General features: G+C 42.9%; 1 protein-coding gene across 1 annotated transcript; it reads left to right on the forward strand.

Annotated features, from left to right (window-relative positions):
- The first annotated feature begins 31,525 nt into the window (after positions 1 to 31,525).
- On the forward strand, positions 31,526 to 48,198 carry LOC134344758 (receptor-transporting protein 3-like). The gene is made up of 4 exons (XM_063044846.1): positions 31,526 to 31,579; positions 32,867 to 32,959; positions 43,222 to 43,397; positions 46,616 to 48,198. The coding sequence occupies exons 3-4, from the start codon at positions 43,228 to 43,230 to the stop codon at positions 46,965 to 46,967; spliced, it is 522 nt and encodes a 173-aa protein (XP_062900916.1). The 5' UTR covers positions 31,526 to 31,579; positions 32,867 to 32,959; positions 43,222 to 43,227; the 3' UTR covers positions 46,968 to 48,198.
- Positions 48,199 to 72,089: the final 23,891 nt, after the last annotated feature.

A 72,089-nucleotide genomic window follows, 5' to 3' on the forward strand; every position in this document is an offset into this window, starting at 1 on the left:
AGGAATACAAGCCTACAGCCTTGAGAGTTAATGATTGTGAATATGTGCTTGTCTAAGAAAGAAGAGATCGTTGTGTAAGTCTATGTACCAAAAGTTGTCTTATCATGGCAAAGTACAAGTGTAAGCAGTTTTGAAGAGTATAAAAAGGGACAATTTCTTTGTGTCAGGGAGAATCTTAGCTTAGGTTGGGTTATGACTAATGTTAGAACTAAGACTTGGAGATATGGAGAGAGGAAAATCCGACAAAAAGTAGTACATTCGGCCCAGTACATTATAGGTAAACCCCCCCAACCATTGAGCACACCTACATGAAATGCCGTCATAGGAAAAGAGCGTCCACAATCAGAGATCCCCATCATCCAGGGATCCCTTCACACTGCTTCCGACCACTAGAAGGTACAAGAACTTCAGGACTCACACCACCAGGCTCAAGAACAGTTACTACCACTCAACCATCAGGCTCTTGAACAAAAGGGGAGAACTATACTCAACTTCACTTGAGAAATGTTCCCACAACCAATGGTCCCACTTTCAAGCACTCTTTATCTCATGTTCCTGTTATTTATTGCTATTTATTTATATTTGCATCTGCACAGTTTGTTGTCTTCTGCATGCTAGTTGCTCTTTCATTGATTCTGTTAGGGTTACTGTTCTATAGATTTGTTAAGTATGCCCACAAGAAAATTAATCTCAGGGAATTTTAAGGAGACATATATGTACTTTGAACAGAGAGAGAGAGAGAGAGAGAGAGAGAGAGAGAGAGAGAGAGGAGAGATAGAGAGATAGAGAGAGATAGAGAGAAAGATCGAGAGAGAGAGAGAGAAAGAGATTGTTTTCCTTACTGCTACTTCATTAAACATTTGTCTTTCTTCCTGTATTGCATGTGAGGTAGTGTCCATTTAGGAATTGGATGGCAGAGGGGAAGAAGCTGTTCCTGAATCACTGAGTGTGTGCCTTCAGGCTTCTGTACCTCCAACCTGATGGTAACAGTGAGAGAAGGGCATGTCCTGGGTGCTGGGGATCCTTAATAATGGACGCTGCCTTTCTGAAACACCGCTCCTTGAAGATGTCCTGGATACTTTCTAGGCTAGTACCCAAGATGGAGCTGACTAGATTTACAACCTTCTGCAGCTTCTTTCAGTCCTGTGCAGTAGGCCCTCCATACCAGACAGTGATGCAGCCTGTCAGAATGCTCTCCATGGCACAACTATAGAAGTTTTTGAGTGTATTTGTTGACATGCCAAATCTCTTTAAACTCCTAACAAAGCATAGCCACTGTCTTGTCTTCTTTATAACTGCATTGATATGTTGGGATCAAGTTAGATCCTTAAAGATCTTCACACCCAAGAACTTGAAACTGCTCACTCTCTCCACTTCTGATCCCTCTATGAGGATTGATATGCGTTCTTTCATATTACCCTTCCTGAAGTCCACAATCAGTTCTTTTGTCTTACTGACGTTGAGTGCCAGGTTGTTGCTACGGCACCACTCCACTAGTTGGCATATCTCACTCCTGTACGCCCTCTCGTCACCACCTGAGATTCTATCAACAATGGTTGTATTGTCAGCAAATTTATAGATAGTATTTGAACTGCGCCTAACCACACAGTCATGTGTATATAGAGAGTAGAGCAGTGGGCTAAGCACACACCCCTGGGGTGCACCAGTGTTGATTGTCAGCGAGGAGGTGATATTATCACTAATCCGCATGGATTGAGGTCTTCTGGTTAGGAAGTCAAGGATCCAATTCCAGAGAGAAGTACAGAGGCCCAGGTTCTGCAACTTCTCAATCAGGATTGTGGGAATGACGGTATTAAATGCTGAGCTATAGTCGATGAACTGTATCCTGACATACGAGGGGTGATTAATAAATTCGTGGCCTAAGGTAGAAGGAGTCAATATTAGAAATCTAGCACATTTATTTTTTTGCTACATTTACACACTTAGTCCAGTGGTCATGGAACATACGGATCCCTTCTTTATGGAAGTAGGCGCCTTGGACCTCCAGAAATGGTCTACAACAGGGGTGATTGATAAGTTTGTGGCCTAAGGTAGAAGGAGGAGAAGAAACTGCAAATATTCTGCATTTTCACTCGAAGAGTTGAACTGCATATGCATGTAACGAGAGCTGTATAACTCATCTCCTTCTACCTTAGACCACGAACTTATCAATCACCCCTCGTAGGTGTTTGTGTTGTCCAGGTGGTCCAAAGCCATTGAGATTGCATCTTCCATTGACCTACTGTGGCGATAGGCAGATTAAAGGCACCAGAGAGGAAGTTGGAGTGGAAATTAATGTATCCATTTGCTGTGGATCAGATGGGAAAGAACAAAATAGATGGGAAGGGGAATCTGTTGTAGAAATATGAGTAGCTGGCATCCAAATTAAGAAACAAAATCACAAAGGTGTTAATCCACTCAAACATGAGGAAACCTGCAGATGCTGGAATTTCAAGCCACACACATTAAAGTTGTTGGTGGACACAGCAGTCCAGGCAACATCTCCAGGAAGAGGTACAGTCGACGTTTCAGGCCAAGACCCTTCTTCAGGACTAACTGAAAGAAGAGCTAGTAAAAGATTTGAAAGTGGGAGGGGGAGGGGGAGATCTATAATGACAGGAGAAGACAGGAGGGGGAGGGATGAAGCCAAGAGCTGGACAGTTGGTTGGCAAAAGGGATATGAGAGGGTCAAGGGATGGGAGGCCTCACCAATATACAGAAGGCTGCATCGGGAGCACAAGACCCAACACAGGCTGGGAGACCGTTTTGCTGAACACCTACGCTCTGTCCGCCAGAGAAAGCAGGATCTCCCAGTGGCCACACATTTTAATTCCACGTCCCATTCCCATTCTGATATGTCTATCCATGGCCTCCTCTACTGTAAACATAGAAACATAGAAATAAGGTGTAGGAATAGGCCATTTGGCCCTTCGAGCCTGCACCGCCATTCAGTATGATCATGGCTGATCATCCAACTCAGAACCCTGTACCTGCCTTCTCTCCATACCCCCTGATCCCTTTAGCCACAAGGGTCATATCTAACACCCTCTTAAATATAGCCAATGAACTGGGCTCAACTGTTTCCTGTAGCAGAGAATTCCACAGATTCACCACTCTCTGTGTGAAGAAGTTTTTCCTCATCTCGGTCCTAAAAGGTTTCCCCTTTATCCTCAAACTGTGATCCCTTGTTCTGGACTTCCCCAACATCGGGAACAATCTTCCTACATCTAGCCTATCCAATCCCTTTAGAGTTTTATACGTTTCAATAAGATCCCCCCTCAATCTTCTAAATTCCACAGGGTATAAGCCTAGTCGGTCCAGTCTTTCGTCATATGAAAGTCCTGCCATCCCAGGAATCAATCTGGTGAACCTTCTTTGTACTCCCTCTATGGCAAGAATGTCTTTCCTCAGATTAGGGGACCAAAACTGCACACAATACTCCAGGTGTAGTCTCACCAAGGCCTTGTACAACTGTAGTAGTACCTCCCTGCTCCTGTACTCGAATCCTCTTGCTATGAATGCCAGCATACCATTCGCCTTTTCCATTGCCTGCTGTACCTGCATGCCCACTTTCAATGACTGGTGCACAATGACACCCAGGTCTCGTTGCACCTCCCCTTTTCCTAATCAGCCACCATTCAGATAATAATCTGTTTTCCTGTTCTTGCTACCAAAATGGATAACCTCACATTTATCCACATTAAATTGCATCTGCCATGAATTTGCCCACTCACCTAACCTATCCAAGTCACCCTGCATCCTCTTAGCATCCTCCTCACAGCTAACACTGCTGCCCAGCTTCGTGTCGTCCGCAAACTTGGAGATGCTGCATTTAATTCCCTCGTCTAAGTCATTAATACATATTGTAAACAACTGGGGTCCCAGCACTGAGCCTTGCGGTACCCCACTAGTCACTGCCTGCCATTCTGAAAAGGTCCCGTTTATTCCCACTCTTTGCTTCCTGTCTGCCAACCAATTCTCTATCCACATCAATACCATACCCCCAATACCGTGTGCTTTAAGTTTGCACACTAATCTCCTGTGTGGGACCTTGTCAAAAGCCTTTTGAAAATCCAAATATACCACATCCACTGGTTCTCCCCATCCACTCTACTAGTTACATCCTCAAAAAATTCAATGAGATTCGTCAGACATGATTTTCCTTTCACAAATCCATGCTGACTTTGTCCAATGATTTCACCGCTTTCCAAATGTGCTGTTATCACGTCTTTGATAATTGACTCTAGCTTTTTCCCCACCACCAATGTCAGGCTTACCAGTCTATAATTCCCCGGTTTCTCTCTCCCTCCTTTTTTAAAAAGCAGGGTTACATTAGCCACCCTCCAATCCTCAGGAACTAATCCAGAATCTAAAGAGTTTTGAAAAATTATCAGTCATGCATCCACTATTTCTTGAGCTACTTCCTTAAGCACTCAGGTTAAAGATGAAGCCACACTCAGGTTGGAGGAACAACACCTTATATTCCGTCTGGTAGCCTCCAACCTGATGGCATGAACATTGACTTCTCTAACTTCCGTTAATGCCCCATCTCCCCCTCGTACCCCATCCGTTATTTATTTATTTATTTGTATGTATTCTTTCTCTCTCTCTCCTTCTTCTCCCTCTGTCTCTCTCACTATACTTCTTGCCCAACCTCTGGGCTTCCCCCCTCCCCCTTTCTTTCTCCCTGGGCCTCTCGTCCCATAATCCTCTCATATCCCTTTTGCCAATCAACTGTCCAGCTCTTGGCTCCATCCCGCCACCTCCTGTCTTCTCCTATCATTTTGGATCTCCCCTTCCCCCTCCCACTTTCAAATCTCTTACTAGCTCTTCCTTCAGTTAGTCCTGACGAAGGGTCTCGGCCCGAAATGTCGACTGTACCTCTTCCTATAGATGCTGCCTGGCCTGCTGCGTTCACCAGCAACTTTTAAGGTGATAATCTCTGGGTTACCTTCTATTGACACAGGGTCAATAAAATCACAGAATTGAGTGCATGGTTGAAAGAGTTGTTTTGGTGAGATGGGTTCCAATCTATGAAGCATTGGCAGCCGAAGTGGGGAAAGAAGGTGCTGTCTCTTTTGGACAATTTTCATTTTATAGGGCTGGAACCATTGTTCTAGAGACTCAAATAACCTGGACTGGTGATGAGACTTTAAACAAAGTAGCCAGGGGGAAATTTCCAATGAGAGGAAATTTACAAAGTTCAAGTGAAAAGGCAACATGACTGACCAAATCAATGAAATGAGTAATGATTACAAGAGATTCTGTAGGTACTGGAAATTTAGGATATTCACAAAATACTGAAAAAGCTCAGCAGGTCTTGCTGCAGCCATGGAAACGAATAGAGAGTCACCATTTCAGGCCAAGCATCAGGAATGCTTCATCGCCAGTCCTGATGAATGGTCTCCTCTTTATGAGATGTGGAACACCTAGACAAGAGGAAGAAAGAAGCACTCAAAGTTTAGGAAGCAAGAATCAGACAGAATGTGAAAAAGGCATGTGTTTTTGTTCACTTTTTTTGCGATTTGTCCTCTTTTCCGATCTTGAGGTGTATGTTTTTTTTAGTGAATTATATTGAGCTTCTTAGTTTTGTGAGTGCCTGCAAGAAGATAAATCTCAAGGCTGTGCATGATAAATGCTCATTACTTTGATAACAAATCTGAACTTTGACAAGCTTTCAGAGAGTGACAAGATAACAAGGAAGAAACTTATGCATAAACTGAGGAGAAATAGGAGACATGAGGAGACCTTGGTGAGTAGGATCAAGGAAAAATCCAAGGTGTTCTACACATACATGAAAAATAGAAGGATAACAGGTTTAAAGGTAGGATTGATTAGGTAAGCTAGTAACATATGCCTGGAGTCCGAGGAGCTCGGGGAGGCCCTTAATATATACTTTGCTTCAGTATTCACCACTAGGAGGGACCTTGACCTTGAAGGCAGAGTGCAATAGGCTAATAGGCTGGAACATGTGACATTAACAAAAACGGTGTGCAGGAACTTTTGAAAAAAAGAACACTAGGAGATATAGGTTCCTGGGACCAGACAGCATATATCTCAGATTACCACAGGAAATGAGAAAAGAGATTGCTGCATCTTTGGTGAAGACCTGTGCATCATTGGCCACAGGAGTAGTACCAGAAAACTGGAGGGTGGCAAATATTCCTCTGTTCAAGAAGGTAATAGGGAACTATAGACCACTGAGTCTTACGTCAGTAGTGGGAAAACTATTGGAGAAGATTCTTAGAGACAGGATTTACGGGCATTTGATGTAGTACATCTGATTAAGGATAGTCAGCATATGAAGGGCAAGTCATGCCTCACAATTCTTTGAGGAAGTAACAAAGCAAACTGCTGAAGATAGAACAGTGGATGGATTTTCATAAGGCATTTTACAAGGTTCCCCATGGCAGGCTAATTCAGAAAGTCATGACGGATGGGATTCAGGAAAACTTGACTGCATGGATTCAGAAGGGGCTTCCCCACTGAAGGATGGCAGTAGGTGGTCCAGGATACTGACAGACTTTTACCGCTGTACCATTGAAAGCATACTCACCAACTACATCTCAGTGTGGTATGCTAATTGTCCCGTATCGGACCGCAAAGCACTCCAGCATGTGGAGAAAACTGCCCAGCAGATTATCCGCACCCAATTGCCCTTCATTGAGAACATCTACCATGAACGCTGCCTGGGCAGGGTGAAAAGCATTATCAAGGATGCATCTTACCCTAACCATGGACTTTTTACTCTTCTCTCATCCGGTAGGCACTACAGGAGCCTCCGCTCCCATACCAGCAGGCACAGGAAGAGCTTTTTCCCTGAGGCTGTGACCCTGCTGAACCTCTCATCACAGCGCTAAGCAGTACTGCATCCGTATTGTACTGTCTCAGTACTTTTATATTTGTGTGCTGTAGCACTTACTTTTCATTCACAGTTATTTTGTAAATAACACTATTCTTTGCATTTCTGGTTAGATGCTAACTGCATTTCATTGGCTTTGTATCTGTACTCAGCACAATGACAATAAAGTTGAATCTAATCTAATCTAATATTCTTCCTGAAGTTTGGTGACGAGTGGTGTTCCATGGGGATCTGTTCTGGGACCCCTAGTCTTTGTGATTTTTATAAATGACTTGGATGAGGAAGTGGAAGGTTGGATTAGTAAATTTGCAGATGACATGAAAGTCGGTGGTGTTGTGGATAGAGCCAAAAGTTGTCACAGGTTACACAAATTGATAGGATGCAGAGCTGGGCTGAGAAGTGCAAAAGTGTGAAGTGATACACTTTGGAATGTCGAACTTGAAGGCAGAAAACAGGGTTAATTGCAGATTCTTAGCAGTGAGGAGGAGCATGGGGACCTTTGGGTCCAAGTCCATTGATCTCCTAAAGTTGCCTCGGAAGTCGATAGAGTAATTAAGATGGTGTATGGAATGTCGGCTTTCATTGTTGGGGGATTGAATTCGAGAGTCCCAAGGTAATGCTGCAGTTCTGTTAAACTCTGGTTAGACCACACTTGGAGCACTGTGCTCTGGTCATGTCATTATGAGAAAGATGGGTAGGCTTTAGAAACGTTGCAGGGGAGGTTTAGAAACATAGAAACATAGAAAATAGGTGCAGGAGTAGGCCATTCGGCCCTTCGAGCCTGCACCGCCATTTATTATGATCATGGCTGATCATCCAACTCAGAACCCAGCCTTCCCTCCATACCCCCCGACCCCTGTAGCCACAAGGGCCATATCTAACTTCCTTTTAAACATAGCTAATGAACTGGCCTCAGCAGTTTACCAGCATGCTGCCTGGATTTGAGAGCGTATCTTATGAGGAAAGGTTGAGTATGCCTGGGCTGTTCTCTGCAGTGAAAGAGGATGATAGCTGACTTGACAGATGTGCACAAAACGGCAACTGATAGATTAAGTGGACAGCCAGCGACTTTTTCCCAGGACCCAAACAGCGTGTATGAGGTGGCATAATTTTAAGGTGGTTGGAGAAGGGATCTCAGAGATAGCTTGTTACACAGAAGTGGTAGGGCCAGGGTTGGTGATAGAGGCAGATACATTTGGGACATTTAAAAGACGCTTAGCTAGGCATTAGGATGAAAGAAAAATTGGGGGCTATGGCGGAGAGAAAGCTGGCCGGTGGTGTAGTGGCATCAGCACCGGACTTCGAGGGAAATGGTCCTGAGTTCGAATCCATCTGGGTCCTTGCACGCTTTCCATCCATGCTGAGCTGAGCATCGAGCTAACAACTCAGCCTCGTTAAAAAAATAGTCAAATGCTACGGGAAAGGCAGAAAAGTGCAGCCCGATACTCCACAAGGCATGCTAAGGAACAACAGTGGGTGAGGGAAGGATAGATTGATCCTTGAGTATGTTTCAAGGTCAGCACAATATTGTAGGCCGAAGGGCCTGCACTGTGCTGTTCTATGCTCTGTGATGTCCAGTGGCAAGCCAAATGGCTGACTTTCATTCTCTATGACTCTAGATCCTAGGACTGATGAATTAGAGGCACAAATTAAAATAAACATATACAATCTAACGGCCATTCTGGAGAATGGTTGCAAAGTAATGAAGGTCAGGAATCAAATAATCCAAGTGTTTTAACAATTAGAGTAGACAGGATAGAAAAAAAAGGCATTGTCCTAACAAAAAATAACAGGGTAAATGTAATAGATTTTAGCTCAGAACATCAAGAGGTAGAATTATTTTTGGGGAAGCTAAAAGAACAGTAAGGGAAAGGAACCAAGAAAGAAAGAATATATTTTTATACAGATTGTAATTGTTGATATTCTTGTACATAAGTTATTTGAGATTAGGTGTTAATATGTGAGCTAGGCTTTTCTCTTTGGTGATGAGGAGGATGAGAGACGACATGATAAAAGTGTATATGATGAGAGGCGTAAGTATAGTGTGGACAACCAGAATGCTTTTCCCATGTTAGCAAGACCAATCCCAGAGGACATGCATTTCAGATTGGTGATGTAAACTTTAGGAATATGTCAGAGGTAAGTTTTGAACACAGAGAGTAGAAAGTGCCTGGAATGGGCTGTTGGTAGGGACTGATACAATAGGACATTTAAGTGAATCTCAAATGGATATATGGATGTAAGAAAAATCCAAGTTCAACCTCATGTTAAAGTTTAATTATCATTAAACCATACGTACATATACAACTAAATTAAACAGCATTTCTCTGGGGCCAAGCTGCAAAACACAGTACTTACAGTCACACACATCACACAGCACACATAGCAATGATAGCATATAGTTCAAAAAATAACAATGGCATGGCCTGTAGATTGATGGTGCATGGGATGTTGTCCTGGGGTCACATTTCTGCAGAAACTAAGTACTCAGCAGTCTCCCATCTCGGACTGGTTCAGTAGATAAAGGTAAATCGGCTTGTCTCATGCAGGGGTAGCCATGGCAATGCCGCTTGCTTCCAGGGAGCGAACACTGGACAGCCCCCCAACTCGGCATGGATGGCATTTCCAGCGTGACTGTTGCATCTCTGCTCTCTCCCACATCGCCTCCAGCGTCTCCTCTCCCGTAACAGGAGATGTTGCAGCTTGAGGGTCTGGTCTGTAGAACTGAGGACATACAGCTCCCCTGCCATCGGGCTCATCAATGAACTGGACGCAGTATTTTATATTACCAATGTCCAACAGGGTCTTGCGATCACAAGAGAAATGTTGAAGACACACATTTGCACTATTTGTTGGACCCCGGAGAAGCCGCTATGACCAAGCACACTGCCATATTCTGAAAAGATGGAGATTATAGAAAAGTGGAGGGTTCGAGGCTGTGTTGGAGGGAAGGATTAGATTAACTGTGGTGCAAGTTGGACGTTCAGACCAGAGTAGGACTGTTATAGTCAATGGAGGGCATTGATGGGTCTTGTGGAACAGAGGTCCTGGGAGTGCAAGTGCACAATTTACTAAACACAGCCACAAGTGGAGAGGTCGGTAAAAAAGATATTTAGCATAATAGCTTTTATTAGTCAGGGCATTAAGTTTATGAATAATGACATTATGTTACAGATATATTAGTTACTCTGGTGGCCCAAACAGTGGCAGGAGCAGGTCACAGTGACAAGTTTTCTTTCAGGTCAGCGAAGCTTGTTTAAAAGTACCGAAGGGACAGCGGGGTGGCCATTATTGGGAGGAAGCCAATTGTGAGAACAGAAGTGTCAGGATTTGGTAGTCTCCAGCCCCTTGGTATGAACATTGAATTCTCCAACTTCCCGTAATCCCCACCCCCTCCCTTCCTCTATCCCTGTTTCACTCTGCCCCCTCCCCCAGCTGCCTACTACCTCCCTCATGGTTCCGCCTCCTTCTACTATCCAATGTGTTTTCCCCTAATCCTTCTTCATCTTTCCTGCCTATCCCCTCCCTGCTTCCCCTCCCCCACCTCTTTATCTTTCCCCTTATTGGTTTTCCACCTGGAACCTACCAGCCTTTTCCTTCCCACCCTCCCCTCACCTTCTTTATAGGGCCTCCGCCCCTTCCCTCTAAAGTCCTGATGAAGGGTTCTGGCCCGAAACGTTGACTGATCGTTTCCACGGATGCTGCCCGACCTGTTGAATTCCTCCAACGTGTTGTGAGTGTTGCTTTGACCCCAGCATCTGCAGATTATTTTGTGTTTAGGCTTTGGTTCGAAGGAGGCTTCAGTTCGAAAGAGGCATTGGCTCTGGGTAAGCTATTGTTAAGGCTCCCTTTTCTCTCTTTTACTGTACCTAGTGTAGTAAATGGCTGTTGTGGGTTCTTCATGCTGGATGTTGGCATCCTGGGAGATCCAGAGTCTCCCAGGGAATTACATCTGCGTGAAGCGCATCCAGCTGCAGCTTCTTGAAGACCATGTTAGGGATCTGGAGCAGCAGCTGGATGACCTTCGGCTTTTATGGGAGAGTGAGGAGATAATAGATCAGAGTTACAGGGAATTACAGGGAATTAGACACCCTGAAGTTGCAGGAGGTGAGTAGTTGGGTGACTGTCAGGATAAATGGAAATGTGAATAGGCAGTTAGTGCAGAGCAACTTTGTGGCCATTCCTCTCAATATTGCGTATACTGTTTTGGATATTGTTGTGGGGATGACCTCCCAGGGGAATGCCATGGAGACTACGTTACTGGCAGTCCATGGTGCAGAAGGGAAAGAGGGAGAAGAGGGGAATGGTAGTGATAGGGGACTTAACAGTCAGGGGAACAGACAGGAGATTCTGTGGACATGAACAAGACAGCTGAATACTATGTTACTTCCCAGGTGCCAGGGTCAGGGACTTCTCAGATCATGTCGACAGCATTTTGGAGAGGGAGGGAGAGCAGCCAGAGGTCTTGGTACTTGTTGGTACCAATGCCATAGGAACAATAAGCAAAGAGGTCCTGAAAAGATAAGTTAGAGAAATAGGCAGAAAGCTGAGAAGCAGGCCCTCCCAGACAGTAATTTCTGGCTGGCTGCCTGTGCCACACACCAGTGAAGGTAGAAACAAGATGATCTGGCAGATTAATGCGTGGCTGAGAAGCTGGTGCAGAGGGCAGAGATTCTTGGATCACTGGGAACTCTTCTAGGGGAGGTATGGTCTATTCAAAAGTGATAGGTTGCACCTTAATCCAAGGTGGGCCAATATTCGCACAAGCAGGATTGTTAGAGCTATTGAGGAGGGTTTTAAGCTAATTTGGCAGGATGGTGGGAACCGGAGTAAAGGGATTGAGGGTTGGACGGATGGTAAAAAGGCAAAGATAAGTGTGCAATCAGTCTGTCAGGAAGATCAGGCAGATGATAGGACAAAATTACAGCCAGCAGGGTGAGTATTAGTGCATTAGTGATGCAGAATCAAAAAGGGTCGTAAATGCAGCACTCAAAATGTTATATATAATCTCAATGCACGAAGTATAAGATATAAAGTGGATGATCTTGTTACACTATTACAGATTGTCAGGTATGATGTTGTGGCCATCACTGAATCATAGCTGAAGCATGGTTGCAGTTGGGAACTGAATGTCCATGGTTACGCGATGTATTGCAGGGATAGGAAAGTAAGCAGAGGGGTTAGCGTGGCTCTGCTGGTAAAGAAAGGCACAAATCAGTAGAAAGGCATGACATAGGATCAGAGGATGTTGACTCATTGTGGTTTGAGTTAATATACTGCAGGGGTAAAAGGGCCCAGATGGCAGTGATACACAGACCTCCCAACAGTGGGTCACAGCCTGAAACGTCGACTGCGCCTCTTCCTATAGATGCTGCCTGGCCTGCTGCGTTCACCAGCAACTTTGATGTATGTTCCTCCCAACAGTAGCTGGGATGTGGACCACAGGCTACAATGGGAAATAGAAAAGGTGTATCAAAGGGGCAATGTTATGATAGTCATGGGAGATTTCATCATGCAGGCTGTTTGGGAAAATCAGGTTGGTAGTGTACCTCAACAGAGTGAGTTTGTGAATGCCTAAGAGATAGCTTTTTAGAGCAGTTTACTGTTGAGCCTACTAGGGAATTGGCTATACAGGATTGAGTGTTATTAAATGAATCAGAGGAAATTAGGGAGCTTAAGGTAAAGGAACCCTTAGGAGACAGTGATCACAATATGATTGAGTTCAACTTGAAATTTGATACAGAGAAAGTAAAATCTCACATAGCAGTATTTCAGTGGAGTAAAGGAAATACAGTGGTATGAGAGAGGAGTTGGACAAGTAAATTGGAAGGAGATGCCAGTAGGGATGACAGCAGAGCAGCAATGGCATGAGTTTCTGGGAAAAATGAGAAAGGTATGAGATATATTCCAAAAACAATGAAATACTGAAATCGTAAAATAATCCAACTGCAGCTGACATGGGAAGTCAAAGCTAACGTAGAAGGAAAATAGAGGACATACAATAAAGCAAAAAGTAGTGGGAAGGTAGAGAATTTGGAAGCTTTTAAAACCCTACAGAGGTCAATAGGAGGGAAAAGATGAAATGCGAATGCAAGCTAGCAAACAATATCAAAGCGGGTAGTAAAAGCTTTTTCAAGTATGCAAAAAAATAAAAGAGATATGAAAGTGGATATAGGACTGGCAGAGAGTAAGGCCAGAGAAATAATAATGAGGACCAAGGACATGACAGATGAACTAAATGAGTATTTTGCAGGTCTTCATTGTGAAAGACACTAGCAGTATGCCAGATGTTGAAGGGTGTGAGGGAAGAGAAGTGAGAGCAGTTAGTATTACAGGGGAGAAGCTGAAAAAACTAAAACAGTTAAGGGTACACAAGTCACCTGGGCCAGCTGAACTGCACCCCAGAGTTATGAAAGATGTAGCAGTAGAGATTGTGGAGGCATTAGTAATGATCTTTCAAAAATCATGGACTCTGGCATGGTGTCAAAGGACTGGAAAATTGCAAATGTTATTCCACTCTTTAAGAAAGGAGGAAGGAGGCAGAAATGAAATTATAGACCAGTTAGCCTGACCTTAATGGTTGGGAAGATGTTGGAGTCAATTGTTAAGAATGAGATTATGGAGTACCTGGTAACACAGGACCAGATAGGACAAAGTAAGCATTGTTTCCTGTAGGAATTCTTTGAGGAGATTACAAATAGAATAGATAAAGGGGATGCAGTGGAAGTTGTGTATTTGGACTTTCAGAAGGCCTTTGACGAGGTGCCATACATGAGGCAGCTTAGAAGTTAAGAGCTCATAGTATTACAGGAAAGTTACTGGCATGGTTAGAGCATAGGCTGTTTGGTAGGAAGCAACAAGTGCGAATATTGGGAACACTTCTTTTTATGCAATATATCAATGATTTAGATGATGCAAATAATGACTTTGGTTACCAAGTTTGCAGATGATACAAAGATTGGTGGAGGGGCAGATAGTGTTGAGGACGTAAATTAGGAGGATGGGCAAGAAAGTGGCAAATGAAATACAATGTAGGAAAATGCATGGTCATGCACTTAGTCAGTAGAAATAAATGTGCAGACTATTTTCTAAATGGGAAGAAAATTCAAAAATCTGAGATGCAAAGGGACTTTGTAGCCCTTGTGCAGAACACACTAAAGGTTAACTTGCAGGTAGAGTCGGTGGAGAGGAAGGAAAATACAAAGTTCGCATTCATTTCAAGAGGTATAAAATACAAGAGCAGGGATGTGACGCTGGGGGTTCATGAGGCACAGGTGAGGCCTCACCATGAGTAGTGTGGACAGTTTTGAGCTCCTCATCTAGGAAAAGATACGATGACATTGGAGAGGGCTCAGAGGAGGTTCACAAGGATGATTCTGGGTATGAAAGGGTTATCATATGTGGAACATTTGATAGCTCTCGGTCTGTGTTCACTGAAATTTAGAAGGATGAGGGGGGATCTCATTGAAACCTTTCAAATGTTGAGAGACCTAGTTGTGGTAGATGTGGAAAGGATGTTTATAGAACATAGTACATAGAATAGTACAGCACATTACAGGCCCTTCGGCCACAATGTTGTACCGACCCTCAAATCCTGCCTCCCATGTAAGCCCCCACCTTAGATTCCTCCATATACCTGTCTAGTAGTCTCTTAAACTTCACTAGTGTATCTGCCTCCACCACTGACTCAGGCAGTGCATTCCACACACCAACCACTCTCTGAGTAAAAAACCTTCCTCTAATATCCCCCTTGAACTTCCCACCCCTTACCTTAAAGCCATGTCCTCTTGTATTGAGCAGTGGTGCCCTGGGGAAGAGGCGCTGGCTATCCACTCTATCTATTCCTCTTAATATCTTGTGCACCTTTATCATGTCTCCTCTCATCCTCCTTCTCTCCAAAGAGTAAAGCCCTAGCTCCCTAGTTTCCCATGGTAGTCTAGGACAAGAGGGCACAGCCTCAGGATAGAAGGGCCTCCATTTAAAACAGAGATGTGGAGACATTTTTTAGCCAGAGGATTATGGATTTGTGGAGTTTATTACCACAGGCAGCTGTGGAGGCTGTGTATTTGGGTGTGTTATGGGCAGAGCTTCACAGGGCTTGATTCGACATGGCATCAAAGATTATGTGGAGAAGGTCGGAGTGTAGGGCTGAGGAGGGGAAATAGCATTAGTCATGATTGAATGGCAGATCAGACTTGATGGGCCAAATGGCCTAATTCTGCTCCAATGTCTTATGGTCTTATTGGGGAGACCACACTCAGTATTTCTATGATAACAAGACCCTGCTGGACATTAAGTCAAGTCAAGTCAAGTCAAGTCACTTTTTATTGTCACTTTGACCATAACTGCTGGTACAGTACACAGTAAAAACGAGACAATGTTTTTCAGGACCATGGTGCTACATGAAGCAATACAAAAACTACACTGAACTACGTAAAAACAATACAAAAACTACACTAGACTACAGACCTACTCAGGACTGCATAAAGTGCACAAAGTGCAGGCATCACAATAAATAATAAACAAGACAATAGGCACAGTAGAGGGCAGTAGGTTGGTGTCAGTCCAGGCTCTGGTGTATACCCTATCAGCGAGTTGCTCAAAGATGGCGAGCTGGACTTGGTGCAGCTCGTGCTGCTCCCTGAGTTAAAGAGGTGTCAGAGGAGTCAGTGCGTGAAGGGAGTCTGCAGTCCAGCAGTGAGTGACTGTCTTAGTTGCTTTTTCTATGATTGCAAGACTGTGTTGGACTTTGGTGGAGTGGAATGCTGCATGTCCCATTCACTGATTTAGTGGAGGACGGCAGGAGAGTTGTATGACTTGGCCATAGTAAGGACAAGGACTCTAGCCATGGTGTCACTTGTATACGGCCGCCCAGGAGAGAGGCATTGGAGTCGGTGCACCCCACTGGAGTGCAGAGGTGGTGTGGTGCAACGTTCAAGTTGGAGGCAGTGCTGCTCCCCAGTGTTTGCTTGGCAGAAGAAAAATCATATTGTGTTCAACTGCAGAAACATTTATGGGCTCAGTGTCTTGGATTATACTTATTTTGTATGACTGTGTTTTACTGCAATATTATATGAGCTATGTGTGCCTTGTGCTGTGAATGACTGTTGATGCTGTGTTCTGTATCTTGACCGTAAAGTAAAGCTGTTTCATTTGGCTGTGTTCATGTATGGTTGAATGACAATTAAACACGAACATAAAATCTGAGCTATTTTGTACTGCTTTGGTCACACTATTATAGAAAGACATTGTTAAGCTGGAAAGGGTGTAGATGAGTTTCATGAGGACACTATCTGGTCTAGGGGGCCCGAGTTACATGGGAAGGTTGGCCACACTGGACCTTTATTTCCTAGATCACAGGAGAATGTGTAATGACCTCATAGAATGCCATAAAAACATGAGGGATATGGATAAGGTGGATGGTCATAGAAACATAGAAAACTTACAGCACAATACAGGCCCTTCGGCCCACAAAGCTGTGCCGAACACGTCCCTACCTTAGAACTACCTAGGCTTTACACATAGCCCTCTATTTTTTCTAAGCTCTGTGTAGCCATCCAGGAGTCTCTTAAAGGACCGTATCGTTTCCGCCTCCACCACCGCCGCCAGCAGCCCATTCCACTCACTCACCACCCTCTGCGTAAAAAACTTACTCCTGACATCTCCTCTGTACCTACTTCCAAGCACCTTAAAACTATGCCCTCTCGTACCACCCATTTCAGCCCTGGGGAAAAGCCTCTGACTATCCACACAATCAATGCCTCTCATAATCTTTTACACCTCTATCAGGTCACCTCTCATCCTCCGTCACTCCAAGGAGAATAGGCTGAGTTCACTCAAAGTATTCTCATAAGGCATGTTTCCCAAACCAGGCAACATCCTTGTAAATCTCCTCTGCACCCTTTCTATGGTTTCCACGTTCTTCCTGTAGTGAGGCGATGGGAATTGAGCACAGTACTCCAAGCAGGGTCTGACCAGAGTCCTATATAGCTGCAACATTACCTCTCGGCTCTTAAACTCAATCCCATGATTGATGAGGGCTAATGCACCATATGCCTTCTTAACCACAGAGTCAACCTGTGCAGCAGCTTTGAGTGTCCTATCAACTCGGACCACAAGATACCTCTGATCCTCCACACTGCCAAGAGTCTTACCATTAATATTATATTCTGTCAGTCCTTTCCTCAAAAAGTGCAAAACTAGATAAGAGTGGAGAGATTTAAGAGTTCTGAGAGGAACTTCTTTACACAGAGGAAAGTGAGTACCTGGCAAAAGCTTCCGGAGGATGTGGTCAAGGTGGATGCAATATTTAAGATGCATGTCGGTAGGTGGAGGGGAGGTTTGAGGAGTATGGGCTGAATGTGAGCAGCTGGGACTAGCAGGGTGGATGCTGTGGTGGGCGTGGATGAATTGGGCCAGAGGGCCTGTACCCATGCTGTATTACTCTATGATTCTAATAGAGATGGTGCAGGATGGAAGGATGAACAAGGGCAATAGGGCGACATGGTAGCGTAGTGCATTACAGTACAGGCGACCCAGGTTGAATTCCTGCTGCTGTCTGTAAGGAGTTTGTATGTTCCCCCCGTGACCCCATGGGTTTCTTCAGGGTGTTCTGGTTTCCTCCCACAGTCCAAAGGCATACCAGTTAACTGTTCACAGTAACAGACATTTTGACCAGGGGTGCCCAAACTTTTACATGCCACTGTATACAGTATATATATATGAGCAGAGTAATACGTTATATATTTGAGTTGAAATGCATTCTATATTGAGTTGGAGTTTATAGTTAAGCAGGGAGGATGTTGAGTATTTAATATTTCAGTGATATTTGAGTAATATTGTTGTTTACATAATTTAATTATGGGTTATATGTAAAAGTATGTGAATGACATATATCCTTACACCACCTTGATAGAAGTGAAAACTGAATGAACGAGTTATCCCTGTTCCATGACTTTCTTTCGATTAATTTTATGTTCAAAGTTCAAAATCCATTTATTATCAAAGTATACAGTATACAGCCTTGAGATTCTTCATCTTGCAGACATCCACAAGACAAAGAAACACCTCAGAATCCATTTAAAAAAAATAAAAATACACAAGACCATCAAACGCACAAAAAATTGTTCAAACAACAAAAAGTGAACAAATAACACACACAGCATTAAATATCAAAACAAGGTAAATTGAAGCCAGTCCGGGAGCCAGTGGCAGCAGCCTCAACCACCGAGTCAGTCAGTTAAGCCTTGTTTCGCAGATCCAGTTCCGCACCGAAGCATCTTAATCAAAAGGCACAAATAGTAAAGTGCATTCAGCACTAAGGACATTAAACATCAAACCACATCCTGAAGTGGGTCCACAGCCGTGAGCCACCAAGGCGATTGAACCTTTCAGCATTGAACCCAAGACTTTGGCAGCAGTGAGAGCAGGACCTGTCAAACGTAGGCAGCTGACACTGAACACATGTTCATTTTCCTCTCTTGTCCTTGTCAATTTTAATCTTGTTTGATGCTTTGATCAATGCAGAGTAATGTAGCTAACTGCGAGCTTTGTGTTCCACCATTAGAAATCAATACAGTGTACAACCCCAGCAAGGTCCATAGCTACATTCCACACCAAATAAAGGAGGATGCTTATGTGAGAATACTGTTCTTAGACTACTGTTCAGCATTCAACACCATAATTCCCTCCAGGCTTGACAAGTAGATCAGAGACCACGACCTCCACCCTGCCTTGCATTGTTGGATCCTGGATTTCCTTTCAGGTTGCCGACAGGTGGTAAGAGTGGGCCTCCTCTGACCCTCAACATAGGTGTCCCTCAGGGCTGTGTCCTAAGCCCGCTCCTTTGCTATCAGTATACCCATGACTGTGTTGCCACACACAACTCCAATCTGCTAAATAAATTTGCTGACGATACTACAATGATTGGCCTTATCTCAAATAATAACGAGGCAGCCTACAGAAAAGAAGTCTGACACAGTGGTGTCAAGAAAACAACCTCTCTCTCAATGTTGCAAAAACAAAGGAGCTGGCTGTGGACTACAGGAGGAATGGAGGCAGGCTAACCCTGATTGACATCAATGGATCTGGGGTTGAGAGGGCATACACATCACTGAGGATCTCATGTGGTCTGTACATACTGGCTGTGTGGTGAAAAAAGCACAACAGCGCTTCTTTCACCTCAGAAAGTTGAAGAAGTTTGGCACAAATCCCCATATCCTAAGGACTTTCTACAGGGGCACAATCGAGAGCATCCTGACTGGCTGAATCACTGCCTGGTATGGGAACTGTACCTCCCTCAATGACAGGACTCTACAGAGAGTGGTGCAGACAGCCCAGCACATCTGTAGATGTAAACTTCCCAATATTCAGGATATTTACAGGGACAGGTGCGTAAAAAGGGCCTGAAGGATCACTGGGGACCCAAGTCACCCCAACCACAAACTGTTCCAGCTGTTACCATCCGGGAAACGGTACCGCAGTATAAAAGCCAGGACCGACAGGCTCTGGGATAGCTTCTTCCACCAGGCCATCAGACTATGCTATATTGACTGTCCTGTTGTACATACTATTAATTTAAAATTACTATCAATTGCACTTTGCACATTTCGACAGAGATGTAACAAAGATTTTCACTCCTTCTGCAAGTGAAGGATGTAAGAAATAAAGTCAATTCAATTCAATTCAAAATCCCCCAGGTGATTACAGAAGTGCCAGATCGTTCAGTCATCCCAAAACTACACTTATGAAATGGAAATTACAGGTTGCAATCTATCACAGTTCATATGCATATTTAGAAGTGGAGTATTCATAAGTTTTATAATTTGTCTGCAAGCTGTCCCCATCGGTCATGGGTGCATTTTACCAGACTTATGTTTTGGAGTTACAAAATATAACACTTCTGTTCAAGAGTGTTATTTCTCTGTACCAGGCTGTGATGAAACCAGTCAATACACTCTCTACCACTCATCTATAGAAGTTTTTCAAAATTTTAGATGACATACCCAAATCTTCACAAACTTCTAAGAAAGCTGAGGTGCTGCCATGCTTTCTTCGTAATGGCATTCACGAGCTGAACCTGGGACAGATCCAATGTAACTTCCAGACCTCATAACCCAGTACAATGTAATAGTTGTGAAACTCCATGGGATGCATTATTATTAACAAATCAATCACGTTTAATTCCAGTTGTTTGGCTCTGTGTGCTTCTGAACCAGAGTGGTTCACTCCCCTCAACACTCAACAGACTCCATCTTCGATGGGCTCACTTTCTACAACTCCATCAATCATGTTCTCAGTATTACTTATTTACTATTCACTTACTTAGTTTTATTTGGTTATTTTGTGTTTGTAGTTTGGTCTTCTTTTGTACATTGGTTGTTTGGCAGTCATTGTGTGTGTGTGTGTGTGTGTGTGTGTGTGTAGTTTTTCATTGATTCTATTATATTTCTTTGTTTTACTGCAAGTTCTCACAATAGAATAAATCTCAGGTCATATATAGTGGCATATATGAACTTCAGTAAATTTACTTTGAATGTTGAAAATCCCTGAGATTGTTCAACATTTGACTTTTGAAACACAATGGTATCATTGCCATCTGCTGGCTGAACAGCGGAGGTGACAGAGAACCATCCATTTAACAGACAAGATCGTTATGCTTTGTTACTCTAAAACTAATATAAAGGAAAATCAGGGAGCCTGGATTAAATGTGTGCTGTTTGTTTTTCACTGTTACTGAGGTGGCACTAATGACATGGTGACATTATGACGTATGCCATTTACTTTTACATATAACCCATACTGAATCATGGAAACTGTTGTAATGTGAGCATTATTAAAAGTAAGTTAATACTAATTAGGATAATGGAGTGGGGGGGGGGCGCGGTTTCTCTTCTGTTTTTTTTTACTTCCGGTGTGCTTTGTATATAGAGTTCCTGTCATGCCGTACGGGTTGTGAAAGCCTCTGTATACACATAATGGTTTTGATGTTCGAGATAAAGTTGTTTCTTTGGGCATGAAGTTGTCGAGTGTGCCTTCTTCAAGCAGAAGTTACCACAGAAACAAAGAAAGAATGCTTAATCAAACAATGTACTCAAATATTACTGAAATATTAAGTGCACAATGCTCCTCCCTGCTTAGCATAGATTCCACAAACTGGACGATACCTTTTTCCATAGATGCTGCCTGGCCTGGTGAGCTCCTCCATCATTTTGTGTGTATTGCTTGTATTTCCAGCATCAGCAGATTGTTTATTTTCTCATTTATGATATCAGCAAGACTCATTTTGGCTGGTTTGGTTGGAGCAGTCAAACTTCTAGGCAAATTGTTTACTTTTCCCCAAATTAGACTGAGCAAAACTGGCACTTGGTCTGCATTAGCTTCAAAATATTGCTCAATTCATTTGGTATACATCAGCCTGTTTGTGCAGTCAAAGGTAGCTATCTTTCTCATGCAGCCAGCCGTTACTGCTTTTTTAAAAATTATCATCTGGTACCTACCTCTCCCTCTCCTGCTCTGCTCTATCCATTCTTCTCCTCCCTCTAATTGGTTTTTTATTGTCATATTACTGAGATACAGTGAAAATTTTGTCTTGCAATTCGTTCAGACAGATCAGTGTAAATAAAGTCCATGGAGGGGAGGCTGCTTTCCATAATGCAGTAAACTGTGTCCCCAGTTCAATGCAGTGTCTTGTGGTCACGGGCATATCAGTTGCTATACCAACATATGATGCATCCAGATACAATGTTTTCTAATGTGCATTGATAGGAACATGTGAGGATCAAAGGAGATGTGCTAAATTTCTTTAGCCTCCTGGGAAAGTAGCAGAGCTGGGTAGCTTTCTCGTCCATGGTATCTATCTGGTTGGACCAGGACAGACTATTGGTTAGCAACTTGAAGCTTGCAAATCTCTTGACCTCAGTATCACTGAAGTAAATAAGTGCATGTCCATCATTCCTACTCCTCAAGACAATGAGCAGCTCTTTTGTTTTGTTGACATTGAGGGAAAGGTAGTGACACCACATGAGACTGTGACGGATTGGCCTGTGTTTACCACTCTCTACAGGCTCCGATGGTCCGGAACAGAGCAGTTGCCACACCAGGCTGAGATGCAACCCATCAGGATACTTTCCGTAGAGTATTTGTAGAGGTTCAAAGGATCCTTGCAGATGTGCCAAATCTTCTTGGACATCTAAGAAAGTAAATGTACTGATGCACATTCCTAATTACCACATCAATGGAAGGTGATATGGATGATTAGTAGAATCACAGTTCATACTGGATACAATAACAGATATGATCGATGACACAATAAGGAACTCAATATTGGATATAATCCTCACAGCTTGGTATGGCAACTACTCTGCCCAAGGCAGCAAGAAACAGCAGAGGGTTGTATTCACAGCTAAGCACATCATGAAAATGAAGCTCCCCTCCATAGACTCTGTTCATGTTGGCTTTCTCAGTAAAACAGCTTACATAATCAAAGACGCCCAGCTGCCCTGATCCCCAATCCCATCAAGCAGAAGATACAAAAGCCACGAAAGCACATCTCATCGGGCTCACAGACAGAGCATGAGACAGAAGTTTGTGCAGGGGAACACTTTATATCTACTGATCATAATGCCATTAGTTTCAAAGTAAATATGGAAGATGATAGGTGTGGTCGGCAGGTTGACATTCTAAATTAGAGAAAGGCCCAGGATCTGGGACAGGCAGTTTTCTGGCAAAGATATACTCGGCAAGTGGGAGGCCTTCAAAAGTGAAATTTTGAGAATACAAAGCTTGTACGTGCCTGTCAGAATAAAAGATAACAAGTTTAGGGAACCTTGGTTATTAAGAAATATTGAAGTCTCAGTTGATATATCTGATCTATATCATTAAAATGGTGACAAACAATAATGGATACAGCACCAATCCCTGCAGCACTCCACTAGTCACAGGCCTCCAGTCAGGGAGGCAACCAGTTACTCCCACAAAGCCAATGTCTAATCCCATTTACTACCTCATCTTGAATGCCAAGCAGCTGTCATTTCTTCGGCAGTTTGAACGGGGCACGACTGCGCAAGTGCGTGAAAGTCGGCCTGTGAGACAGCTGGAGGGTTTAAAATGTGAGCAGAGTAACGGAGCCGGCATCGTAGGAGTGGGCGATGGAGTAGTGAGAGACAGAGTAGGAAGGCTTTGGTGAGCAGAGGCTGAGAACGAGCTTGCTCCCAGTGAGGTAAGGCTGGGTAAGTTCCTTTAATTAATCTTATTAAATTAGGAGTAGGTAATGGAGGCAGCAGTTAGGGCAATCGAGTGCTCCGTTTGCAGTATGTGGGAAGTCAGGGACAGCACAATTGTCCCTGATGACTACACCTATAAAAGGTGCATCCAGCTGCAGCTCCTGACAAACCGAGTTAGGGAACTGGAGCTGGAGCTGGATGAACTTTGGATCATTCATGAGGCAGCGGCAGAAATAAACAGGAGTTACAGGGAGATAGTCACCCCTAAAAGTCAGGAGATAGGTAGCTGGGTGACTGCCAGGAGAGGGAAGGGGAATAGACAGAATGAGCAGAGCCCCCCGTGGCTGTTCCCATCAACAATAAGTACACCGTTTTGGATACTGTTGATGGGGACGACCTACCAGGGACAAGTTGCAGTGGTTGCGTCTCTGGCACTGAGACTGGACCCTCAGCTCAGAAGGGAAGGAGGGAAAAGAGAAGAGCAGTATTGATAGGGGATTTGATAGTTAGGGGGACAGATAAGAGCTTCTGTGGAAGAGATTGAGAATCCTGGGTGGTCTGTTGCCTTCCTGGCGCCAGGGTCCACCATAGCTCGGATCGAGTTCTCAGTATTCTCTAGAGGGAGGGTGAGCAGCCAGATGCCGTGGTCCATGTAGGGACCAAAGACGTGGGTAGGAAGAAGGAGGAGGTCCTGCAAAGAGAATTTAGGGAGTTAGGTGCAAAGTTGAAGGACAGGACCTCCAGCATTGCAATCTCAGCATTACTATCCGTGCCATGTGCAAGTGAGGCTAGAAATAGGAAGATAATTCAGCTAAGTACATAGCTAAGGAGTTGGTGCAGGAGGGAGGGCTTCGTGTTTCTGGACAATTGGGCCTTGTTCCAGGGAAGGTGGGACCTATTCCGACGAGACGGGTTGCACCTGAACTGGAGGGGGACCAACATCCTTGCAGGAAGGTTTGCTGGTGCTGCTCCGGGGAGGTGGGGGTTTAAACTAGATTTGCAGGGGGTGGGGAACCAGGGTGTTAGAGCAGATAGTGAGGCGGAAGAGGATGAAATTCATGCGAGAACTGCAAGTATAGTGCATGGAGTAAAGCCAGATCTAACATATAAAGAGGCTTTGAGGAAAGAGAAACAGAATAAAGGGTGTAAAGGTAGTCAGGTAGAAGGGCTAAAGTGCCTGTGCAAGAAGCACAAAGGTGATGAACTGAGAGCTTACATACGTGGAAATATGATGTAGTGGCCATTACAGAGACTTGGCTGGCACCAGAGCAGGAATTGATTCTCAATATTCCTGGATTTCAGTGCTTTAAAAGGGATAGAGGGGGGGAAAGGGGAGGAGAAGTGGCATTACTGGTCAGGGATACTGTTACAGCTACAGAAAGGGTGGGTAATGTAGCAGGATCCTCTTTTGAGTCAATATGGGTGGAAGTCAGGAACAGGAAGGGAGCAGTTACTCTATTGGGAGTATTCTATAGGTCCCCTGGTAGCAGCAGAGATACCGAGGAGCAGATTGGGAGGCAGATTTTGGAAAGGTGCAAAAATAACAGGGTTATTGCATGGGTGACTTTAACTTCCCTAATATTGAATGGCACCTGATTAGTTCCAATGGTTTAGATGGGGCAGAGTTTGTTCAGTGTGTCTAGGACGGACTCCTGTCACAGTATGTTGACAGGCTGACTAAGGGGAATGCCAGACTAGATCTAGTATTAGGTAAGGAACCAGGTCAGGTCACAGATCTCTCAGTGGGTGAGCATCTGGGGGACAGTGACCACCGCTCTCTGGCCTTTAACATTATCATGGAAAAGTATAGAATCAGAGAGGACAGGAAAATCTTTAATTGGGGAAGGGAAAATTATATTTCCAGAAATGTCAACCTTTGTCAATGCCTTTTCACTCAACTTCTGGAACTTATCCCAATCTGCTTTTCCAAACACCCACTTTGGGATTCCACCACCTGGTCTTACTTCAATTATTTCACCCACTGAACATAAAACTGGGTAGTGATCACTGCCTACTGCTGAAGCAGTTCAAACTCCCCAGTTACTAACACCAGCCAAAGTATTAGACACTAACGTAATATCTAATACTGACTCAGTTCCTGTTGTTAAGTTTATCCTTGTTCCTCTACTATCATTCATACACACCAAATCCCTTTCTTCCATCAAATCTTCAATTACCTTTCCTTTGAATCTCCCCATATTGTGCTATAAGCATTGAAATCTGCACACCACACTACTTTATATCTGTTTTGTCCTTGTATCCTGCCCAAATCCAACCTTTTACATGGATTGTAGGAGTTCATTATAACCACCCCCTCCCCTCTCTCCCACACTTCCACCGCTATGTATTCCTGATCATCTCCTTTTTCCAATATCCTACATAGTATACCTTGTTCGATTAACATTGCACAACCCCCTCCTCCCCCTAGAATTTTATCTTTCCTTATCATTGTATACCCATACCCCACAAAATCTAAAGTTGGTATCAACCAAGTTTCCTGAATACATACTACATCGGGTTTTACAACCATTTCTTTAATAAAGTGCTTGAATTCCTGGCTATTGGCCAGTAAGCTCCTTGCATTCCATTGCAAAAGAATCATCATAATTAGTGTTAACCAGCAGGTGGCACTTCCTGGCTTGACTGATTAGTGAGGTTCTCCCTCACTTCTTCCCATGTCAGTCCTACTAGCATGCCCCCCCATCCTCTTAATCATTCCCCATACCTCTCCCACAGTTGTTGTTCTTCCTATTTTGTTGCAAAACCTCCTCCAACTTGCCCTTTTAGCTTGATGTATAGTTCTTTTCACCATTCCCGTTGCCTTCTTATATTGAATCAAATGCCGCATATTATGGGTTCTTTTAACTAGCCTGAATGCTCTATTTCTGTTTTTTTTACAGCTTGACAACATTCCTCTGTCCACCATGGTACCAGTCTTCTATTCATCCTGTTTTTACTCCTAGGTATAGATCCTTCTGCTGGCATAATAATTGCTGAAGTCACCTGACTATTTAATTCATCTATATTTCCAGAAATGTCAATCAGAAATTTCTCCCCAGGGAAAGATCTGATATGCTCTGTGATGCTAAAAAATCTAGGAGAAGGAGCGCTCTTGAAGTTGCTGCATTTTTATAACAGAGTGTGGGAGGAGGGAAGATTACCAAGTGCATGGAAAGAAGCAGTAGTAATTCCAATAAGGAAACCTGGCAAGGATCCGTCAAAACCCACTAGCGACAGACCAATAGCATAAACATCAAATATATGTAAGATAATGGAAAGGATGATAACAGAAAGGCTTATGAGCTTGAGAAGGGAGGAATGCTGGCAAGTTACCAGAGTGGTTTTAGGAAGGGAAGGAATTCCATGGACTCAGTGATACAGTTAGAGACTGAAATAAGGAAAGCCCAGGCAAATAAAGAGTCAGTAGTTGCAGTGTTTTTGGACATTGAAAAAGCCTATGATATGATGTGGAAGGAAGGATTGTTAATTAAACTGCACAAGATGGGGGTTGGTTGGAGAATTTTTAATTGGATTAAAGATTTTTTGTTTGGTAGGAAAATTGAAGTTCGGATTGGATCAGAATTTTCAAAACAGTACATAATGGGAAATGGCACACCTCAAGGTAGTGTGATTAGCCCGTTACTTTTCATCATTATGATCAATGATGTCTTCACGAAGGTACCAGTGGATATAGGTAGGTCACTGTTTGTGGATGATGGGGCCTTGTGGAAAAGAGGCAGGAACATGGAGCATATAGTCAGGAAACTACAAGGAGCAATTGATGAAGTAATGGAGTGGGGTTATGATTGGGGATGTAGATTTTCAGTAGAAAAAGCTCAAACTGTATCTTTCACCATGAAAAGAATTGAGGTAGGGAAGAGGTTAAGGATGTATGGGATTGAATTAGAAAGGGTTGGATCATTTAAATTTCTGGGAGTTATATTTGATTCACAATTAATATGGGCAGAGCATATCAGGAAAGTTGAGGAGAAATGTAAAAAAGTAATAAATGTGATAAGATGTTTGACTGGTAGGGAATGGGGAGCAAGTTGTTCAGCTTTGAAGAGAAAATATGTGGGTTTAGTATTTCTGTGTTGGACGATGGAAATATAGCATATGGATCAGCAACTAGATCTCTTATAAGGAAGCTGGATGTGATTCAGGCTCAGTCTTTGAGAGTGTGCAGTGGGGCTTTTAAAACATCACCAGTGTCAGCACTACAGGTAGAAATGGGAATAATGCCTTTGGAACTAAGAAGGATGCAACTGATGGCAAACTACTGGGCTAACTTGCAGGGACACAATGATTCTCACCCTGCAAAAGGAGTGTTGCAGGAGTGCTGGGAAAATGGGAGGTTTCAGAGGGATACCTTTAGTCGGGTAGGGAATGATATTGCTAACGAATGTGGAGTGTTTGATCTAAGCATAGGTCCTTCAGTAGTTTATCCGACTGTAGCTCCATGGAAGCTTGAATGGCCTAATATAGACCGGCATTTGTTAGAGGTAAAAAGGAAAGGAAAATATAAAACTGATTTGGTAAGTGCATTTAACTGTCATGTGATGGAAAAATATAGTGATTATACTCAGATTTATACGGATGGTGCTAAGGAACCTGAAACAGGAGTGACAGGGTTTGGGGTGGCTATACCAACAAAAGAAATTGGAATCACCAGAAGAACATCTAATAAATTAGGGATGTATACAGTGGAGATGCTGGCAGTGTTGGTTGCGTTGCGATGGGTGGAGAAAGCTAGACAAGTCGAAGTGTTGATATGCTCAGATTCATCCTCAGTTCTAGCAAGTTTAAGGTTTTTTCACTCAAACGGTCGGCAAGACGTACTTTATGACGTCCTTCAGTCAGTCACAAGAATTGCAAATCAGGGAGGTCAGGTGAAATTTCTACGGGTTCCAGCACATGTAGGGGTGAAGGGGAATGAGAGGGTGGATGAGTTGGCAAAGAAGCCGTTAAAGAAAGAAAATATAGAAATGCACATTAGCATTAGTAAAGCAGAGGTTAAGTGTGTAATCTGGGGAAAATAATCAACCAAATGTGGCAAGAAAGATGGGACAGGGAGGGGAAAGGGAGGCATTAATATCAAATACAAAATAGTGTTGCAGGTACTAGGGTAGGTAGTGGATACAGAAGAGAGGAAACTGTGTGGACTAGCTTAAGGCTGGGGCATTGTATGTTAAACAAAACATTGAAAATGATAGGGAAACACCAGACAGGATAGTGTGAGGAATGTCAGGAAGAGGAGTCAGAAGAACATGTATTTCTGAGTTGCAGGAAGTATGGGATACAGAAAGAGATGATGATATTCAATCTAAGGGAATTGGGGGTGCAGGAATTCACATTAAAAGGGTTGCTGGGCATGGGTGAGAAAGCACAGGTCAGGGTATTTTTAGCTTTCTTAAGGGGTACAGGGGTTTTTTATAGGATATGATGAATAAGCAGGAATAGGGTACTAGGATGGCCAAAGGTGAGAGGATAAAATGTAGGTTAGGGTATATATGTGTGTATGATTGGGTGAAGGAATTTGGAATGTAAGTCTATTGCACACTGCGGAGCAGAAGGCGGCGGCAATGCACCATCAAGCTGGTTACTAACCGCCGTAAAACAAGAAGAAGAGGAAGAGGAAGACAGGCAAATTATGAGGCTATAAGACTAGAACTTGCAGGTGTGAATTGGGATGATATTTTTGCAGGGAAATGTACTATGGACATGTGGTCGATGTTTAGGGATCTCTTGCAGGATGTTAGGGATACATTTGTCCCAGTGAGGAAGATAAAGAATGGTAGGATGAAGGTACCATGGGTGACAAGTGAGGAGAAAAATCTAGTCAGGTGGAAGAAGGCAGCATTCATGAGGTTTAGGAAGCAAGGATCAGATGGGTCTATTGAGGAATATACGGTAGCAAGAAATGACTGAGAAGGGGCTGAGGAGAGCAAGAAGGGGGCATGAGAAGGCCTTGTCGAGTAGGGTAAAGGAAAACCCCAAGGCATTCTTCAATTATGTGAAGAACAAAAGGATGACAGGAGTGAAGATAGGACCGATTAGAGATAAAGTGGGAAGATGTGCCTGGACAGATAAGTCCCCGGGGCCTGATGGAATATTCCCCAGGCTACTCCACAAGGCAAGGGAAGAGATTTCAGAGCCTCTGGCTAGGATCTTTATGTCCTCGTTCTCCATGGGAATGGTACCGGAGTATTAGAGGGAGGCGAATGTTGTCCCCTTGCTCATAAAAGGTAGTAGGGATAGTCTGGGTAATTATAGACCAGTGAGCTTTATGTCTATGGTGGGAAAGCTGTTGGAAAAGATTCTTAGAGATAGGATCTATGGGCATTTAGAGAATCATGGTCTGATCAGGGACAGTCAGAATGGTTTTGTGAAGAGCAGATCCTGTCTAACAAGCCTGACAGAGTTCTCTGAGGATCGCATCGCCTCTGATCTGGGCCGACAATTACGTGTTGGGCGGCACCTAATTAATTAGCATGTCTATTTCGGCTTTTTTCTTAAAGATGTGCTGTGTGCCTCCCGGCTACCGCTGCACTGCTGTGTTCTTCACAGATCGGTATCGGTTCACTGCCCGGAGGATGGGGACTACTGCACCACCCAAACTCCAATGACTCAGTCTAACACACCATCATCAGTGTGCTCGGCGCTGTCTTCCCGATTCCCGTAAGTGATACTGCACTGTACATACATTATTTCTACTTTATATAGGCTGTGTATTTATCATATCATTCCTGCTTTTACTATATGTTACTGTTATTTTAGGTTTTATGTGTTATTTGGCATGATTTGGTAGGTTATTTTTTGGGCCTGCGAACGCTCACAAAATTTTCCCATATAAATAAATGATAATTGCTTCTTCGCTTTACGACATTCTGGTTTACGAACCGTTTCATAGGAACGCTCTACCTTCGGATGGCGGGAGAAACCTGTACAACAATTCACAAATATCACCTTTCTTCAGGTATATACCCATAAAAAGAATTGAAGCTGAGGCAGCAGTGTTCCTTGCTGTACCATGTCACAACCTGAGTAGCCATAAAACAAGTCTATTCTGAACTACTGAAGTATCTTTCGAGATTACTAAAATAACAAAGACTCCCCTGTATCTGACGGCTTTTAAGGAGGCAGTTCAGACAGGCACATATTATATACATTTGTACATGATTTCAAGCCCATAATGATACGCATCTTGCCAACTACTGAACAGATGCTACAGTACTTCCTTTAAAATGTGTAAACAAATCTTTGATATTTTACTCATTCAATGCCACCTTTACACTCCAAATAAAAGTTCTGAATTTGTTCTCCACCTTGCAAATGGTGATCTTAGTTATGATTTCCATTCTGGAGGTGTTGCCATAGGGGATAAGTCATCATCCTGGGCAAGATTCCAAGAAGCCGAGTACCTCAGATTAAATACTTGCTAACAAACAATGCAACTCAGGTCACACTCATTTTGTCAATGCTTGCAACAAACTTCATTGGAGCAATCAAGAAAACAAGGAAGATTTTTTTTCAGTTTTCAGTCTCATCTGTTATTTATGCATTTCTTCACAGTACAAAAACAGTAAGTTTGGAGACACAGCTATAAACACTATAATAATTTGGCTCACCCACCTGTCTTTCTGTATGTTGTTTGACACTATCCAAAAATATGAGACTAGAGATTAGAGTATTTGAATATATCCAATTATTTCCTCAAGCAGCAATAACATTTGAACTAAAATGTCCTTTGTTTGTTCTAATTGTGTTTACTTGTAAAAAAGGAATACTTCATGTTTCTCTTGTGAACGCTGTTTATCTGATGTTATGTGCTGTGATGCTGCTGTAAGTAAGTTTTTCATGTTTGCATATACGTGTACATATGACAATAATGAAACTTTGACTTTGACAAGTAAATATTGAGTCATTTATGAGGAGAGCTGAAATGAAAATGAAACTGAAACAGATACCCAGCAACAATAGGCTAAAGCTACTTTTGAAATAGGGGACAAATTATCTCGAACATTAATATGGCACCACCCTGTTTCTTTTTGGTGAAAGATCTCCAGGTATTTCAGGGACTCCATTATCAAACATATTATGAGTGTATACACTTTATCTTTGTAGCCACGGAATGGAATAGATGAAATAGATGTCTATCATCCAGCCCACTGAGTCTATGTCGGCTCTCAGAGCATTTCCATCAGTTCCCTTCATCTTAATTCTTTGTAATCTATTCTTTTCACACAGGCCTGACAGCAAAGCATCAACCTATTCTTTACAATGATGCTTTTGCCACTGTCTCTCTCTCTCTCGCTCTCTCTCTGTCTGTCTGTCTCTCTCTCTCTCTCTCTCTCTCTCTCTCTCTCACACACACACACACACACTTCCTCATTTTCTTCTTCCAAGTCTTGCTTGCTTCTTACGTGACTTCTCAGGCTAATGTGGGAATTGGGAACTCTCCCACAAAAGGAACTGGAGGTGTCTAATACAGCAGGTGAATAGTTTTAGAGGTGCTTAAAAAGTTTAAAGCTCAAAGTAAATTTATTATCAAAGTACATCTGTTACCATATACTACTTTGAGATTCACTTTCTTGCAGGCGTTATTGGAAAAGGGTATATTACGAAAAACTATACATTAACAAATACTGATAAGCAACCAATGTGCAAAAGGCAAACTGTGCAAATAAAAAAGAATACTGAGAACATGAATTTGAAAGTGTGTCTGTTGGTGTGGGGCCTAAGACTTCTGTGACTTCTGTAGCTTCTGCCTGATGGCCATAGTGAGAAGAGGGCATGGCCTGGAACTTTTCACTGTGCATCTGTAGATCTAAGTTTTAAATGACATGCCGATTCTACGAAAGTAGAGATGCTCTTGTACTTCTTTTTAATGACACTTATGTGGTGGTCTCTCAGTACTAATCCTCTATATGTTATTGGCAAAGAATTTAATGCTACTTACCCTCTCTGCCAAAGAGCCCAAAGAAGAATTACCAAGTTTCCCCTGTGATACCAAGCTACGTCAGTTTCAATGTTGTGTACGAATTGCAAATTCTTCCGTCCAGTGGAATTTTAGTTCAGCAGATACAATCTGTGCAACTAAAGGGAGTACCGAACACAAGTAGTGCTGATCCAGACGCAAAGAATTGTTCCTTAAGTGAATGGATGCTGTAATGACAGGATGGAAGAATGTGACAGTACTCCCAGGATCAGTCAGCACAGACTGCTGATGTATAATATATATAAGAGATACATCTCTTGTGCAAGAACCCGAAACATTGATTATCCATTTTCTTCCCCTGATGCTGTCTGACCCACTTAGTCCCTCCAGCACCCTGTGTGCACTGCCAATTCTGTATTGCCCCAGTGTAGGCTAATATCCGACTACATGACATCTTTTGTTATTAACCTGCAGTTGTGTGAGGGGTTTTATAGCCAAAGGCTACAGAGTACACATATAGAAGATGTGGTATTAGTGTTACATTTGAACTGATCCATCTACACAACATCCAATTTCACATTCCACTGAAATCAAGGAAAACTAAAACCAGGCAAAGTGTAAAACAAGCAGTTAATTCCAATAATAAACTTCCTCCTGAGATGAATAGTTTGTAAGGCCAAAGTTTGCCCTCTTAAGGTTGCACTGGGAAGTGTAATTGAATTGGCTCAGAGTTTATGGTCATGTGATTTCTTGGAAATGACACAAGCAAAGTGAAACTTATTATTGCACAGATTAATTCTGGTGTTCCGAACCAGTTTCAAAAAGTGAACAACTCTTTTCCAGGCCAAGATGGTTGAATACATTATTTAGCAGAATAAATTTGCCTACAGATTTATTCAACTTGCTCCGACAGAAGAAACATTGGCAAACAGAAAGGTAGGATATCTTTTTTTCTTATATAATTTTCCAAATATGATCATTTTATTTATGTTTCTTTAATAGGCAATACTTTTGTCATTTTGTTTCATAAAAATTGAATGCCGAGAAATTGAATTAATTTGCATTCCTTGCAAATCACATACAAAAGCTAATTCATACCTATTTCAACTTAACCAATGGAACTCCTTCCAAGTAGAAAACTAGATTTAAGATGTCCAGGTATAATTCAATTTAGTGTGCCGACTTTTTTTTTCTGAGATTGTTCATACATGGGATAATATTATCAATGCACACAACGCTCATCTCTGTCTTATTATCAGAAATGGGAACAATAATATACAAGCAACACACATCAAAGTTGCTGGTGAACGCAGCAGGCCAGGCAGCATCTTTAGGAAGAGGTACAGTCGATGTTTCAGGCCGAGACCCTTACTTACTTAAAGGTTAGTCTTGACAAAGGGTCTCGGCCTGAAACGTCCACTGTAATTCTTCCTAGAGATGCTGCCTGGCCTGCTGTGTTCACCAGCAACTTTGATGTGTGTTGTTTGAATTTCCAGCATCTGCAGTATTCCTGTTGTTTGCGACAATAATATACAATGTACTATATATCCTTCATTTATAATTCCCAGTAAGTCAAGGAGCAAAGTCTTCAACAAACTGCAAGGAGATGTGAATTATAGGGTCTCAATTGTACATCTCAATTTCAGCTTCGATGGCTCAATGTTTTTGATACAACATTGTTGCATCTCCTTTTACTCACTAATGCTGTGATCCCTACCAACTTGATGAACCCTTTCCTTGCAGAAGCATGGTGCCATGATGACATGGGAATTAGATCAATATGCTTTACGGCTGCATTGGGGACAGATGATTTACAATTATTTTCTCCCAGCTGTTTCTCTCAACTCAAGCCTTTTCTACTGCTGTTCCACGTCTGCCAAAAGTCAGATCCAGCTTCACAATACACTTGGAGACACTGATGTGGCAGCCGTGATCTCTGCAGGCAGTTGCCCTATCGTGATTGGTGTATTCTGCATTAATCAGCCTGGCATTATTTTATATGTGTTTCTTTAGCTATTTCTTCAGGTCTCCAAATACCCCATTTGCATTACATGCAGCAGCCACCCTAGTGCACAGAATTAGAGTGAAATCCATGTTATAAGCAGTGAGTGGGCTTTAGATGCCATCACATCTACCAACTTACAAGATGGCACAGCCACAAGAAACCAACTCTTTCAAATTCCAGTGGACATTGCCCATGCCAGCAAAGGAGACTATTTTATGAACTGCCATGAAGTAGTACTACCACAAAATAACACACATCTTGCACTCTTGTTAAAGCGCAAGAACTCAACATACCAAACTATGGTTGTGTCAGCTAAAATGTTCAAAGCTGAAACTGACAGGTGTGAATAAATATATTGAAGGATACTCAAGTTAATGAAGTTAAGGTACAGTTAAGTCATGGGACGTGCTTGAGTGTCTGAACCTTATTCCTATTTCAAAGCTTTACCCACAAGTACTACCTTTAAATAAAGGCGAAACAACCCTTTGAGAACCAGACAGCACTCATGGCTACATTCAAGAGAAAATCTGTAGATGCTGGAAATCCAAGCCATGCACACAGAATTCTGGAGGAACTCAGCAGGCCAGGCAGCATCTGTGTTTCGTGATGAAGTATAGAGCTGGGAAGTTGATTGGTGAAAGGCATACAGGGCTGGAGAAGAGGGAGTCCAATTGTAGAGTACAGGAGTTCATGGAAGAAAGAAAAGGGGGAGGAGCACCAAAGGGAAGCAATGAGCAGACAAGGAGATAAGGTGAGAGAAGGAGAAGGGTATGGGAATGGTGGAGGAGAGGGACCATTACTGGAAGCCTGAGAATTCGTTGTTCGTGCTATCAGGTTGGAGACGACCCAAACAGAATATAAGGGTTGTTCCTCCAACCTGAGTGTGGCCTCTTTGTGACAATACAGGAGGACATGGATTGACATATCAGAATGTGAATGGAAAGTGGAATTAAAATAGGTGGCCACTGGGAGATCCTGGTGTGGCCTCCTGTATATTGGTGAGCTTCCGCTATCTACAACAGGATCCCACCAGCAAGTACATCTTTCCCTCCCCCCAGCTTTCTACCTTCTGCAGGGATCGCTCCCTATGTGACTCCCTGGTCCATTTGTCCCTCCCCACTCATCTCCCTCCTGGCACTTTTCCTTGCAAGCGGAACAAGTGCTACACCTGTCCTTACACCTCCTCCCTCACTACCATTCCAGGCCCCAAAGAGTTCTTCCAGGTTAGGCAACACTTCACCTGTGAGTCTGTTGGGGTCATAGACTGTGTCCAGTACAGCCTCCTGTATATCAGTGAGACCCGATGTAGGATGGAAGACAGTTTCGCCGAGTACCGAGGCTCCATCTACTAGAAGAAGCAGAATCTCCCAGTGGCCACCCATTTTAATTCCACTTTCTATTCACATTCCGATATGTCAATCCATGGCCTCCCGTACTATCATGATGAGGCCACACTTAGGTTGGAGGACCTACACCTTATATTCTATCTGGGTAGCCTCCAACCTGATGGCATGAACATCGACTTCTCTAACTTTCATTAATGGTCCCTCTCCTCCCCCTCTTGTGTCTCCCTCTTGTGCTCCTCCGCCCTTTTCTTTCTTCTGTAGCCTTCTGTTCTCTCCAATCGGACTCCTCCTTCTGCAGCCCTGTATCTCTTTCACCCATCAACTTCCCATCTCTTTACTTCATTCCTCCCCCTCCCGGTTTCACCTTTCACCTTGTGTTTCTCTCTCCCCTCCCCCACCTTTTAAATCTACTCCTCATCTTCTTTTTCTCCAGTCCTGCCGAAGAGTCTCGGACCAAAATATCAACTGTATTTTTTTTCATAGTTGCTGCCTGGCCTGCTGAGTTCCTCCAGCGTTTTGTGTGTGTTACTTTCATGGCTGCAGTAGTTTCATTTCACACTTCCATAGTAGCAGTTATGAGAAAAATGTACAGTGAACATATTTAAATAATCTAAATGAAACAACTCCATTGAAAGCTGCGGGTGTGACCTTAAACACAACAGTATAGTACACAGCTCATTTCTCATCTGGCCATTGGTGGCATTTGCCGTTTTAACTACTTAACCACTTGATCTCAGTATGGTCAGCTATTTTAAAATGGATGCAGTTCATTTAACTGAAGAAACACCCTCAAAGGCATACCTAGAAAATGCTATTTTACTTTTCTTGTAAACCCATACATTAGGGAACTGGAGCAGGAGCTGGATGACCTCTGGATCACTCAGGAGAATGTGGAGTTTATAGACAGTAACTTCAGGGAGGTAGTTACGCCAAAGGAGCAGTGCACAGGTAATTGGGTTACCGTCAGGCGAGGGAAGAGGAAAGGGCAGGTAGAGCAGGGTTCCCCTGTGGCCATTCCCCTCAACAACAGGTATACCGATTTGGATACTGTTTGGCGGGGGGCAGGGGGTTTATCTGGGACAAGCTGCAGCAGCCGGATCTCTGGCACTGAGCCTGGTTCTGCAGTGCAGAAGGGAGGGTGGAAGAAGAGGAGAGCGGTAGTGATAGGGGATTTGATAGTTAGAGGGGCAGACAGGAGGTTCTGTGGTCATGACAGAGACTCCTGGAGGGTTTGTTGCCTCCCGGGTGCCAGGGTCAGGGATATCTCTGATCGCGTGCACAGCATTCTGAAGTGGGAGGGTGATCAGCCAGATGTCATGGTACACATTGGTACCAATGACGTAGGAAGAAAGAGTGAGGAGGTCCTGGAGAGTGAGTATAGACAGCTTGGTAGAAAGTTAAAAAGCAAGACCTCGAGGGTGGTAATCTCAGGATTGCTACCTGTGCCACATGCCAGTGAGGGTAAGAACAGGATGCTCTGGCAGATGAACACGTGGCTGAGGAACTAGTGTAGGGGGCAGGGTTTCAGATTTCAGGATCATTGGGACCTCTTCTGGGGCAGGGGACCAATATCCTTGCAGGGAGGTTTGTTAGTGCTATTGGGGAGGGTTTAAACTAGATTTGCAGGGGGATAGGAACCAGAGTGCCAGAGCAGATAGTGGAGCAGAGGTGAAAATAAATGATGTTCAAAGTTCATGCAAAGTCACAAATAGAAGGGTCGTGTGTGGTGGTAATAATTTTCTGAGGTGTGTCTATTTCAATGCAAGGAGTATTGTGGGGAAGGCTGACAAGCTGAGGGCGTAGATTGATGCAAGGAATTACGACATTATAGCCATTAGTGAAACTTGGCTACAGGACGGGCAGGACAGGCAGCTTAATGTTCCAGGGTTCCGATGTTTCAGACGTGATAGAGGCAGAGGAATGAAGGGTGGGAGGGTGGCATTACTAGTCAGGGAAAATATTACAGCAGTGCTCAGGCAGGACAGATTAGAGGGCTTGTCTACCGAGGCCATGTAGGTGAAGCTGAGAAACAGGAAAGGTATGACTACATTAATGGGGTTGTATTATAGACCAACCAATAGTCAGCGAGAATTGGAGAAGCAAATCTGCAGAGAGATAGCAGACAACTGCAGGAAACATGAAGTTGTGATAGTAGGGGATTTTAATTTTCCAAATTGGGACTCCCATACTGTTAAAGATCTAAACGGGTTAGAGTTTGTAAAATGTTTTCAGGAAAGTTTTCTAAATCAATATATAGAGGTACCTACTAGAGAGGATGCAATATTAGATCTCCTATTAGGAAATGAGCTAGGACAGGTGACGGAAGTGTGCGTAAGGGAACACTTTGGTTCCAGTGATCATAACACCATTAGTTTCAACTTGATCATGGATAAAGATAGATCTGGTCCTCGGGTTGAGGTTCTAAACTGGAAAAAGTCCAAATTTGAAGAAATGAAAAAGGATTTAAAAAGCGTGGATTGGGACAGGTTGTTCTCTGGCAAGGATGTGAGTGGTAAGTGGGAGGCCTTCAAGGGAGAAATTTTGAGAGTTCAGAGTTTGTATGGTTCCTGTCAGGATTAAAGGCAAAGTGAATAAGAATAAGGAACCTTGGTTCTCAAGGGATATTGGAACTCTGATAAAGAAGAAGAGAGAGATGTATGACATATATAGGAAACGGAGCAAATAAGATGCTTGAGGAGTATAAGAAATGCAAAAAAAACTTAAGAAAGAAATTAGGAGGGCTAAAAGAAGACATGAGATTGCATTGGCAGTCAAGGTGAAGGATAATCCAAAGAGCTTCTACAGATATATTAAGAGCAAAAGGATAGTAAGGGATAAAATTGGTCCTCTTGAAAATCAGAGTGGTCGGCTATGTATGGAACCGAAAGAAATGGGGAAGATCTTAAATGGGTTTTTTGCATTTGTATTTACTAAGGAAACTGTTGGTGCATGGCCAACTGGTTAAGGCATTCGTCTCGTGATTTGAAGGTCGCTAGTTCGAGCCTTGGCTGAGGCAGCATGTTGTGTCCTTGAGCAAGGCACTTAACCACACATTGCTCTGCGACAACACTGGTGCCAAGCTGTATGGGTCCTAATGCCCTTCCCTTGGACAACATCAGTGGCGTGGAGAGGGGAGACCTGCAGCATGGGCAACTGCTGGTCTTCCATACAACCTTGCCCAGGCCTGCGCCCTGGAAACTTTCCAAGGCGCAAATCTATGGTCCTGTGAGACTAACGGATGCCTAATGAGGTCATGGAGTCAATGGAAATAAGGCAAACAAGTGAGGTCATGGAACCTATACAGATTGAAGAGGAGGAGGTGCTTGCTATCTTGAGGCAAATCAGAGTAGATAAATCCCCAGGATCTGACAGGGTATTCCCTCGGACCTTGAAGGAGACTAGTGTTGAAATTGCAGGGGCCCTGGCAGATACAGTTAAAATGTCAGTATCTAAGGGTGAGGTGCCGGAGGATTGGAGGATAGCTCATGTTGTTCCATTGTTTAAAAAAGGCTGTGAAAGTAATGCGGGAAATTATAGGCCAGTAAGTTTGACGTCGGTAGTAGGTAAATTATTGGAAGGAGTACTAAGAGATAGGATCTACATATATTTGGATAGACAGGGACTTATCAGGGAGAGTCAACATGGCTTTGTGCGTGGTAGGTCATGTTTGACAAATCTATTAGAGTTTTTCTCGGAGGTTACCAGGAAAGTGGATGAAGGGAAGGCAGTGGATGTCGCCTACATGGACTTCAGTAAGGCCTTTGACAAGGCCCCGCATGAAAGATTAGTTAGGAAGATTCAGTCGCTAGGTATACGTGGAGAGGTAGTAAATTGGATTAGACATTGGCTCAATGGAAGAAGCCAGAGAGTGGTAGTAGAGAATTGCTTCTCCGAGTGGAGGCCTGTGACTAGTGGTGTGCCACAGGGATCAGTGCTGGGTCCATTGTTATTTGTCATCTATATCCGTGATCTGGATGATAATGTGGTAAGTTTGATCAGCAAATGTGCTGATGATACAAAGATTGGAGGTGTAGTGGACAGTGAGGAAGGTTTTCAAAGCTTGCAGAGGGATTTGGACCAGCTGGAAAAATGAGCTGAAAAGTGGCAGATGGAGTTTAATACTGACAAGTGTGAGGTATTGCACGTTGGAAGGACAAACCAAGGTAGAACATACAAGGTAAATGGTAAGGCACTGAGGAGTGCAGTAGAACGGAGGGATCTGGGAATACAGACACAAAATTCCCCAAAAGTGGCATTACAGGTAGATTGGGTATTAAAGAGAGCTTTTGGTTTATTGGCCTTTATAAATCAGTATTGAGTATAAGAGTTGCAATGTTATGGTGAGATTGTATAAGGCATTGGTGAGGCCGAATTTAGAATATTGTGTGCAATTTTGGTCACCAAATTACAGGAAGGACATTAATAAGGTTGAAAGAGTGCAGCGAAGGTTTACAAGGACGTTGCCGGGACTTGAGAAACTGAGTTACAGAGAAAGGTTGAATAGGTTAGGACTTTATTCCCTGGAGCATAGAAGAATGAGGGGAGATTTGATAGAGGTATATAAAATTATGATGGGTATAGATAGAGTGAATGCAAGCAGGCTTTTTCCCATGAGACTAGGGGAGAAAATAACCAGAGAACATGGGTTAAGGGTGAAGGGGGAAAAGTTTAAAGGGGACATGGGGGGGGGGGGCTTCTTCACACAGAGAATGGTGGGAGTGTGGAATGAGCTGCCAGATGAAGTGGTAAAAGTGGGCTCACTTTCAAAATTAAAGAAAAAATTGGACAGGCACATGGATGAGAGGTGAATGGAAGGATATGGTCCAGGTGCAGGTCAGTGGGACTAGGCAGAAAAATGGTTCAGCACAGCCAAGAAGGGCCAAAAGGCCTGTTTCTGTGCTGTAGTGTTCTATGGTTCTCTGGTTCTATCAATATATCGAATCTTGATTTTTCTCAATAATGTTACTTGTGGCTTTCAAAACGTTCATGAAGAGTATGGAGTAATTTCTATTGAGAGATTCTGTTTGGTGCTGAGATAGTGCAGATAAATGCCAGAGTAACAGTATGGAGAGAAATGGGCAAAGAATAAAAGATGTTTGTGATCACATGGAGAAAAATCTTAAACAAGGAATTAACTATGGTAAAGCCTGAACAAGTTTGTAATTGCTATTACTATGGCTTTCAAACTGTTGTGAAACTGAGACCCAATAAAATTGCATCAGCTAAATTGCTTCTAAAAATAAAATTTTGTAAATTATTGAACAACTGTAAAAACCAAAAAACACACTCTGAACTGAACCAAATCTGGAACCGCAAATTGTTAAATCTGGTTATTTTTGGCCCAACAGTAGATCAAATGAATATTTAAAAAAAAACTATATTTAAATCATTTGAGTCAATTACATTTTTACGTTAAAAGTCTGATTTTTTTGATGAGTTAAGTAGTCAAGTGTCAAAGTAGCAGTTGAGTTTATTGACCTATGCACAATGTGCAATGGTAAAATTACTTGGGGAAGAACCACTGGCACATAGCATCTTATAAGCAGCTTTCACATAAAAAATATAAATTAAACATATTAGATGAGACGTGCCAATAACATTTCAACTAGGAAGTTTACAGACAGGTAATGAATTTAATTTTTAATCTCAGTGACCTGGTTTGACTTGAAGCTGAGGTTCCTAGGTATAAATGAGTATTCTGTTCACCAACTGGAGCAGTCAAAACTTGGAAAAAAAATCAGATAAAACATTAAACAAGACGTCTTAGATCTTCTAAGTTTTGGTTCCATCATACAGATACAATACAAGATCGTGAGACATAAAAATGAAAAGCTATTGTGCTGAATTATGTTCGGACAATGTAGACACAGGGCGAGATGGATTGAAAAGGCATGGTGTCAGTAGTGGAGGTGAGAGTTGAGTTGATTCTGCTCACTGCTCCACAAGGTTTACTCCACTCTCTGTGGCACTGGGGCTGTGGGCCTGCTCCAAGTTCATGTCTACGAGCTCCACGATGTTTTGCTCTGCTGTGTAATGAACTGAGGCTAAGGCTGAAGGCCCACTCCGGCTGCTCCAAGCTTTGTGTCTATGAACTCACTTTCAGTCTGAAAGGGGTTGCTGGCTGTTATTTGATCAGACGATTTGTGCTTCTTTCTCACTTTGTGTTTTTTTTCTCTCTTTACTTATTAGTGTTTGTTTTTTCAAATTGTTTCTTTTGGGTTTCTTGTTTTGTGGCTGCCTGTAAGGAGACGAATCTCAAACTTGTATAATTTACACAAACTTTGATAATAAACTGTACTTTGAACTTATCATCGAGATTAAACTAACTGTGCTGCATACAAGCATAATTAATTTGAATTAGTATTTTAATTTTACTTCGTCCATTGGGATTTGGAACTAATTTTTTTGCTTGTTGCGTCTATGGAACCTACCAAAACATTCTTCTGCTCCTGTAAGATAAGTGACATGAGGTGAGAAGTTAATTGTCCAAGGGAATCAATACAGAGTTTTCTTCACTCCCAGCACAGATGAACCTATCACACTTTCAGAGGCAGTTTACACCACACGATGATGTGTACTTACCGCATGACTGTAGGGGGCAATTGTTTGAGTAGATCCAACTCTTAAGAACAACAAAGACGTATGAGCACACAAAGGGAAAATACTACTTGTGTTACTATAACCTTGTTATGAAGTCCAAAGAAAGTAGGTTGGGAGAAGGAGGGATAACAGTAACCACAGAGCCCTTGAGGTCAGGTTGGGAAGAAGGAGTAGATTTGCGATATCTTCTTCCTCAGTTCTAACAACACTGAGTCAGATTCTGTGGCTACCTACACCAGGTTGCTGCCTACTACATGCACTTGGAAGTGAAGATGGAAGTAGCTAACAAGGTGTCTACCTGTTGAATCTGCACACTTAAGGGATATTCAGTACTGAAATTCACTGGTGATGTGATCTCCAGCTGGCTTAGAGAGATCCCAAAGATATTTGTACTGTTACTATTCTCAATTTTTAATGAATTATTTCATGCCCTTAGGGTAACTTTACTGGTCCTTTGTTCCACGCAGGGAATTGAACCTACACTCACATCGATGTAGATGCTTGGAATTCATGCAGCATAGAGAAAGGCCCATGCCCAAGATGACTATTTACACTAGTCCCACTAGATTGTATCTGGCCCGTATGCCTCTGAAATTTTCCTGTACAAATGTATTTACAGAATTGTCATTGTACTTGCCTCTCTCACCCCTCCTCTGACACTTGTTCTTTTGTCCATTGCCCACTTTGTGAAAAACCTCTCCTCAGATCCACTTTAAATCTTTTCTCTCACCTTAAACCCATCTGTTCTAGTTCTAGCAACACACATCAAAGTTGCTGGTGAAAGCAGCAGCCAGGCAGCATCTCTAGGAAGAGGTACAGTCAACATTTCGGGCCAAGACCCTTCGTCAGGACTGACAAAGGGTCTTGGCCCGAAACGTCGACTGTACCTCTTCCTAGAGATTCTGCCTGGCCTGCTGCGTTCACCAGCAACTTTAATGTGTGTTGCTTGAATTTCCAGCATCTGCAGAATTCCTCGTGTTCTAGTTCTAAGCACATTTACGCGGTGAAACTGTCTATGACTACCTTTCCTACCTGTGCCTCTATAATTTTAATACCCTCAATAAGGTCACCCCTCAGCCTCCTTGTGTGATTGTCCTGCAACCTCTCTAGCTTAATCACAACTTATAAGGTTATGTGACAAAGGCAAAAGCACTGTATTATTACAAAATTTCCATTGAAAAAAGCCTGCACTTAGCTTATGTTTCTGGTGTTCACATTTTTTTTTCCTTTTTAAATATTGCATCCAGTACAAAATGGCACGGGTTCCTGGAACAAATGCTTGGATAGAAGAGTTTAACTACATTACGGGAGAAGAATTATCAGAACCATGGAGTTTGAATTTCAATTACCAAATTGAAAATGAACTAAATGATTGGCAAAGAAAAGATGGTTGGAAGATTTACAAAACATCAGCATTTGGCAGGTGAGGCAATACATATCTGGAATCCAAATGTACAACTGAAATGGGCTATTTTGCGGAAAAATATATTCCAAGAAGTTGCCGTGCTCAATCCATTTTTCAGAGTAAAGCAAATGGCAATGATACACATTCTTCCTGAATGCTAATGTTCAGCATTACAAAGTTATGATACATCTTTGAATGCATACAAATAGTTCCCTCACCATCATCCTATTAAAATATTAGATGTGAAATGCCCTTCAAAATTATGAAATATTGATATAGAAACATAGAAACATAGAAAATAGGTGCAGGAGTAGGCCATTCGGCCCTTCGAGCCTGCACCGCCATTTATTATGATCATGGCTGATCATCCAACTCAGAACCCAGCCTTCCCTCCATACCCCCTGACCCCTGTAGCCACAAGGGCCATATCTAACTTCCTTTTAAACATAGCTAATGAACTGGCCTCAACAGTTTGCTGTGGCAGAGAATTCCACAGATTCACCACTCTCTGTGTGAAGAAGTTTTTCCTAACCTCGGTCCTAAAAGGCTTCCCCTCTATCCTCAAACTGTGACCCCTCGTTCTAGACCTCCCCAACATCGGGAACAATCTTCCCGCATCTAGCCTGTCCAATCCCTTTAGGATCTTATACGTTTCAATCAGATCCCCCCTCAATCTTCTAAATTCCAACGAGTACAAGCCCAGTTCATCCAGTCTTTCTTCATATGAAAGACCTGCCATCCCAGGAATCAATCTGGTGAACCTTCTTTGTACTCCCTCTATGGCAAAGATGTCTTTCCTCAGATTAACATGCAATATTTCTTTGCATGGGTCCTTAATACTTTTAGTGTGGATTGTGTAACATATGAACAAAGGCACAAGGAAATGCAACTTTGGGACTTTCATTCGTGGAGATTAAGACTGATCCGTGACCCAATTCAATTCTTCAATATATTCCATACATTTTCCTTCATCCTGTTTTCCACGGTAGCTTTGATTACAGAAATCGACACTCTCAGAGTTAAAAATAACAACTGACCTTACATAAATTGTCATTTATGGAAGAGAGATCCAACTTCCTGCTGCTTTTAATATTTATTAGTATTTTCTAACTTAATGGTTAAAATATCTGGTTTTGTTATGTTTAGTCTCTGATTCTCCAGCTAGCAGAAAGTTTTTCTCATTTTTCCCTTTAAATGTTGAAATCTTTCATCAAATCACCACTTAACAGTCCAGTTTCTACGGAATCCAATCCAAGTCTGTGTAATAATGCTATCCAACTTAACTCTCATAAACACGAGATTCTGCAGGCCAAGACCCTTCATCAGGACTGGAAAGGAAGGGGGAAGATGCTGGAATGAAAAGGTTGAGGGAGAGGAAGGAGGACAAGCTAAAAGATGATAGGTGAAGCCAGGTAGGTGGGGAAGGTAAAGGGTCGGCAAAGAAGGAATCTGATAGGAGAGTGGACCAAGGGAGAAAGGGAAGAAGGACGGGCACCATGGGGAAGTGAAAGGCAGTTGAGGAGAAGAGGCAAGGAGTCCAGAGTGGGGCATGGAAAGGGAGCGGAAAAGAAAAAAAAAATTACCGAAAGGAGAAGTCAGTGTTCATATCATTAGGTTGGAGGCCACCCAGATGGAACAACCCCAAAAGTGGCTCCTTGGTGGCAGAAAAGGCGATGGACTGACACGTTGGAACAGAATGGGATAGGAATTGAAATGGTTGGCCACTGGGAAATTCCGCATTTAGCAAGTGGAGCAGAGGTGCTCAACAAAACGGTCCCCCAGTTTACGTCAGGTCTCACTAATGTAAAGGAGGCTGCATCGGGACTACAGGATACAATAGGCACCCCTCAATAGATTCGCAGGTGAAGTGCTGCCTCATCTGGTGGGACTGTTTGGGATCTTGAATGGAGGTGCGGGAAGAGGTAAGTGGGCTGGTGTAGCATTTCTGTCACTTCCACGGACATGTGCTAGGACAGAGATTAGTGGGAAAGGACAAAGACAAGGGAATCACGGAGGGAGCAATCCCTGTGAAAAGCAAAGAATGTAGGGGGCAGGGGGCAAGTAAAGGCACGTTGGTGCTTGGATCGTATTGAAGATGGTGGGAATTGCGGAGGATGATATGTTGGATGCAGAGGTCCATGGGGTGGTAGGTGAGGACAAGGGGAACTCTATTCCTTTTAAGGAGATTGGAATATGGGTTAAACATAGATGTCTAGGAAAAGGAGATGTGGGTGAGGACAGCATCAATGTTTTGGATTAACTCTCAAGCTTGATAATTCACTACTTGACAAAATTATCAAAATTGTCACAAAATTCATTGTGGCTGTATACAGGACCTAACACTCAAAACAAGGAGTCATTTGCACTGAGGTCAAGTGAGATTTCTAACTGTGATGCTAAATGCAGTGTCCTTGAGATACATAAAACTTTTGTGGAAACTTATCTTGTCGAGGGCAGTTAGTAAATCTTGCTCTGAGCGAGAGTATTTTCACCTCAAGACTGGTGCCAGCTCAGATTATAGTTGAAACAGTTACAAATATTTTTTAATAGTTATATAGATGACACTTCTTATTGCTGCCCCCCTTCAGCTTCCTGTACAAGGATTTTTGGGTAATGGTAGACTTTTACTTCTTTGACATGTATCGTTGTGTTTTGACATGCTTACACAATTGAGGACCTGAGTGGTGATCATTCTATCCTGGCTGCAAATTAACGTTGTTGAGCAGAGGAAGCAGCTTAATATGCACTCCAATCCCTGTAAATTCATCCCGAGTTATGGCATTTACATTAAGCAGGGTCTTCTAAATTCATCATAAGCAGGCCCCTGAATCATAAAACAGGACTTATTATGTATTGGTTAACTATAAATATCGTTACCTTGTGTAACTGCTTAACTTTTTCATGTTAATGAGTTAACCCATTACTACATGATGAATATATCTGAAGACAGCGTGCTTAATTCATACAGAAACGGAAAATACTGGAAATGCTCATCACTAATGAATGCTTTATCAACCTGAAATGCTAGCTCTGTTTTTCTCTTGATGCTAGCTGATCTACTGGGTGCTGCTACCATTTTCTGGTTTTATATTAAATTTCCAGCATCAGATTTTTTCTTGATGAATCGTGCATAGATGTTTGATTGTAATATGAAACTATTAAATGCACCAGATGAATTCCAAATGTAAAATTTCATAATTTAACAATATGAACTACCCTCCTTTTATCTTCAACAGATTTTATTGTCGCTGTTCAAATTCATGGCCTTCAGCTCGTGTCAGTATTCTGTTTCATTACCGACGGAGACGGGGACGTGGATTAGTTTTGCTTCGTCCCTTCGGACAGCAATGCCGAGAATGCACGAACCACCAATGGCTAAAACCACAGGTTGATCCCGCCCAAATGCATGAAGTGTTTGAGAGGCTTATAGCAAAAATCCGCAAAAATTGCTACAATAATCCTGACGTAGTAGTTAGAAAGAGATCTCTGGTGCCACGGAAGACGAGACCTCATGAAACGGATCTCTGTGAAGCCTGTCATTTGGGTATCTGCGATAGAATATTTGATGCCACGGAGAATGAGACTTGATGAAACAGATCTCTGTGAAGGTGTCGATTGGGTATCGGCAGCTTGCAAATTAATGATGCTAGTAAAATAATCTCTGCAAGTAAGCTTAGGGTAGAAATTTGACTTTGTCCAACAGGTAATATACCAAAATATAATTAAAATTAAATGGTAATGTATTGTTTAAGTAACAATAAAAGGAATAATTATATAACTACCAGCAAAAGATCCTCCAAAGACACTGCACCCCTCAGCACAAGAAAACCACGTTTTTTTTTCCCTTTCTGCTTTTTTTTCTGCATTTAGCAATCTGAAAATATTTTAGTAAAATTACTTTCAGTAGGAATGGTCCAGCCAACAAACTAAATCTTAATTACATTAGAGAGTGGGAAGCCAATGGATTCTTACTGTACTGTAGGCACATTGGACTGAAACAAGATCCAATGTATCATTACTTACACTTAATTAACTTAAAATGCATACCTTTCAACTCCTCTGGAAATGAAAGAATTACTCGGACATTTTGACGACATTTAGGAACTGACCAGATTGTGCAACCGGTCAGAGGCCAGTCTGGCATTAATCGTTTGCTTCGTAGACATTGATTGGAAGGCAGTGTCTTGTGTGCTGCCATTGATAAGTTGATAATGGCTTGAAGCTCTGCCTCTGAGCTTACACAATTGCAAACACCATCTGTGCACTGCGGTTCACTGCTGAGTTGGGGGCAACCTTGGTTATGGAGTGGAGACAAAATAGGTTGAATAGTTTCCCATTGCTCCTCAGAAAAAGTGTACCATTTTCAGTATTTCAGGAGCACGAGCTTTGGCTCACTTGAGAAATGTACAAATGCAGATCAGGGTCTCAGACATGACACAGATCTCATGGTCTATGAGACAGCAGTGACCCCTAATCTTCTATGTGCTTCTGAAATTTGAACTGCCTACAGTGCACAGATTATCGCAACTACTGTTATTGCCTTTTCGATGTGATTTCTGCTAATATTACCTATAACTGAATCGGGGACAGAACAGAATCATCTGCAGCTGAAAACAAGACTTTGCTTCAACAATGCACACAAAATGCTGGACGAATTCAGCAGATTTCCAGCATATGCAGAATTTCTCGTGCTTAACACTTTGCTTAAAACAGAGCTGAAACAATACAGTCACAAATTTGTTTCGGCTTTTGAACTTCAATGCCTGCTTTATCAATGATCGAAAAGGAGATAATGTCCTGAAATTAAAAAAAATTTCAAAATAAATGGTTGTAAGATAATGATTTTTTTTGTTGCTCAATTTATTATAATCTATTACTTCAAAAAATATTCCAAATGCAACTTATCCCAGCCTAAATAAGTTTGGCATCATTCTAATCAAAAGATTACTATAACAAAAACAAATTGCATCAGATACTGGGTAGCTCATGCTGAAAGAATGCATGCAGGTGCAAGTGTTTTAGAGACAAACCTGGAAAATACAGTCAATAATACACATCCCATTTGTATTTTTACTGTCTGCAGCATTTTGTTCTACATTTAGCAATTTGATCTTGCAAAATATTCAGAATAAATTGAGGCTTCATTAATATCATGCCTAACAAAACTAAACTGAAAAACAGTGCTTCCTTTGAGACCCCTACAGCTCCAAAGGAAACACGGTTTAGTAGAGATCAGAAAACTCAGTATCTTTACCACTTCAGCACAACTTCTTGATGCCCTTGTGCTCTTGTTCCTGTAATCTCATTCCTCATATTTTCTTCTAATAATCCTTCCTTAGTTATTTGTTCCTTTTCTCTTTCTTTCTGTGTCACTACACCTGTTTACAATGTCAACTTTATAACACCATCTGGAAAGCAAGTCAAATATTTGAAAATAAAACAGATGATAAGGAAGATTGTAAGACAGGAGGAACAGAATTAGGCTAATTCAACCCATTGAGTCTGCTCCGCTATTTGATCACGGCTGATTTGTTTGCCTCCTTAACCCTATTCTCCTGTCTCTTCTCCATAATGTTTACACCTTTACTAATTAGAATCAGAGTTACGTGCATTATCATTGACGTGCATTATGAAATGTCTTCTCCGTGGATTGTCACCTTGTTGTGGTGGAGAAGCTTGTGTGGTCCTGTGATCCCGAGAGCGATGCCGTCTGGAGCTAGGCTCCTGGTAGGGTCACCCATGGCGGTATGGTCGAGGGTGAGGTCCCGGACAAAGAACAATCCAACCAAGACCTCAACGGTGGAACAGGCGGACGAAGTTACTTCGAACTCAACGGCTGTGAAGGCGGATGAAGGCTGCAACCAAGGCAAGTTACAGAAGTGGTTTGCCATTGCCTTCTGCTGGGTGAGTTTCCAAAGATATCACAAGCTTGTAACCCAGCACACATTAAACAAATACACGCACAGGCGTCTTCGCTCTGTGGGCCACTTCTTCAGAACGAAGACCATCATCCTCGACCTCGAGGGACAGCCACGATGACGATTATGAAATGTATTGTTTTGCAGTGGTAGTCAGATTAATACATAACATTTCTCAAGGTTACAATAATGTATATAAGTAAATAAGTAGTGCAAAGAAAAAGCAAAATCATGAGGTAGTGTTCATGGATCATTCAGAAATCTGATGTGGAGGGAAAGAAGCTGTTCTTAAAAAGCAGTGTATGTCTTCAAGCTCCTGTATCTCCTCCCTGAAGACAGTAATGAGAAAAGAGCTTGTTCTGAATTGCCTTTCAAAGATATTCTTGATGGTAGGGAGACAGTGGCTCCTCCGTAACAGATGGTAATGCAACGAGTCAGAATGCTCTCCACTGCACAGCCCTAAAAATTTGCTAGTTCCGAGTGACACATGAAATCTTCTCAAATTCTTATGAAATATTGCTGTTGGCATGCCCTCTTCATAATTGCATCAGTATCCTGCGTCGAGGATAGATCCTCAGAGATGTTAATACCCTTTCCACTGCTGACCCCTCAATGAGAACTGTTGCATGCTCTGCCAACTTCCTCTTCCTGAAGTCCACAATCAATTCCTTGTTCTTACTGATGTTACAACTACAACCTTACATTCAACATCAGTCAACCAGCTAATCTACCTCATTCCTCTATACCGCCTCATCACCATCAGCCAACATGGACGTGGTTTTGACCAAATTATAGATGGCGTTTGAGCTGTACCTAGTCATAGTCATGAGTGTGGAGAGAGTAGTGGGCTAGGAATGCATTCTTAAGGTGTGCCGGTGTTGATTGTCAGCAATGAGGAGACATTATTTCCAATCCGCAGTAACTGTGGTCAAGAATCTATCATTCTCTGCTTTAAATATACCCAACAACTTTGCCTTCTCAGCTGTCTGGGGCAATAAATTCTACAGATTTACCACCCTCTGGCTAAGGAAATCCAGACTGTTTTCTGTTCTAAAGTGACATCTTCTATTTTGGGGCTGTCTCCTCTGGTCCTCGACTCTTCCACTATTGGGAGCATCCTCTCCACATCCACTTGATCGAGGCCATTCAATATTCTGTAGGTTTCAATGGCATTCCACCTCCACCCCGCTACCCCACACCATTCTTCTAAACTCCAGTGAGTAAAGGTCCAAAGAAATATATTAATAGGTACTTTCATTTCTGGGAATGTTCTCACAACCCTGCCCTGGACTGTTTTCAATGCCAGAAGAACCTTTCTTAGATATTAGACCATAAGACCATAAGACATAGGTCCCTTTGCATCTTAGATTTTTGGATTTTCTCCTCGTTTTGAAAATAGTCCGCACATTTATTTCTACAACCAAAGTGCATGAACATGGATTTTCCAACAGTGTATTTCATTTGCCACTTTCCTGCCCATTCTCCTAAGCTGTCTAAGTCCTTCTGCATCTTACCCATTTCCTCAACATTACCTGCCCCACCACCAATCTTCGTATTATCTGCAAACTTGGCAGCAAAGCCATCTATTCCATCATCTATATCATTTATATACAGCTTAAAAAAGTGGTCCCAACACCGACCCCTGCAGGATACCACTAGTCACCGGCAGCCAACCAGACAAGGATCCTTTTATTCCTGCTCACTGCCTCCTACCAATCTGCCAATGCTCTAACCATGTTAGTGACATTCCTGCAATACCATGGGCCCTTAACTTGGTAATAAGTCTCATGTGTCAAAGGCATTCTGAAAGTCCAAATATACAACATCCACTGCATCCCCTTATCTATCCCACCTGTAAGCTCCTCAAGGAATTCCAACAGGAAATAATACTTCCCTTGTCCTATCTAGTCCTGTGTCCCCATGTACTTCATAACCTCATCCTTAACAATTCACTCTAACATCTTCCCAACCACTGAGGTCACGCTAACTGGTCTTTCATTTCCTTTCTGCTGCCTTCCTCCTTTCTTAAAGTGTACAGTGACAGTTGCAATTTTCCAGTCCTCTGGCACCATGCCAGAGTCCAATGATTTTTGAAAGATCATTTCTAATGCCACCACAATCTCTAATGCTACCTCTTTCAGAACCCTAAGGTACAGTTCCTCTGGTCCAAGTGACTTATGTATTTCTAGGTTTTTCAGCTTTTTATGCACTTTCTCTCTTGTAATAGTAACTGCACCCACTTCTCTTCCTTCACACACTACAACATCAGGCACACTGCTAGTGTCTTCCAAAGTGAAGACTGATGCAAGTTACTCATTTAGTTCATCGGTCATCTCCTTGGCCCCTGTCATTATTTCTCCGGCCTCATCTTCTAGCAATCCTATGTCCACTCGCATTTCTCTTTTATTTTTATATACTTGAAAAAACTTTTACTGTCCACTTTGATATTATTTGCTAGCTTCCTTTCATATTTCATCTTTTCCCTTCTAATGATTTCTTTTGTTGCTCTCTGTAGGTTTTTAAAAACTTCTCAATTTTCTATCTTCCTACTAATTGTTGCTTTGTTGTATGCCCTTTCTTTTGCTTTTACATTAGCTTTGACTTCCCTTGTCAGCCACGGTTGTACTATTTACCATTTGAGTATTTCTTTATTTTTGCAATACATACGTCCTGTATTTTCCTAATTTTTCCCAGAAATACACGCCATTGCTGCTCTGCTGACATCCCTGCCAGCAGTTCCTTCCAATTTTCTTTGGCCAACTCCTCTCTCATACCACTGTAATTTCCCTTACTCCACTGAAATACTGCTACATCAAACTACTTTCTCCCTATCAATTTTCGAGTTGAAACACAATCATATTGTGATCATTGGTTCCTAAGGGTTCTTTTCCTTAATCTCCCTGATCATCTCCGGTTTATTACATAACACCCAAGCCAGTGTAGTAGCTAATTCCCTAGTAGGCTCAACGACAAACTGCTCTGAAATGCCTTTTCTTAGGTATTCAACAAACTCACTCCCTTGAGATCCATTACCAACCAGGTTTTCCTTAATCGACCTGCATGTTAAAATCTTCCATGACTACCATAACCTTGCCCTTTTGAATTGCCTTTTCTCTTTCCTGTTGTATTCTGTGGTCCACCTCCCAGCCACTGTTGGGAGTCCTGTATATAATTGCCAGCAGGGTCCTTTTACCCTTGCAGTTCCTTAACTCAACCTACAAGGATTCAACATCTTCCAATCCTTTGTCACATCTTTCTACTGATTTGATGCCAATCTTTACCAGTAGAGCCAGACCACACCTTCTGCCTACCTTCCTATCCCTCCGATGTAACGTATAACCTCGGACATTCAGCTCCTATCTACAACCATCCTTCAGCTATGATTCACAGTGATGGCCACATCATACTTGGCAATCTGTAATAGTGCAACAAGATCACGCACCTTATTTCTTATACTACGTGCATTTAGATACAACACCTTGAGTACCATATTTCTGTCCTTTCTGATTCTGCATCCCTAATGTTTTGATACTCACCCTGTTGGTTACAACTCGGCCCTATCACCCGCCTATCTTTCCTGACAGTCTAGCTGCATGCTATCTTTTCTTTTTTACCATCTGTTCTGTCGCGCGATCCTTCACTCCGGTTCCCACCCTTCTGTCAAATTAATTTAAACCCTCCCCAACAGCTCTAACAAACGTACCTGTGAAGATATTGGTCCCCCTCAGGTTCCATCACTTTTGAACAGGTCATACCTCCCTCAGAAGAGATCCCAATGATCCAAGAACCTGAACCCGGCCCCCTGCACCAGCTTCTCAGCCACGCATTTATCTGCCAAATCATCCTGTCTCTACCCTCACTGGTGCGTGGCACAGGCAGCAATTCAGAAATTACTACCCTGGAGGTCCCGCTTCTCAGCTTTCTACCTAGCTCTAAAAATTCTCTTTTCAGAACCTTATTACTTTTCCGTCCTATGTCATTGGTACCAATCTGTACCAAGACATCTGGCTGCTCCCCCTCCCTCTCCAAAATGTAGTGAGTGAGATCTAAGACATCCCTGACCCTGGCACCTGGGAGGCAACATACCATCTGGGTGTCCCGTTCATGTCCACAGAATCTCCTGTCTGTTCCCCTCTCTATTGAGTCTCCTGTCACTACAGCTCCCTTCTTCTCTCTCTTTCCCTTCTACACCACAGACCCATGGTCAGTGCCAGTAACCCGGTCGCTGTGGTATTCCCCTGGAAGGTCATCCCCCACAAAAATTTCAAAAGCAGTATACTTGTTTCTGAAGAGAATGGCCACAGGGATGCTCTGCTCTAACTGCCTATTTCCATCTCTCCTGACAGTCACCCAGCTACTCACCTCCTGCAACTTCGGTATGACTACTTCCCTGTAACTCTGATCTATTATTCGCCTCACTCTCCTGTACAAGCTGAAGGTCATCCAGTTGCTGCTCCAGATCCCTAACACGGTCTTCAAGGAGCTGCAGCTGGATGCACTTCACGCAGATGTAGTTCCCCGGGAGACTCTGGGTCTCCCAGATCTCCAACATCCGGCACAAAGAACTCATCATAGCCATTTAATGGTACAGTAAGAGAGAAAAAAACAATAAATAGGAAACCTTAACAGATGCTTTACACTGAGGCGACGCCTCTTTTGAACCAAAGCCTGTAGCTTCTGCTCTTGCCACTGGCCTGCTCCCGACAACGTCTGCTCCGCTTATCCAATCTGTACTTTTACTTAGTTTGTAGAGCTCTGTTGATGCCGCTGATAGGCCCCGTACAATAGGCAAATGCTTGCGAAGCTCCCTTTTTAAATAATCGCCGCCGACCTGCGAGAAATGCCTCCTCTTTGAGGATCTCTGTTGACGCCACTGATAGGCCCCATACAATAAGGACCCAAAATAACTATAGAATGTACTGTAAACAAGAAAGAAAACTGTTAACGTGAATCATTAATTTTGTTAATTTCTCCACTAATGCTGGAGGAACCATTTGCTGGATGAGCTCACAGGATTGAATAGCATCTATTGGGGGGAAGGAATCATTGACAATTTTGGGTCAAAACCCTGCTCTGGAACCCTGACTCTACAGTTGCTTGTGTATCCATTTTATGAGTCCACTGCAAAGTCTCTCCAAGCGATGCTGACTCTGATGAAGGTTTCCTCCTCTTGGTCAGGCAGATTGTTTGTGGTTTCAGATAAAGACATGTGTGCATGAGTGTATCCTCAAAAATCATTCAGCCTCCCTCAACCATGCTGCGGAATTCTGGGACTTGTAGTTCTTTTACAACCCACGTTGCCTCCCGTAGCGACGTTAAAATGCTTGTGGTGTTCTGGGATTTGAAGTCTGAAATGTAATTGCGGATGCAGAATATTGCCGTACTCCTTCTTGCGCATGCGGCTTTGGAGTTTTATAGTATTCGCTTTACACTTGTGACTGTGTGGCTTAGCACAACTCTAATGCCTTATTGATGATGCCAGATCAGCATATAGGAGGGAGATTGAAAATTTGGCTGGGTGGTACCATGACAACAACTACTTATTGCTTGTTACGCCGCTGGAATGAAGGTCCTCCATTAGTGGCGGTGTTCAGGATTTCCTTCATCGCGCCAGCAGCTTCTTCTCGGTTTTCAGTACTGTCAGTCATGCAACTCCGGGTGGAGACTCAGGAATACCGCCATACTCAGATGAAGAAGGATTCTTCACTGCTGTTTCCATACAATTTTGTTTTACTAGTCAGGGCTGTTAGCCCTAAGCTGTGCCCCGAACCTGGAGGTCTGGTGGACCACTCGTAGTCTGTCCTCTTCCCTTTGACCTGCTTTGCATGGGTGACCCTACCAAGAGCCCATGCATGAAGCCCTGACTCCAGCCAGCTTAGCTCTCTGGGTCATTGAGGTATGCAAGGCTCCAAACCACAACGAGATTGTGGTCCTCTTTGAGAATTACAACAAACAACTCTCAATGCCTTCAAGACCAAGGAGATGATTATTGTTTATAGGAGGAAGAAACCAGAGGTCCGCGAACTAGTATTCCTCAGAGTATCAGGGGTGAAGAGTGTCAGCAACTTTAAATTCCTTGGCATTATTTCAGAGGGTCTATCCTGGGTCCAACAAGTAAGTGCTATTACGAAGAAAACATGGCAACACCTCTATTTTCTTAGGCGTTTGAGAAGATTCAGTATGTCATCGAAAACTTTGACAAACTTCTGTATATATGTAGTGGAGAATATATAGACTGGTTGCATCACAGCCTGGTATGGAAACACCAATGCCCTTATATGGAAAACACTACAAAATGTAGTGGACATGGCCCAGTCCATCGCGGGTAAAGCCCTCCCCACCAATGAGCACATCTGTACGAATTACTATTGCAGAAAAGCAGCATCTATCTTCAAGGATGTTCACCATCCAAGACTTGCGTTTTTCTCGCTGCTGCCATCAAGAAAGTGGTACAGGAGCCTCAGCACCACGTACCACCAGGTTCAGGAACAGTTATCACCCCTCGACCATCAGACTTTTGAACCAGAAGGTTGCGATGATCTTGGATGTTTTTATCATGATCGTAAGACCCTATTGGACACTGGTAATGAAGAATGCTGCAAGTCCAACTCACTGGTTTATTGACAAGACTAGTGGGGGGAGAGCTGCATGGCCTTGGTTGTGGTGTGGACCAAGCCTCCTTCAGGCCTCCACCTTGCCTGTTGCAGCTCACGAGGAAGGGGATTCCATGCTGAGTAGGGAGTTGGATTCTCCCGTTGGTGCTGCCCTCCGCTGTTCACTAGGTGGGAGACAAGCTGGACTGCGTTCTTCTGGGGCTGCACGGCACTGTTTGAGGAACTGTTCTTGCAGAAATGTGACTCCAGGACACTATCCACACACCATCAATCTTCAGGCCCTGACACTCGGATTTGGGCTATATTTTTTAAAATATTTTTGTAACTATTTTTCTGCTATAATTTGTGCTACTGTTGGTCTCTGTTCCGTACCTTGGCCTCAGAGGAACGCTGATAAGAGAAAATCTGCAGATGCAGGAAATCCGAGCAACACACACCAAATGCTGGAGGAACTCAGCAGGCCAGGCAGCATCTAGGAAAAGAGTACAGTTGATGTTTCAGGCTGAAACCCTTCGGCCCAGAACAGAGAAAAAAAGCTGAGTAGATTTAAAAGGTGGGGGGGGGGGGGAGGAAGAGAGAAACGCAAGGTGATAGGTGAAACCTGAAGGGGAGGGGATGAAGTAAAGAGTTGGGAGGTAAATTGGTGAAAGAGACAGAAGGCCATGGAAGAAAGAAAAGGGGGGAGGGCACCAGAGGGAGGCGATGGGCAAGCAAGGAGATGAGGTGAGAGAGGGAAAAGGGGATGGGAAATGGTGAAGGGGTGGATGGGGGGGGCATCACTGGAAGTTTGAGAACTCAATGTTCATGCCATCAGGTTGGAGGCTACCCAAACGGAATATAAGGTGTTGTTCCTCCAACCCAAGTGTACCTTCATCACGACAGTGGAGGAGACGTAGTTTGGGAGACCGCTTCACTGAGCGTCTAAGCTCCACCAGAAAATGCGGGATCTCTTATTGGCCACCCATTTTAATTCCGTTTCCCATTCCCATTCCAATAGGTTTATCCATGGCCTCCTTCGCTGTCTGGTAACGCCAACACCCCCTTCACCATTTTCCATTCCCTTTTTCCGTTTAGTATCAATTATATTGCAGGAAAAGGAAGGTGAAATGAAGAATACGTTCAGCTGCTGATGAAACGTATCCCCCATTTTGAGCATCTGCTCAAGATATTTTCTATAATTATATCAATACAGTTTGTTAAGTGAATCCTTTTAATTTTGATGTGAGTTGTACTAATACTTCCAAGAACACATCTAGGATTTCGTAGAATACAAAACAGAACTTAGTGAAGGTTAATTTAAAGAAAATGTATATAATACTGCCTCTAAATCATATGAAAACTGATTGAAAACTTTGGCATCCAATATGAAAAGGTGCATTTGTAAGAAGTATGCTTGTCTCTGCCATTAATTTGGTTATGGTGCTGTTGAGGAAGATGATTTGGGGTGGGTAGGAAGAAGTGGCTTACAGTTGGTGGCGCAGTGCCATTACAAAGTGCTAATTTGTGTCGAGGACCAGGGAATGATAGATTGATGTGAAAATCATATGTTAATTATAAGGGTAGCATAAGTGTAGCTCATTGAAATCCATTCGTGATTTTCTAGCAATAAATTTTAACTATTAGCACAGATTAAAATATGGTTAAAATTATTTTGAAATTTGCATTATAACAATTTTTTAGATTATGAAGACACGTAGTCCTCTTTTATTGTCATTTGGTAATGCATGCATTAAGATATGCATCAAAATATTGTCTGTCATCCAAGCAAATTTAACAATTGATTTTTTTTTGCTGCTATACTACTTCATCTGGAAACCATATGAATTCTGAAACCTTGATTTAAGGTGACATTATTTTCTGAAGAATTAAATGTTTGCTCCAAGGACGATAGAATATGAAATTAGATTGCTTGAGATCTTCAGAGGAAACGTTAAGTAGATAATCTTGACAGAGTTTCCATATATATTCTGTTGTGCTTCAAGAATCTTTCAATATGTCTGATGGAAAGAAACAATTGAAATCTAAATAAAGGTGGTATGTCAGTCTTCCTTGATCAATAAATCTTTCTTGTGTCTTTAGGCTTTTTAAAATGTTACTCCATCTAAAGCAGCTTCTAATTATTTTATTATATCTTATTCTCTTAGTGCAATTCCAACATTTACTAAGAATGAGTTGTAAAGCAGACGACCACACAGAAGTGACGTCGGAGGCCTCAAGGTGCCCCAGACGCTTCCCCGGAGCGACCACCGTAAAGCCCCATTGGTGGCCATCCACAGCTGCCGGAAGTGAGGCCTCCGCCGCCGACCTCGGAAATCGAGCCCGAGGCTCGGCTGGATGGAGGCCTCCGCAACCGTGACTCAGTTTACGGACTTGTTTCAGCCAGGAGCCCAGCCCTCCGGGATTAAGTGTTGGCTTCGGGGGCCGACCAAATCTACAGCCTGGGCCCTCGGCAGCTGGAAGTGGCAGCGGAGCCTCCTCCGTCACTCGGCCCGACCTGGAGCGCCTGATGACACGACCCACCGATCGATCCCCACGGGACGCGTCCACCAACCTCAAAGAGCTGACAACAACACACTGCATCAATGGAAACCTGGAAAGATGCACTATTTACTGAGGAAGCGTGGAAAGAGAGCTGGGCTGCTGGTCAGATTGAAGCTGAGGGGCTTCAGGGTCCCTATGCCCACCATCCTACTAGCTAATGTGCAAGCCATAGAGAACAAGGTGGATGATCTTAAAGGGAGACTCACCTACTGCAGGGAGATGCAGAACTGCTGTGTATTCTGTTTCACCGAGACCTGGCTCTCCCCTGCCACCCCCGACTGTGCCATCTGACCGGAGGGGTTTTCTAAAATATATGTAGGAGGTAGCATCGGAAAGGAAGAGAGTACAGTACTTAGGAAATTTCTAACTTGGAGATATCTAAAAAAATGTATTCTTGGTAAGTTATATTTGTTAGATAATTGCTCAAAGGACATAAGGGAACCATCTAAAAATAAATCCAAAAACCCTGAAATACCATTAGTCTTCCAAATTTGAAAAGCACGATCAGTGGAAGAGGGAGGGAAGAATATGTTACCTAAAATAGGAATCGCAAGCCCAAATTGATTAAGATTGAAAAATTTTCGGAATTGAAACCAAATATGTAAGGTATATTTAACTATCGGGTTACAAACCAGTTTACAGCGTTTCAAATCAAAAGGAAAAGAAGAACCTAAAATGGAGCCAAGTGCATAACCTTGAGCAGATTGTAATTCCAATACTACCCATTTAGGAATGGATAGCATATCTTGATCAAGTAACCAAAATTTCATATGTCGAATATTAATTGCCCAATAATAGAATCTAAAGTTAGGTAATGCCAAACCTCCATCTCTCTTAGCTTCCTGTAGATGTATTTTACCCAATCTCGGGTTTTTATTTTGCCAAATAAATGAAGAAATTTTAGACGCAAACAACAGGAATTCTGCAGATGCTGGAAATTCAAGCAACATACATCAAAGTTGCTGGTGAACGCAGCAGGCCAGGCAGCATCTATAGGAAGAGGCGCAGTCGACGTTTCAGGCCGAGACCCTTCGTCAGGAAGTCCTGACGAAGGGTCTCGGCCTGAAACGTCGACTGCGCCTCTTCCTATAGATGCTGCCTGGCCTGCTGCGTTCACCAGCAACTTTGATGTATGTTGAAGAAATTTTAGAGTCAACTTTATCAAAAAAGGTTTTATTAAAGGTCGTTACTCTTTTTATAACATTCGTACACTGTTAAACATTGTTTATACTCCCTCACAAAATGATCCTGAGTGTGTCATTTCCTTAGACGCTGAAAAAGCCTTCAACAGAGTCGAATGGCCTTACTTATTTAAGGTGCTTGAAATGTTCAATTTCAGTCCGAAATTTATATCCTGGATCAAATTGTTATATCACTCTCCTATGGACTCAGTTCGTACTAACTCTTTAAGCTCACCTTTTTTCCCTCTTTTTCGAGGCACCAGACAAGGTTGTCCTCTTAGTCCCTTATTATTTGATATTGCATTAGAACCTCTTGCAATTGCCATTCGAGAATCTCCAAATATTATTGGGATAACTTGGGGTTTAAAGTCCCATAAAGTATCACTGTATGCTGATGACTTACTTTTATATATTTCTAATCCTCAAAAATCTATCCCTGCTGCTTTAGATTTATTAGCACAATTTAGTCTTTTTTCTGGAACACCGGTCGGTGAAGTGTTGTCCCTACTATCTGCCATGGGAATTCACCTCGGTCATACTGACAGCGGTCTACATTCCCCCCCAGGCAGACGTGGAGTGTGCTTTGAACATTCTGTATGCCAACATCAGTGAACTTGAGACCAAGTATCCGGAGGCTTTGCTCATTACAGCTGGGGACTTTAACCAGGCCAACTTCAGAAAGGCGCTGCCAAAGTTATACCAACATGTCTCCTGCCCCACTAGAGGCCCAAATATACTTAACCACTGCTACACAGCCTACCGTTCCATACCACGACTTCAATTCAGAAAATGGGACCATCAGGCCGTACTCCTCTTCCCGGCTTACAAACAGAAACTGAAGCGGGAGGTCATGGTGTCAAAAGTAGTGTCGCGTTGGACGGAGGAAACGGATGAGGTCCTCCGTGACTGCTTTGAATCAGTGGACTGGTTAGTATTCAAGGACTCGGCAGCTAACCTCGATGAGTATGCCTCAGCTGTCACAGACTTTATTTGGAAATGCATGGAGGACTGTGTGTCTTGCAAGACGATCCGGGTATTCCCTAACCGGAAACCTTGGATGAATTATGAGGTCAAGTCCCTTTTAAAGGCTAGAGCTGCGGCTTTTAGGTCCGGGGATACCAGTCGCTACACGGAATCCAGGTGTGAACTCCGGAAAGCCATTAAGGGCGCCAAGAGGCAATATCGAGCCAAGTTAGAAGCCCAGGCTAACCAGAGGGATGCCAGTAGACTATAACAGGGTCTAAATGAGATCACTGGGTGCAAAGAAAAGGCTGGGAATATCAATAACTCTGGCGCTTCTCTTCCTGACAAACTTAATGTATTCTACGCAAGATTCGAACAGAAGAGGAGCATTCCGCTCCCTCCAGATGAACCGGACCTGGTGGCATCGAGATTCATCGTCACCGAGGAGGACGTTAGAAGGACCTTCCTGAAGATAAATCCAAGGAAGGCGAGGGGCCCAGATAGCGTCCCAGGATGGTTCTCCGGGTCTGTGCAAGCGAGCTAGCTGGAGTGTTTGCTGACAGCTTCAACTGCTCCTTGCTTCAGTCTAAGATCCCCTCGCGTTTTAAGAAGGCAACGATAATCCCAGTGCGAAGAAGAGCAAGGTGGCGTGCCTGATTGACTATCGACCTGTGGCTCTGACATCAATTGCTATGAAGTGCTTCCAGCAATTGGTTATGGCACACATCAACCACAGCCTACCAGTCAACCGCGACGCTTTGCAATTCGCCTACCGGAGCACCAGGTCAATGGCAGATACCATCCCTATGGCCCTACATTCCTCCTTAGAACACCTGGAGAATAAAGACACTTACATAAGGCTCCTTTTCATTGACTACAGCTCTGCCTTTAATGCCATTACTCCAAATAAACTGATTCCTAAGCTCCGGAACCTGGGCCTTAGCACTCAGATCTGCAGCTGGATCTTCAACTTCCTCACAGACAGGACCCAGGCTGTAAATATAGGGGACAAGCTCTCCTCTACAATCACTCTGAGCACCGGTGCCCCACAAGGCTATGTACTCAGCCCCCTGCTGTACTCACTGTACACCCATGATTGTGTAGCCAAGTTTCCATCGAACTCAATATGTAAGTTTGCTGATGACACAGCAATTGTAGGCCATATCTCGGGTAATGATGAGTTTGAGTACAGAGAGGAAATTAAGAACCTGGTGGCATGGTGCGAAGACAATAACCTATTCCTCAACGTCAGCAAGACAAAGGAATTGGTTGTTGTCTTCAGAAGGAGTAGTGGACTGCACGACCCAATTTACATCGGTGGTGCACAAGTGGAACAGGTCAAGAGCTTTAAGTTCCTTGGGGTCAATATCACAAATGACCTGACTTGGTCCAACCAAGCACAGTCCACTGCCAAGAAGGCCCACCAGCACCTTACTTCCTGAGAAAACTAAAGAAGTTTGGCCTATCCCCTGAAACCTTCACTAATTTTTATAGATGCACCATAGAAAACATTCTTCTAGGGTGCATCACAACCTGGTATGGAAGTTGTCCTGTCCAAGAACGGAAGAAGCTGCAGAAGATTGTGAACACGGCGCAGCACATCACACAAACCAATCTTCCATCCTTCGACTCCCTTTACACTGCACGCTGTCGGAGCAGTGCTGCCAGGATAATCAAGGACATGACCCACCCAGCCAACACACTTTATGTCCCTCTTCCCTCCGGGAGAAGGCTCAGGAGCTTGAAGACTCGTACAGCCAGATTTGGGAACAGCTTCTTTCCAACTATGATAAGACTGCTGAACGGATCCTGACCCAGATCTGGGCCGTACCCTCCAGATATCTGGACCTGCATCTCGGTTTTTTTGCACTACCTTACTTCCCATTTTTCTATTTTCTATTTATGATTTATAATTTAAATTTTTAATATTTACTATCAATTTGTAATCCAGGGAGCGGGAAGCGCAGAATCAAATATTGCTGTGATGATTTACGTTCTAGTATCTATTACTTGGCGACAATAAAGTATAAAGAATAAAGTGTCATTGAAAATGAGTCTGTAGGTTGTTGAGTCAATTCAGAGTAGTGATGAATGAAGTTATCCGCATTGTTTCAGTAGCCTGATGGTTGTAGGATAATAACTGTTCCTGAATCTAGTGGTGTGGGACCTAAGGCTTCTGTACCTCTTTCCTGCTGCAGCAGCAAGAAGAGAGAAGAGGCCTGGATGGTGGGGGTCCTTGATGATGGATGCTGCTTTCTTGTGAATAACATATAACAATTACAGCACAGAAAAAGGCCACCAACCTGCACTCAGCCCATAACCCTCCATTCCTTTCCTGTCCATATAGCTGTCCAGTTTAACTTTAAATGACAACATCAAACCTGCCTCAACCACTTCTGCTGGAAGCTCGTTCCACACAGCTACCACTCTCTGAGTAAAGAAGTTCCCCCTCATGTTACCCCTTAACTTTTGCCCTTTAACTCTCAACCCATGTCCACTTGTTTGAATTTCCCCCACTCTCAATGGAAAAAGCCTACCCACGTCAACTCTATCTATCCCCCTCATAATTTTAAATACCTCTATCAAGTCCCCCCTCAACCTTCTACATTCCAAAGAATAAAGACCCAACTTGTTCAACCTTTCTCTGTAACTTAGGAGATGAAACCCAGGTAACATTCTAGTAAATCTTCTCTGTACTCTCTCAATTTTTTTGACATCTTTCCTATAAATCGGTGACCAGAACTGTACACAATACTCCAAATTTGGCCTTACCAATGTCGGGTACAATTTCAATATTACATCCCAACTCCTATACTCAATGCTCTGATTTATAAAGGCAAGCATACCAAAAGTTTTCTTCACCACCCTATCCACATGAGATTCCACCTTTAGGGAACTATGCACCATTATTCCTAGATCCCTCTGTCCTACTGCATTCTTCAGTGCCCTACCATTTACCATGTATGTCCTATTTTGATTAGTCCTACCAAAATGTAGCACCTCACATTTATCAGCATTAAACTCCATCTGCTATCTTCCAGCTCACTCTTCTAACTGGCCTAAATCTCTCTGCAAGCTTTGAAAACCTACTTCATTTTCCACAATTCCACCTATCTTAGTATCATCTGCATACTTACTAATCCAATTTACCACCCCATCAACCATATCATTAATGTATATGACAAATAACATTGGACCCAGTACAGATCCCTGAGGCACACCAGCATTCACCAGCCTACAATCTGACAAACAGTTATCCACCAGTACTCTCTGGCATCTCCCATCCAGCCATTGCTGAATCCATTTTACTACTTCAATATTAATACCTAACAATTGAAACTTCCTAACTAACCCTCCATGTGGAACCTTGTCAAAGGCCTTACTGAAGTCCATATAGACAACATCCACCGCTTTACCCTCATCAACTTTCCCAGTAACCCCTTCAAAAAATTCAACAAAATTTGTCAAACATGACCTTCCATGCACAAATCCACATTGACTGTTTCTAATCAGACCCTCTCTATCCAGATAATTATATACACCATCTCTAAGAATACTTTCCATCAATTTACCCACAACTGACGTCAAACTCTCAGGCTGATAATTGCTAAGTTTACTCTTAGAACCCTTTTTAAACAATGTAACAACATGAGCAATATGCCAATCCTCCAGCACCATGCCCGTTTCTAATGACATGTGAAATATTTCTGTCAGAACCCCTGCTATTTCCACATTAACTTCCCTCAAGGTCCTAGGGAATATCCTGTCAGGGCCCAAAGACTTATCCGCTTTTATATTCATTAAAAGCGCCAGTACTTCCTCTTCTTTAATCATCATAGCTTCCATAACTACTCAACTTGTTTCCCTTACCTTACACAATTCAAGTTCCTTCTCCTTAGTGAATACCGAAGAAAAGAAATTGTTCAAAATCTCCCCCATCTCTTTTGGCTCGGCACATAGCCATCCACTGTGATTCTCTAAGGGACCAATTTTATCCCATACTATCCTTTTGCTATTAATATAACTGTAGAAACTGTTTGGATTTATTTTCACCTTACCTGCCAAAGCAACCTCATATCTTCTTTTAGCTTTTCTAATTTCTTTCTTAAGATTCTTTTTACATTCTTTATATTCCTCGAGCACCTCATTTACTCCATGCTGCCTATAGTTATTGTAGATATATTCTTTTTCCGAACCAAGTTTCCAATATCCCTTGAAAATCATGGCTCTTTCAAACTTTTAACCTTTCCTTTCAACCTAACAGGAACTGAAAGATTCTGTACCCTCAAAATTTCACCTTTAAATGACCTCCATTTCTTTATTACATCATTCCCATAAAACAAATTGTGCCAGTCCATTCCTTCTAAATGCTTTCGCATGTCCTCAAAGTTAGCCTTTTTCCAATCAAAAATCTCAACCCTGGGTCCAGTCCTATCCTTCTCCATAATTATATTGAAACTAATGGCATTGTGATCACTGGATCCGAAGTGCACCCCAACACATACCTCCATCACCTGACCTATTTTATTCACTAACAGGAGATCCAACACTGCCCCTTCTCTAGTTGGTACCTCTATGTATTGCTGCAAAAAACTATCCTGTATATATTTTACAAACTCCAAACTTAAATATGCTTAATGGGAAGGTCTTTGCCTGTGATAGACTTGACCATGTCCACTACTTTCTATGGCCTTTTCCATTCTTGGGCATTGGTGTTTGCATAACATGCTGTGGTTCAGTCAGTTAGGATACTCCCTAATATGGATCCATAGGGGTTTCTTGAAGTTTCTGGTGACATGCCAAATCTATGCAAATTTCTGAGAAAGTAAGAGGTGCTGTCGTGCCTTCTTTGTGATAGCATTTGGGTACTGGTCCCAGGACAGATCCTCTGATATGCTGACACCAAGGAATTTAAAGCTACTGAACCTCTCCACTTCATGGATTTCCAGCTTTTTTTTCCTGTTGTCAATAATCAGCTCTTTGGCTTCACCGATGTTGAGTTAGAGGTGGTTGCTGTTGTGGCACAACTTAACCATGTTTTTATTCTTCCTATATGCCAATTCATCGCTACTTTTAACTTGGGCAACAAGAGTCATTTTGTCAGCAAGAGTCATTTTGTACTGAGCCACACAGCTATAAAGTGAGTACAGCAGGGGACTAAGCACACAGCCCTGTGGTGCAACTGTGCTGATTGTGAGTGTGGAGATGTTGTTGCCAATCCAAACTAACTGGTGTCTGTCAGTGAATGAGATTGGCCCTGTTGTGAATCTAGGCAAATCGGAGTGAATCCAGGTCACTCCTCGGGCAGGAGTTGATATACTCCATGACCAACCTTTTGAAGCACTTAAAGGATGTAAGTGCTGCTTCTCAATAGTCACTGAGGCAGGGTACTATGTTCTTGCAGTGTGATCGGTACCTGCATGAAGCAGGTGGGCAGGTGGGAATGTCAGACTGCTGAAGCAAGAGGTTGAAGATGTTTGTGAGTGCGCCAGCCAGTTGATTAGCACAGGTCTTCAGTACTCGGCGAGATGTTTTCCGCGGATTCGCCCTCCTGGAGGGTGCTCACACTTTGGCCTTGGAGACTGAGATCACAAGGTCTTTGGCTGTTAGGGTTCGTGAAGGTGCCTTGATTTTCTGTTCAAAGCAAGCATGAAAACCATTCAGCTCACCTGGGAGTGAAAACCCCTTGGCATTTATGTTGCTCGGTTTTGCTCTGTAGGAGGTGATGGTATTCAAGTCCTGCCACAGTTATGGAGCATCCTGCTGTAATTCAAGTTTAGTCTGGAATTGTCCTTTTGTATCGAAGATAGTCTTTTGGGGGTCATACCTATTGTAGTTTCCCAGATCACCAGTCCTAAGCACCACCAATCTAGCTCTCAATTACGAACCACTTGGTTTTTCATGGGTGAGGGAGACTGAATGATTTTTGAGGACACACTCGTGCACGTATGTCTTTATCTGGAACCACAAACAATCTGCCTGACCAAGAGGAGGAAATCTTCATCAGAGTCAGCCTCGCTTGAAGAGACTTTGCAGTGGACTCATAAAATGGATACACAAGAGACTGTAGAGTCAGGTTTCCAGAGCAGGATTTTGACCCAAAATTGTCAATGATTCCTTTCCCCCAATAGATGCGACTCAATCCTGTGAGTTCCTCCAGCAAATGGTTTATCGCTGGAAATACTCAGTGGGTCAGGCAGCATCAGTGGAGAAATTAGCAAAATTAATGTTTCACGTTAACAGGTTTCTTTCTTGTTTATTCTATAGTTATTTTGGGTCCAATTGTATGGAGTCTATCAGTGGTGTCAACAGAGATCCTCGAAGAGGAGGCATTTCTCGCAGGTCGGTGGTGATTATTTAAAAAGAGCTTCGCAAGCGTTTGTACGGGGCCTATCAGCAGCATCAGCAGAGCTCTACGAAGAAGAGATGTTTCTCACAGGTCGGCGGCGATTATTTAAAAAGAGAGCTTCGCAGGCATTTGCCCATTGTATGGGGCCTATCAGCGGCATCAACAGAGCTCTACAAACTAAATAAGAGTACAGAATGGATAAGCAGAGCAGACAGTGGCGAGAGTAGAAGTGACAGGCTTTGGTTCAAAAGAGGCGTCGCCTCAGTGTAAAGCATCTGTTAAGGTTTCCTTTTTATCTTTGTTTCTCTCTTACTGTACCATTAAATGGCTGTGATGTATTCTTTGTGCCGGATGTTGGAGATCTGGGAGACCCAGATTCTCCCAGGGAACTACATCTGCATGAAGTGCATCCGGCTGCAGCTCCTTGAAGACCGTGTTAGGGATCTGGAGCAGCAACTGGATGACCTTCGGCTTGTATGGGAGAACGAGGAGATAATTGATCAGAGTTACAGGGAAGTAATCATCCCAAAGTTGCAGGAGGCGAGTAGCTGGGTGACTGTAAGGAGAAATGGAAAATAGGCAGTTAGAGCAGAGCATCCCTGTGGCCATTCTCTTCAGAAACAAGTATACTGCTTTCAAAATTTTTGTAGGGGATGACCTCCCTAGAGAATGCCATGGCGACTGGGTAACAGGCACTGAGCATGGGTCTGTGGTGCAGAAGGGAAAGAGAGAGAAGAAGGGAGCTGTAGTGATAGGAGACTCAATAATGAGAGGAACAGACAGGAGATTCTGTGGACATGAACGGGACACCCAAATGGTATGTTACCTCCCAGGTGCCAGGGTCAGGAATGTCTCAGATTGCGTCCACAACATTTTGGAGAGGGAGAGGGAGCAGCCAGATTTCTTAGTATATATTAGTACCAATGACATAGGAAGGAAAAATAATGAGGTTCTGAAAAGAGAATTTTTAGAGCTAGGTCGAAAGCTGAGAAACGGGACCTCCAGGGTAGTAATTTCTGGATTTCTGCCTGTGCCATGCACCAGTGAGGGTAGAAACAGGATGATTTGGCAGATAAATGCGTGGCTGAGAAGCTGGTGCAGGGGGCAGAGCTTTAGGTTTCTGGAACATTGGGATCTCTTCTGAGGGTGGTAGACCTGTTCAAAAGCGATGAGTTGCACTTGAACCTGAGGGGGACCAATATTTTCACAGGTAGGTTTGTTAGAGCTGTTGGGGAGGGTTTAAATTAATTTGGCAGGGGGGTGGGGACTGGAGTGGAAGATCGCAGGACAGAACAGATGGTAAAAAATAAAAGATAGCATGCAGCTAGACTGTCAGGAATGGCAGGCAGGTGATAGGACTCAGTTGTAACCAACAGGCTGAGTATCAAAACATTAGGGATGCAGAATCAGAAAGGACAGAAATACGGTACTCAAGGTGTTGTATCTAAATGCACGTAGTATAAGAAATAAGGTGCATGATCTTGTTGCACTATTACAGATTGCCAAGTCATGGAAGATTTTAACATGCAGGTCGATTAAGGAAAACCTGGTTGGTAATGGATCTCAAGGGAGTGACTTTGTTGAATACCTAAGAAAAGGCATTTCAGAGCAGTTTGTCGTTGAGCCTACTAGGGAATTAGCTACTACACTGGCTTGGGTGTTATATAATGAACCGGAGATGATCAGGGAGCTTAAGGAGAAGAACCCTTAGGAACCAATGATCACAATATGATTGTGTTTCAACTCGAAATTTGATAGGGAGAAAGTAGTTTGATGTAGCATTATTTCAGTGGAGTAAGGGAAATTACAGTGGTATGAGAGAGGAGCTGGCCAAAGTAAATTAGAAGGAGTTGCTGGCAGGGATGTCAGCAGAGCAGCAATGGCGTGGATTTCTGGGAAAAATTAGTAAAATACAGGACATATGTATTGTAAAAATAAAGCAATACTCAAATGGTAAATAGTACAACCGTGGCTGACAAGGGAAGTCAAAGCTAATGTAAAAGCAAAAGAAAGGGCATACAACAAAGCAAAAATTAGCAGGAAGATAGAAAATTGAGAAGTTTTTAAAAACCTACAGAGAGCAACAAAAAAATCATTAGAAGGGAAAAGATGAAATATGAAAGGAAGCTAGCAAATAATATCAAACCGGATAGTAAAAGTTTTTTGAAGTATGTTGAAAATAATAGAGAAATGCGAGTGGACATAGGACTGCTAGAAGATGAGGCCGGAGAAATAATAACGGGGGACAAGGAGACGACCGATGAACTAAATGAGAATTTTGCATCGGTCTTCACTGTGGAAGACAAGAGCAGTATGCCTGATGTTGTAGTGTGTGAAGGAAGAGAAATGGGTGCAGTTACTGTTACAAGAGAGAAGGTGCTCAAAAAGCTGAAAGACCTAAAGGTACATAAGTCATTTGGACCAGAGGAAATGCACCTTAGGGTTCTGAAAGAGGTAGCGTTAGAGATTGTGGTGGCATTAGAAATGAGCTTTCAAAAATCATTGGACTCTGGCATGGTGCCAGAGGACTGGAAAATTGCAACTGTCACTGTACACTTTAAGAAAGGAGGAAGGCAGCAGAAAGGAAATGAAAGACCAGTTAGCGTGACCTCAGTGGTTGGGAAGATGTTAGAGTGAATTGTTAAGGATGAGGTTATGAAGTACATGGGGACACAGGACTAGATAGGACAAGGGAAGTATTATTTCCTGTTGGAATTCCTTGAGGAGCTTACAGGTGGGATAGATAAAGGGGATGCAGTGGATGTTGTATATTTGGACTTTCAGAAGGCCTTTGACACATGAGGCTTACTACCAAGTTAAGAGCCCATGGTATTGCAGGAATGTCACTAACATGGTTAGCGTACTGGCAGATTGGTAGGAGGCAGCGAGAAGGAATAAAAGGATCCTTGTCTGGTTGGCTGCCAGTGACTAGTGGTATCCTGCAGGGGTTGGTGTTGGGACCACTTTTTTATGCTGTATATAAATGATATATCTGATAGAATAGATGGCTTTGTTGCCAAGTTTGCAGATGATACAAACATTGGTGGAGGGATAGGTAGTGCTGAGGAAATGGGAAGGATGCAGAAGGACTTAGATTAGGAGAATGGGCAAGAAAGTGGCAAATGAAATACAATTTTGGAAAATACATGTTCATGCACTTTGGTTGTAGAAATAAATGTGGACTATTTTCGAAACGAAGAGAAAATCCTAAAATCTAAGATGCAAAAGGACTTCGAAGTCCTTATTAAGATTATTCTAAAGAGTAACTTGCAGGTTGATTCAATGGCGAGGAAGGCAAATGTCATGTTAGCATTCATTTCAAGGGGTCTAGAATACAAGAGCAAGGATGTGATGCTGAGGCTTTATAAGGCACTGGTGAGGCCTCACCTTGAGTGTCGTGAACAGATTTGAGCCCCTCATCTTAGAAAAGATGTATTGGGATTGGAGAGGGTCCAGAGGAGGTTCACAAGGATGATTCCAGGATGATTCCTGTCATAGTATGTCACAGGCATATTATGAGACTATAAGGCTAGAACTTGCGGGTGTGAATTGGGATGATGTTTTTGCAGGAAAATGTACTATGGACATGTGGTCGATGTTTAGAGATCTCTTGCGGGATGTTAGGGACAAATTTGTCTCGGTGAGGAAGATAAAGAATGGTAGGGTGAAGGAACCATGGGTGACAAGTGAGGTGGAAAATCTAGTCAGGTGGAAGAAGGCAGCATACATGAGGTTTAGGAAGCAAGGATCAGATGGGTCTATTGAGGAATATAAAGAAGCAAGAAAGGAGCTTAAGAAGGGGCTGAGAAGAGCAAGAAGGGGGTATGAGAAGGCCTTGGTGAGTAGGGTAAAGGAAAACCCCAAGGCATTCTTCAATTATGTGAAGAGAAAAAGGATGACAGGAGTGAAGGTAGGACCGATTATAGATAAAGGTGGGAGAAGTGCCTGGAGGCTGTGGAAGTCAGCGAGGTCCTCAATGAATACTTCCCTTCAGTATTCACCAATGAGAGGGAACTTGATGATGGTGAGGACAATATGAGTGAGGTTGATGTTCGGGAGCATGTTGATATTAAGGGAGAGGAGGTGTTGGAGTTGTTAAAATACATTAGGACAGATAAGTCCCCGGGGCCTGATGGAATATTCCCCAGGCTGCTCCACGAGGCAAGAGAAGAGATTACTGAGCCTCTGGCTAGGAACTTTATGTCCTCGTTGTCCACGGGAATGGTACCGGAGGATTGGAGGGAGGCGAATGTTTTCACCTTGTTCAAAAAAGGTAGTAGGGATAGTCTGGGTAATTATAGACCAGTGAGCCTTACGTCTGTGGTGGGAAAGCTGTTGGAAAAGATTCTTAGAGATAGGACCTATAGGTATTTAGAGAATCATGGTCTGATCAGGGACAGTCAGCATGGCTTTGTGAAGGGCAGATCGTGTCTAACAAGCTTGATAGAGTTCTTTGAGGAGGTGACCAGGCATATAGATGAGGGTAGTGCAGTGGATGTGATCTATATGGATTTTAGTAAGGCATTTGACAAGGTTCCACATGGTAGGCTTATTCAGAAAGTTAGAAGGCATGGGATCCAGGGAAGTTTGGCCAGGTGGATTCAGGATTGGCTTGCCTGCAGAAGGCAGAGGGTGGTGGTGGAGGGAGTACATTCAGATTGGAGGATTGTGACTAGTGGTGTCCCACAAGGATCTGTTCTGGGACCTCTACTTTTCGTGATTTTTATTAACGACCTGGATGTGGGGGTAGAAGTGTGGGTTGGCAAGTTTGCAGATGACACAATGTTGGTGGTGTTGTAGATAGTGTAGAGGATTGTCAAAGATTGCAGAAAGACATTGATAGGATTCAGAAGTGGGCTGAGAAGTGGCAGATGGAGTTCAACCCGAAGAAGTGTGAGGTGGTACACTTTGGAAGGACAAACTCCAAGGCAGAGTACAAAGTAAATGGCAGGATACTTGGTAGTGTGGAGGAGCAGTGGGATCTCGGGGTACATGTCCACAGATCCCTGAAAGTTGCCTCACAGGTGGATAGGGTAGTTAAGAAAGCTTATGGGGTGTTAGCTTTCATAAGTCAAGGGATAGAGTTTAAGAATCGTGATATAATGATGCAGCTCTATAAAGCTCTGGTAGGCCACACTTGGAGT

Source organism: Mobula hypostoma, chromosome 4 (assembly GCF_963921235.1).
Source record: "Mobula hypostoma chromosome 4, sMobHyp1.1, whole genome shotgun sequence".
Lineage (NCBI taxonomy): Eukaryota > Metazoa > Chordata > Chondrichthyes > Myliobatiformes > Myliobatidae > Mobula > Mobula hypostoma.

Bases quoted from the DNA above. Each gene is read 5' to 3' on its own strand.
- LOC134344758 (XM_063044846.1), top strand. From the start codon at position 43,228: ATGGCACGGGTTCCTGGAACAAATGCTTGGATAGAAGAGTTTAACTAC. The intron at 43,398-46,615 runs GTGAGGCAATAC...TATCTTCAACAG, and splicing joins AAAACATCAGCATTTGGCAG to ATTTTATTGTCGCTGTTCAA.